The 57,555-nt window shown below is 31.6% G+C and overlaps 4 protein-coding genes and 1 long non-coding RNA gene across 6 annotated transcripts; 3 read left to right on the top strand and 2 right to left on the bottom strand.

Moving 5' to 3' along the window:
• The first annotated feature begins 2,590 nt into the window (after window positions 1-2,590).
• Window positions 2,591-6,675, top strand: LOC100782907 (CASP-like protein 1B1). The gene is made up of 3 exons (XM_014761588.2): window positions 2,591-2,900; window positions 3,137-3,263; window positions 5,436-6,675. The coding sequence occupies exons 1-3, from the start codon at window positions 2,797-2,799 to the stop codon at window positions 5,673-5,675; spliced, it is 471 nt and encodes a 156-aa protein (XP_014617074.2). The 5' UTR covers window positions 2,591-2,796; the 3' UTR covers window positions 5,676-6,675.
• A 621-nt stretch (window positions 6,676-7,296) lies between these two features.
• LOC121172830 (protein FAR1-RELATED SEQUENCE 5-like) lies at window positions 7,297-10,228 on the top strand. The gene is made up of 3 exons (XM_041005460.1): window positions 7,297-8,736; window positions 8,949-10,102; window positions 10,182-10,228. The coding sequence occupies exons 2-3, from the start codon at window positions 8,959-8,961 to the stop codon at window positions 10,226-10,228; spliced, it is 1,191 nt and encodes a 396-aa protein (XP_040861394.1). The 5' UTR covers window positions 7,297-8,736; window positions 8,949-8,958.
• A 19-nt stretch (window positions 10,229-10,247) lies between these two features.
• On the bottom strand, window positions 10,248-27,444 carry LOC121172748 (uncharacterized). The gene is made up of 3 exons (XR_005886305.1): window positions 27,434-27,444; window positions 20,845-20,849; window positions 10,248-10,633 (listed from the first exon to the last, which is right to left on the bottom strand). It is a non-coding gene; the product is annotated as an uncharacterized lncRNA (long non-coding RNA).
• LOC100781830 (lysine-specific demethylase JMJ18) lies at window positions 16,497-26,464 on the top strand. 2 transcript variants are annotated; one of them, XM_026123702.2, is made up of 12 exons: window positions 16,497-17,304; window positions 17,504-17,596; window positions 18,221-18,292; window positions 18,564-18,641; window positions 18,744-19,253; window positions 19,349-19,570; window positions 20,034-20,195; window positions 22,919-23,284; window positions 23,441-24,512; window positions 24,606-24,709; window positions 25,560-25,757; window positions 26,040-26,464. In XM_026123702.2, the coding sequence occupies exons 2-12, from the start codon at window positions 17,555-17,557 to the stop codon at window positions 26,355-26,357; spliced, it is 3,144 nt and encodes a 1,047-aa protein (XP_025979487.1). In that variant the 5' UTR covers window positions 16,497-17,304; window positions 17,504-17,554; the 3' UTR covers window positions 26,358-26,464. The 2 variants fall into 2 exon arrangements, with proteins under 2 accessions (XP_025979487.1, XP_003535005.1); XM_003534957.5 differs by having other exon boundaries at window positions 16,499-17,304; window positions 18,744-19,259.
• A 19,054-nt stretch (window positions 27,445-46,498) lies between the features above and the next one.
• LOC100776112 (gamma-soluble NSF attachment protein-like) lies at window positions 46,499-53,265 on the bottom strand. Its single transcript, NM_001255663.2, has 9 exons — window positions 53,103-53,265; window positions 52,526-52,593; window positions 52,315-52,399; window positions 52,005-52,163; window positions 51,077-51,214; window positions 49,561-49,639; window positions 48,188-48,267; window positions 47,728-47,857; window positions 46,499-46,840 (listed from the first exon to the last, which is right to left on the bottom strand). Exons 1-9 carry the CDS (start codon window positions 53,147-53,149, stop codon window positions 46,745-46,747), a joined length of 882 nt encoding a protein of 293 aa, NP_001242592.2. The 5' UTR covers window positions 53,150-53,265; the 3' UTR covers window positions 46,499-46,744.
• Between the last annotated feature and the right edge of the window lie 4,290 nt (window positions 53,266-57,555).

Below are 57,555 nucleotides of genomic sequence, written 5' to 3'. Positions count from 1 at the left end.
GTCGTCTTGTTTTCGTCTTCCCATAGGACAGTTTGGAATTTCAGATAATATGTAAGTCTCCATCGATCACCTATTATTTGACCGTTTTATTTTTGTTTGATATGTTATAATCTTTTTTTTATTGGTGAGAATCAAATGTTAGAGAATTTAGAACAATTTATACATCATATATCATATTCAATCAATTGAACTAGTTAAACCCAAAATCCTTTGATTGTTTGATATTTTATTGTTGATTGAGTTTATTTTCAATCGTTTTATATACAAGTTAAAATTCTATAATTATCAGCTAGCTTTATGATAACATTTCAATTAAAAAGTAAAAATCCATTTGTTTTATATTTATGTCAAAATTTTAAATTTTGCATACTCTAATTTTATGTTTGTAATCCTCTCACTTATTTTAAGTGAAGATAAATAAATATATTTTTTTATTTTAATATTTATCTTTTATTTTTATGTGTTTGAACCTATTATTTTTTTTATCACTTTTCTTATATGTTTATTATTATTTTATTTAAATATTGATTTGAAAGTCTAATTTTTTTCTTTTCTCCAATAAAGTAAGTAGTTTTTTGTTGTTAATTATCTCATACGTTTTATTCTACGGTTTCAACTTTCATCCCCTCTATTTTCTTCTCGGGCATGTTTCTTTCCTCTGCACCTCTCATTTTCTTTTTTGACGATTTGATAATTTTTACATTGTGTAACTAAGTAACTTGATTCACGATGCAATTCCTTGTCTTTTTGCATAGACACATTTTGATTAAGCGGTGACCATTCTGGCTTTAAATTTATGATTTTAATATTTGTTTTTATCTTCATATATATATATAATAATTTTTATTAGATTTTTTTAAATACATTTCTCCACTTATCCCGCGTCTTAGATTCGCGCTAGTTACCTCTAAGATATAAATGATTCTAGGCACCGGTTGTGCCTATTCATAGTAATATATACATATTTGGCCGAGTAAAAAATGAAACATGTTTTGATTTAGAATGTTGTATAGGAATTTTGGACAAATTTATATAGCTCTTATATTATTACAAAATATGGGAATTTTGGCGTACCTTAAGGAGTAATCCTTCAATCTTATTCTTCTCACAAATTATTTTGAGTAGTCCTCTAACTAGTTCTAATTTTGCCAGTTTAGATAAGGTATATATATTGCAGAAAAAAATAAAATGGGATGATAAAATATCAGTCTATTTTTTAATTATATGAAATTTGTAGACTTGATATACTTTATAAGAATTTAAATTAAAAATGTTGAGTTAATAAAATTTGACAAGATGAATTGACACATCTAATCGAGCTTTCTGCTCACATTAGCTAGAATTTGAGTTTGATTCTCAAACTTCTCTTGCTAAGAGGCAATACACTGAATTCTCATTGAAGTTGATAGTCTTCTTTGACCTTGCAAAGAGGCATGTCTTCTCCTAATCTAATCATTTTTGTAAAAAGAAATTAAGTAAAAAATTATTATTTTTTTGAAGGAAAGTAAAAAATTATTAGAGATGTCATTTCACAAAATTTGATACATAATGTCAATTATCCTTATCCCGGCCTTTTAAAAAATGGAGGTCTTCAAATAGATTTCGTAAAAGTTTTTTTTAAGATAATTATTAGATTAATTCTTAAAATGTCTTGTTAAGGGAAAAAAACTGTTCCTGAAAAATTTAGCTTGTCCCGTACGTGGTGCTTTGGTGAGTGCAATTTGATGTATTGTTGAGATTGATTTGTACTACACATAAGCACCAATTAATTGGAAATGACTTCGAAAGTAGAAGAGGATCATGAAACGTTTAAGAGAATGAGATAATGATCCATTAATTTTTATGTTTTCTGGTAATGAAAAATTTAGGAAGAAGAAGGGTCACATCGCTTTATTCAAAATTCATTAATCCACCGAATAACAAAAAAAAAAAAAAGAACATATGACCTTTTTAATCCTAGTAATTAATTATCCCAACCTCCTTTACCTAGCTAGGAATTGGATTTCTTAAACAATATTTAAACTTCCTTAATTAATATTTTTGAACGTGGACAATATTTTAAAAAACTATTTATTTTTATTTTTAAAAATAATATAATATACTATAGTTTTATTAAATTAAGCTATATAAAATCTAAAGGATTGATATAAGATTTTGTTGCCTTCATATAAACGTGAAAACAATTTATTTAACGAAAAATCTTTATTTGATTCTTACTTTCTATTTATAAAATAGAGTAACCATACAAATAAGATCACACAAATAAGATGAGATTAATCTCTAAGTAGTTTTTGAACCAGGAAAAAAAATAAGCTACACAAATAAGATGAGATTAATCTCTAAGTAATCTCTAAATAGTTCCCAGAAAGAGAAAGTTAAAGGACTGTTTTGGCGCAATCTGTCGTATTTCTTCACCAACTAACAACCACCTGAAGTTTTCTGTTGGTTATACCACCCAAAGAAATTCTGAGAAAGAATCCTCACTTGGCTTCTTAGACTTACCAAATGATATGGTTTGACCAATTTCACTGTATCCCTATCTATATAATAACCCATTGTCCTCTCCCTAATAATCTGCACCATCATCACCACCTTCATTTTCTCACTTTGGCAATTAATTAAGTGTTTGTTATTAATTGCACAATGGCCTCAGAAAATGGTGGAGAGAAAGTGGAGCTTGGTGGTTTGAATAATGCATCAGTGGTTCCTCATGAGACAAATTAGCCAAAGAAGGATTGGGTTCTTTTGTCCCTCAGAGTGGTTGCATTTTTGGCCACTGCTTCTGCCACACTTGTCATGGCTTTTAACAAACAAACAAAAAGCTTTGTAGTTGCCACCGTTGGTAGCACCCCAATAACAGCTACTTTTGCAGCAAAGTTTAACCAAACTCCAGCTTTTGTGTAAGTTTTCAATCATATGAAAAAGTTATATATGTGATATATTGTTTTTTTTTTCTTTTTTGGCGACCATGTTATTTATATCAAGTAATTTCCGTCGAAAATGATAATTAATATTCCTCAGGTATATGATTGTATTTTATTTTCCTTTTGGTTTTACCTGAAATTTAATTAATTAGCATATTAACTGAAATGTTATGCATAATCGTGTGACATATACTTGGTGGAAAATGATGTAGGTTCTTTGTGATAGCCAATGGAAATGCCGCTTTGCATAATAACTTGGTGATGATAGCAATGGAAATATTAGGAACCAGATATGATTACAAAGGACCCCGGCTTGCATTGATTGCTATATTAGACATGGTACTGGATGTTATTATTAGTACTGTTGCATATTATTATAAATTAATTCACCAAAATATAGCATTATATTGTCATTATAATTTTATTATTGAAAAGAATAATCTACTTATTTTAAGAATAATTTTATATAATTTATTTTATTTGATAACTTTTTATAGATATTTTTCATTGATCCAACTCTTAGATTGATTTCACACAAAAAAGAGCCCTCTTAGATTGAGAGTTCTTTTAATTAAATATATCAAGGAAATAAATTCATATAATTTAAAATTACTTGGTATAGACAAGCGGTATACTTAATAACTATTTTTTTTTGCTAATATACAAATTTTACAAATCAAAATATTAAATCATATGATATCATCTGTAATTACGATTATACATGCATGCATGTTAATTACATTTTAGATAATTAAATATTCAGAAATATGTAAGTTTATAATCAATATTTATTTATTTATATTTTTAAAAATATATTATAATACATTAAAATAAGATTAACGGATGAAATAATTTTTTAAATTGTATAAAAATTTGTAAAGTACTAAATCCATTTAATAAGAATGCTTAATCTAACAATTAGATTAATGTTGATTTCTACAAAATATATAATCAAGTTAATTAAGTTAAACAAAAGTTTTTTTGTAAAAAAAAAGTTATACAAAAGTTAATTACTACTAAAATTATTTGATCTCTTTACATTATTATTATTATTATTATTATTATTATTATTATTATTATTATTATTATTATTAGACTTAAATAAGTTTTTCAAACCTGAAAAATAGGTTGTTTTCAGATTATTATCTAACATTCATTTTTTTTCAAGTATATGCAAAAATTTTGTGTTTCAACGTATTATCTATAATTAGTCTCATTCTGTTACGTGATGATATGACACAAGAAGTGCAATGTCATCAAATTTTATCACCGACACTTCATTGCCACATCAATCTCCCACTCCACCCCCTAAGACCCTCTTCTCTCTAACTCCCCTCTCAGCTCTTTCATGGCCACCTTCGACATCCAAAACTTGTGTTCTCGATTATGTGTCCGATCTCCGCCGTCACCTGTTGTTGTAGCCTCACCATTGACATCATGAATGGTGATCCCAAGAACATGCAACCTTTGTACTTGCACCCTCCCAACACGAAGTCCGAGGAGTCACCATAGCAGTAGACGAGTCTGTACAGAAGTACCATGAGCAGCAACCAACTCATGTTCCTCATTGCGTACAACACCCCTCTGAACTCGTTTAACTTCAACGAACTTGCTAGAGGAGGTGGTGTTGAGGGCGGCAGAGTAGTAGGTATCGATGTCGGAAATGCCAGACTTGATGACATGGCAGGAGTCCTAATGTTTGGAGCTTTCTTCCATGTACTCGTTGAGCCATTTTTCACCAACGAGGAGGTGGAGTTTCTGGACCAAGAAAGTCAATTGGGTGTGAAACGATCTTAAAAGAAAGAGTGTTCTTTGGAGGAATTGGATTGACATAAGTTTGTGTTGAGGAACACTCTCTCTAGATCATTGATTCCTCGCGTTAGGAACAAAAAGAATGGAATAATATAATATATTGGAATCTCAGGTTTCTAAGGTTGAAAAGGATTGTTGGGAGCAAGGGGTTGACAAGAAGCTGAACTTTAGGGTGACGGGGAAGGAACTCATGGTGAGGATGCGGGGGGCGACAGAAGGGTGGAAGAGGAAGCTGGCCATGATGGTGGAGGTATTTGAGGTGGCGGTCGATGGTGCATTCGACGGTGGTGGCACGATGTGGTCGACGATGGTAGCATGGTGGTGGTGGTTTCCGTCGGAGAAGGGGAGAAGGAGAAGAAAGGGAAGGGAAATAAGGTGATGATGTGACAATGAGGTGTCATTAATTAGGTTTGATGACGTGACACTCTGTCTATCACGTCATTACTTAATAGAAGTGAACTAACGACATATAATACGTTGAAGCATAAAACTTTTTCAGATACTTAATTGAAAAAAAATGAATGTTAGATAATAATTTAAAAAAAATCTATTTTTTAAATATGAAAAACTTATTTAAGCTTATTTAGTATTTGTTGTCATATCCATATATATAGAGACTCTCTCGAATTTAATTAAATTATTAATACTACTTAGCTACTGTATGAAAACTGATTTGCTTATAATTAATTTTGGGTGAAGATGACTATGGCTCTAGCATCAGATGGAGATGGTGCAGCAACATTCATGTCTGAATTGGGAAAGAATGGTAATTCACATGCAAAATGGGATAAGATCTGTGACAAATTCGAAACCTATTGCGACCGAGGTGTTGTTGCTCTTATTGTCTCTTTCGTTGGCTTCATTCTCCTCCTCATTATTTCAGTCATGTCCATCATCAAGCTGCTCAAGCCAAATCGCATCAACCACGCTTCTCCATAATTAAGAACTCATTTTTATCATCATCATTATATACAATTAACTCATGCTTTTCATCGGTACACCACATATACTATTTTCTGTGTTGATCGCATAGAAATTAACATAACTAATGGCGTCGGTTGTATACAACTTTTTTCTTTTTTGTATCTTGTGTATGTATGTGCCGGAGACCTTGTTTTAGCACTTTTGAAAAGCGTTGGAACTTTTCTATACAATGGGTGCAATGATATTATACTCTTCCCCTCATTTGCTACAATTTTATACATAAAGGTGTTGTTATGGAGTTAGAGCAAGTTAATAGTTTCTTTTTCACAAATTGAATTAAATGAAGATACATAATAAATTGGATAGGCTCTGTCATGGCATGCAAAGTGATTTCCAATAACTTCTAGTTAATTGTACTGTGATTTCCAATAAATTTCAATCAACAGTAAAAAAAATATGTTAAACCTTCACCAACAAAAGAAGTAGATGGTGTGTTAAATTAATATTGCCAACTAACATGTTGTTGGTCCAATTGAACTCAATTGATCCTTTAAAGTAAGGTATTAATCCATCATCATGAACATCATTGTTGTTGCTACCATGATCACCACTGCCACCACCAAAATGACATACGGTGGTGATGATGATGACAACAATGACAATAACGATCACTTTGATGGCAACGGTCACAATGATGATGGTGAGAGCAATGATGATAGTGGTCATGAAGGTGGTAGTGATGGACATGAAAGTGGTGATGGATAGCTTTGAGATATTTTAGGACATAATAAATTATATTTTTTAAATATTTGATCTTCTTTTTGCTGAATCATTTAGAAATTTTATGGTTAAACGAAGTTTTAATTTGAATTTGAAATATTTTTAATCTAGGCCTTCCATTTTAATCAAACGATTAAGATTGATCATTCTTTTTTCCCACTTAAGATAACACTTTTCATATGATACCCTATATATATATATATTATTTGTCTTCTAAGGTTGTTTTGTAGAAACAAAAAATACAGTAAATTTTCTTGATTTTAATTAAATAGTTGTGGAGATTTTTATTTCACTCTTTTTTTCATTCCACTCCACAATCAATGCATATGTAAATTAAGTAAAGATAAAAAAATAAGTACGGGTATAATTAATAAAGTAACAATTTAATAATCTTGAACTTTACAAATAAATAGAAATAAAATTTTTACAAAAGATTTGACAATTAAAAAGAAAGAAAAGAGAGTTTTATTTTGTTATTTTTGAAAGAAAGACTATCTTATCATATTTCCTAAGCCATTTCAAATACACTGTAACAACAAAATAAGATAAGAGATGAGATCAAGTTACCATATTTATTGGGACAACAAACAACTACTACAACATGATATATCATATCTATTCTAACCACAAAATAAACTCTTTGAAAGTTAGTTGAGTGAAGTAAAATAAGATTTTTCCTTATACAAATAAAAAATTTATTTTTTATATTTCTTTTTTAATACCTTTTATTTATAGATATATTATTAATTTATATAATACTTTTCTACAACATGTTAGATATATAATATTGATTTTTTTCTTTTTCATCACATTAATAATTTTTATCTCGTATTTCTCTTTTCTTCTTATTTATCTTTTTATTGTACTAGTAATACATAAAATTGATTTATCTTTATTTAATAGTCCCTTCATAAAATACTAAGAAAATTAATATGAAGTATTGTTCAACTATCTACCTAGTTATGTGGTTCCTACACATACTTATAAGTTATAAGGCCGATCGAATATCAATAAGTACACTTATAGGATATATTGATCTTGTAATCCTTACACATTAATGGCTAAAAGAAGCCAAGTTTGTGGGTCTCAAGTTTTTGAGCCTAGTCTAATAGTGTAGATTTTAGATCCTTCTTGTGAATGGATTTGGCTTCTCTGCTGTCCCTTTCCAAGCTGCCCCTGTGTTGTCCCTTCGAGAACTGTGTTCATGAATTTTAAAATTAAATCACAACCCTCCAATTTCACTTAATGTTTTCTTTATATCTTAGCCGTTAAATGTATAACTTCATGTTGCCCCTGTGCAGCACCACTTCTCTCTTCACAGATAAATGAGGTATTCCCGCTTGGATTTGTCTTCCCGCCTAAATCAGAGCATCAAAGCAAGCGTCTTCTTCCACAAGCTGAATGAAGTGTTTATGCAAGAGTGGATTCAATTGAAATCAAAGGAAAACTTACTAAAACTTTTTATCTTTGTCCATACAAGTTAATTCTCTAAAACAATGGCTTTGTAGGTTCTTTCCAAAACCTTATTTTTTCACTGTCATTCTAATTCTAGAAATGTAGATTTTGGAATTATTGTTTTACATTGGACACTGATCACATATCACCCTTTTTTCCAAGAGGTCATATGTGCAGCAGTTAGAGTTGTAGTTATTCTAAACAACCCGACTAGAGCTAAACAAATGAAGACTAGCAGAAATCCAGAACATGTAGAACACTGCAAGAATACCATATGGTATGATTGGAAAAATAATAAGTGCTCGAACTTCTCCTATCACTTTTGCAGCAACTTGTGAACTTCTCCTAACTTGTTTTTATGATACTTTGCTTCTCAGATTCTATATACATTGGTTTTATCCCCTAGATTTTTAAATGACATTCATATTCTGGAAAAGGTTAAATCTGTTTTAAACTTAGCTTATCTTGAAGCAATTCATGTTGAATTCTTGAACTTCACTGTTTTTTTATTGCCTTTTCTTACTAGTAATAATTTGGTTTTTAAGGAGGCTCCAAAATTACTAGTCACTATTCACTACCATTCAACTACATTTTCCTATCTTCTAGAATTGAGCTTGTATTTCAGAGAGAGTAAATATAATGATTATTGAATTAAGGCTTTCTTGTTTCTTTTTTTCCCTTTTAGTAGCTAATAATATTAAATGTTTAATGTAGTGGAATAATGCAGGAATATATGAAGCAACTTCATTGGAGCACATTAGAAAAGATTCTGTCCGAAATTCAGATTTATCCAATAGAGAGTTTGATAATCAAATCCTGATGTCACCACTACCTACTTGAAGTATGTGCATTTTATTCCTTCAACTTATGAAATGTAAATTTATTGCCAATTGTTTATTTGGTCCATTTGTGTGAGTGGGTATCTATGCATTATGTTTTGTTCAATTGACACCTAACAACATTTTTTTAGGATGATAATTGAGTAATCGCAGTGCTTCCCATAGATTATATATATGTTTTCTAATTATATGATACTTAATTATTTTTTTACAGGAGTTAATTGATGGATCCAAAGGAATTGACTATCAAACTTGGTCTTGAATTCAATAGTTTGGAAGAGGCATATCTGTTTTGGACAGATCATGGAGGCATGAAAGGCTTTGGAGTTAGAAAAAAGAATTCAAGCAAGAGTAAGAAAGATGGTTCCATTACTCACTATAAATATGTTTGTTGTAAGGAGGGCGTACGTCAATATAATAAAAGATTCAATGAGAAATATAAAGTGATTGAATTTTTTGATGATCATAATCACCCACTCCATCCACCAGAAACTGTGCATATGTTAGCTTGTCAACGAAGAATAACTGAAAATCAAGCATATGAACTTGAAGTGGCAGAAGATGTAGGGATTCAACAAAAAACCTCATTTGATTTGATGAGTAAATATGTAGGAGGTAGAGAGAATCTAGGGTATACCAGACAAGATGCAAAGAATTATTTGAATTCTAAGAGGCGGCGAGATATGGCTTATGGTGAAGCTGGGTGTTTGCTACAATATTTCCAACAACAACTCATAGATAATCCCTCATTTTTTCATGCATACCAAATTGATTCAGAAGAGCAAATAACAAATATCTTTTGGGCCGATGCAAGAATGTTATTTGACTATCAATGCTTTGGTGATGAGATTTCTTTGGATACCACTTATTGTACAAATGGAGATCATCGACCCCTTGCAATTTTCTCGGGCTTTAACCATTATAGAGGAGGGGTGATATTTGGGGCTGCATTATTGTATGATGAGACAGTTGAATCCTTTAAATGGCTTCTTGAAACATTTTTGCAGACACATAGCAAAAAAAGACCACAAACTATTTTCACTGATCAAGACCAAGCCATGTCAAGAGCATTGCAGGAGGTTATACTAGAGACAAAGCATGGTTTGTGCACGTGGCATATAATGAAAAATGGAATCAAACATCTTGGCAATTTAATGAAAGATGGATCAAATTTCTTATCTGATTTAAAGAAGTGTATGTATGATAATGAGGAAGAAACTAATTTTGAAGCCTCATGGAGAACCTTATTATTGAAATACAATGTAGAAGAAAACACGTGGTTGAACTCCACCTACCAAATCAAAGAGAAATGGGCAGCATGTTATATGAAGTATGCTTTTACACTTGGTATGCGTAGTACACAACTAAGTGAAAGCATTAATTCATATATAAAGAGTTGCATAAGGCCTAATTTGAACATCAACCAATTCTTCAAGCAATTTGAAAGGATTGTCAAAGAAAAACGGTATGGTGAGTTACCAGGCCTTACTATAACCAACCTCACAGATCCCACTCCATCTTTTACACCGATGTATCGTACTCTCTCGACCAGGTCATCCAAAGAAAATACTGCGAAATCTTTCCGAAGTGAGAGAAGGAGGGAAGGCACGCTACAACTAACATAACAACCAGCTGAAAAACGCTAGCTAGCTAGGCTAGCGCACAATGGCTTTCTCTGATAGGGGCTCGCTTCTTCAAGCTCCGCCCAACCTATACAAGGTGCTGCTCGCTGCCACCAGTGGCTTATGTAGTGGTCGGCATTCCTACGTGCTCCTCTTTGCCCCCTACTTAAGAATCCAAAGGTCACCTTTGGCTGTTGTCTTGACGCTTTGGTTACGAAAGTAGCCGGGGTCTAGGTTTATGGATGGATTTAGTCAGCGAAAGTCCCTCAAACTCAATCTCGCAACTTTTTTAGATTAGCTAGGGCCGCCCGCATGCTTTAAGGGTTGTTGAAGGTATTGCACTAAGAAAGACTCTAGGAGGTTATACTAGAGACAAAGCATGGTTTGTGCACGTGGCATATAATGAAAAATGGAATCAAACATCTTGGCAATTTAATGAAAGATGGATCAAATTTCTTATCTGATTTTAAGAAGTGTATGTATGATAATGAGGAAGAAACTAATTTTGAAGCCTCATGGAGAACCTTATTATTGAAATACAATGTAGAAGAAAACACGTGGTTGAACTCCACCTACCAAATCAAAGAGAAATGGGTAGCGCGTTATATGAAGTATGCTTTTACACTTGGTAAGCGTAGTACACAACTAAGTGAAAGCATTAATTCAGATATAAAGAGTTGCATAAGTCCTAATTTGAACATCAACCAATTCTTCAAGCAATTTGAAAGGATTGTCAAAGAAAAACGGTATAGTGAGTTAAAGCAAGATTATGAGATGCGTAAGAAGTTGCCAAGAATGATCATACAAAGTTCACCTATGATTCGACAACTTTCTCAAGAGTACACTCCTCCCATGTTCAATTTGTTTCAAAGGGAGTGGGATCTAATAGCTGCCACAAATATCTACAAAAAAAAAAAAGAAACGGAAGCTCATGGTGAATATGTGATAACAATGGAGAGTGGAGAGTTAGTTATGAATCCCAAATTGAGAATGGAGAATTGACAATCACTTGTAGTTGTAGGAAGTTTGAACAATGAGGAATATTGTGTTGTCACTTATTGAGAATATTATTCCACAAGGATGTCAAGCTTCTTCCAAACAAATATATATTGAAACGATGAACACGATAAGCAAGATGTGATACATACAATGATAATAGTGGGAGGAAAATTGATGTTGATCCTAGGTTGGAGAGTTCAAATCGATATAAGCAATTATGTCCAATGCTTATGAGATTGGCCGATGAGGCATCTAACTATCCAGAAGCATGTTCTTTAGTTTATCAAAGGGTGTTAGAGCTTAGGAAGAAAGTGGCTGAAATTCGATTGAACCAACCACCACATGGTCCTCATGATTCCACGTGTGAAGCCACAAGGTATGCTATGGAGCCTTCGACATCCAAAGGAATTGGATTTAAGAAGAGAGATGGTAAAAGGATGAAAAAAATAACCCTCTGAGAAGTTGGACTGATAATCTAAGGCGAACAAGAAGAAAAGTGAAATACATGCAACCATCAATTCATAAGGTTTATTTTAAGCATTTTTTATATTCTTTATTTCTTTTGTTGATCAAGTTTAATAGTATGTTTGTAGTGTGGTATGTTAATTCAAAACTTATGATATATCAGGAAAGTCAAATCTTGTTGGAAGCATTAAATTTAGACTCATTGATAGGATGTGCTCATTTAAATCAACTATCATTACAAGAATCAACTTTTATTCTTCCGAAAGCATATACTAATTTAGTGTCTTTTCCACCTTAACCAAGTCAAATGAGTTTTACTAGAATGCTTGTGGTATGTATATCAATTTTAGATTACTACAGTTAAATATCAATTCTAAATTTTACTCACTTTTTTTTCTATTCAATTTAGGCTTAAGATGAAGACAACATTCCATCACCAAATTGGCTTCTCTGCTGTCCTACAAGAGAGAAGCCAGGTCCCATTCCATCACTTGAAGCATTGAGCTTTAGTCAAATAATCTCTAATGATAGAATTTGTCGAAGCCAGATCTGAATTTGTCATGGTCAATGAAGCTTTACCATATATTACCTTAGTCAATGCATTTCACATTTTGTATGTAAGAAGTATGCAAGTAAGTATTTTGGAGATGTACATGATGAAAAACATTTTTTTGTGTGTGTTAGAAATAAGCAAGTTAGTATATTGGAGATGTACAAGTCCTTTTTTTGTCTATGGCTGCGAAGCCAAGTCGGGCTGCGAGACTGGGTGCTGCACAAATACACTAAAAAAATATTTCTGCACAAATATATATTTATGCGTGCTGTTCATAATTGTGTTAAATCAAATTATAATATTAAAATTGACAAAAAATATACATTATTATATTTTTATTAAATAGTGGTAAATCAAATTATAATATTAAAATTGTACAAAAATAATATAACAACTTCATAAATTATATATTACACAAATTATTAAATAGTGTATGACAAATAATAAAATAATAAATAGAACAAATTCAATATTTCTTAATCTCTGTCATTGTAACTTGCTTACTTATGGATTCTTTCACTTGCAGCAGACAAAAATATTTTTGCAGCCAAGTTAGGATTTACTTATTAAGATAAGTAGATTTTTTTTTAAACAGAAATATTTTTAGTCAAGTACATTATATTTAAAATTCATATTAAAACTTTAAATTTTAATTTTATTAATTATTATTTTCACAAAAAACTATTAAAGTTTTTTATACATAAAAAACTATTTAAGTTGAATTCAGAGATAGAGTTAAAAAAAGGTCATAAATTATAAGGGACAAACAATTAAAAAAAAAGAGTAGTTTAATATGATTGAGATGAAATTTTTTGGCTAATGGTGGAGATAATGTATGTATAACTTTTAGAAAGTAAGAAATTACTATGTAAAACTTTTATTATTCATAAAAAAATTTCATTTTTTATTCAATTGTGGTTTGCTCTCAAACTCTATTAAGAGAGAAGTCGTGCAGCACAGGGCAGCGTGCAAGTTATACATCCAACAATCGGGATGTAAAGAAAACATTAAGTCAAGTTGGAGAATTGTGATTTAATTTTAAAATTCATGAACACGTTTTCAAAGGGACAACACAAAGACAACTGAGAAAGGGACAACAAAGAAATCAAATCCCTTGTGAATTTAGTTATAACAGTTACCATTAATGTTCACACAATTTTTTGTTGTGAATTTAGCTATAACACCATTAATATTCACACCATTTTCAAGAAGATCGACAAAAATGATTAAAGAAGGTCACACTTGTTAAATATGCTTGACTGAACCTAGATCACATGAATAATTCATTGGATTCTTAAATTCACATAGGACTCTACAACAAATGCATGTATTTTCTAGCTAGTATAAACGAAATTATTACAGGAAAATAAAATATTTATCTATTTTCTTAAGGAAACGAGTGGCATCTATTTTTCTAAGTAAAGACAAGAGTGACAGCAAAAACTAAGTCAGAAAATCAAAGGAAAGACCAACGTGCGAGACGAAGAATTAAGCAAAATAAGCACGTATGACGTGTTTAGACAAATTCATGGGTAGAAGGGGAAAAGCTCGAAAAACAGAAGTTAAGAAAAAAGTATACGTAAAAATGAAAAATAAGAGGAAAGAAGAAAGAATCCAAATCCTGAAATCGGCTTCTTAATTTTAACTACCCTTGAGCAATTTAAAACATAAATTGTCAAATTCTTCCACAATTCACACATTCTGAGTATGATTTTCTTTTTTTTTTTTTAAGAATAAAACCTATAAGTCGTATATGCAATATATGACTAACTTTTTTCTATAGTAAAAAAATAAGCCGTATATGACTATCAATTTAATTTTTCAAAATAAAAAAGTAACTCGTATATTAAAAAAGACTTACCTATTATTTTAATTTCAAAATAACGTGAGCTGTGTATGTGTATATGAATATACACGATTAATATTTTTTTTGGAATTTAGTTATATTCTACCCAAATTTAGTTAGTGAAAATATATACAAGTTTGAATAAGTTTTCGGTCCTTGTAAAATTATATGTTTTTTTTAAACATGACTTTGATGAAAGATATCTATATGTCGTGTAATCATATTAACTATTTTAATTTTAGTAGAATCACTCTTTTAATTATGTTTTTTTTCTTCAGAAAACTCAAATTTAATATCTTACTCAAAAGATTTAAATCGGTTTCTCAAACCAATAACATGTTAGTATAAAATTATATTATTTTTATCTTTATTATTATCTATTCATTGGATTTCATTATTATTATTATTATTATTATTATTATTATTATTTTATGTTAGTCTTTAATATGAGGATTTTGTATTCTGATAAATAAATATTTACAATTAAATTTCATATATTACATTAAATATTTTAATATGCTAAAGACTATATTAAAAGTTTGTAATTTTATAAATCAAGAATGAAATAAAGAGATAAATGAGTTGGATAAGGCACTGAAATAATAGAGAGATAAAACAAATAATTTTTTTGAAAAATAATTTTTTTATAAAGACTAAAAACTTATTTTATTATAGCACATACACATTACACATGCATGCACACACAAGTTCTCAAATAAACTTGTATTTTTAAATGTTTAAAATAGTTAATTATGAACTGTTTACCTTCGGTAACAGTTTCACTAAGACTAATAACATGCAAATATACATTATTATTATTTTTTAAATAATTAGACTATGTTATTTTTTTATTTAGTCATTAATATCATGATTTTTCTATTAACTATTAAGTGATGATCTAACTAACAATTGTTGAAAAATAATTTTGACATATATGACCTAAATATTGATAAGACATAGTCTTGTGATAATGACTAATCTTTGTCGAGACATAAGTACACAATGTATTTATTTATTTAAGATGATTTATTTTATATGCAAAACTTAGTTAAAAGATATAAGTCACTATCATTTATGTCAATCGCGGTTGATAAATGAAAATATTTTAATATACAAAAGAAAAAAAACTAAAAATGTGAATAAGGAAAAGGATTAAAGACAATTTTTTTTTTTATTTTATAAATTAAAGACATATAATCTATATATGTCTAAGTGATGGTTAGGAGCTGGCTGGAGTCTCGCAAGGCCTTGTATTGAAAGGTTATTTTTGGCCAATTAAAAAACAAGGGTACCCAAACACTTTTTATTATGTTTTTTCCATCCTTTTTTCATCTCATTTTGAGATTCATTTGTCTGCTTGTGGAACCTACACATTTTTTGAATTTATCAGCTTACTTTCGTGGGTATGAGTTATTGTATCTTGCACTCTTCCTATCGTATTGCACCTCAGATTGTATTTTCAAAAAAAATATTCCAAAATGTAAATCTGCATTTTGAGATGAGTTTTTCATAATGCAATGAAGTATGCGTGATCTAATAATGGGAGTAAAGAAAATAAATGTCTAAGAGAGGATATGGTTGTATCATGTAACACTGTACAATAACAGGCGTTGAGGGGTTGCTTTGGTACTCTTGGTACCTATTACCTTGTATCCTTTCTTTATTTTTTGTTTCAAATTGTTAATGTTAATTATGACTGTTTATTTATCTTTAAATTTATTAATAGGAGTATCTTATAAACCTAAACATGTAAATATTTTCGTAGTGAATAGTTGTTCTTTTAGGAGAGTGGATTATAGTTGTTAAAAAAAATAGGGATATTATGTTTAAAAGCAGAAAAATATAGACAATTAAAATAATAACATTATACTAAATGAGTATGAACTTTTTATGGGTATGTAGTAATTGTTAGTGTGTTCAGTAAAAAAAAAAACTCCAAAATTATACTAAATTTTAATCCAAAACATACATGATCGTTGCATACAACTAACAATAATTTATTTTTGTTTTTTTAACAGCAAAGTGCATCTAATGATCTAAATATTGGGTGTTTGTTGGTTCATGGTCATTACTCAAAGTATATAAGAAAGAACCCACAGTTTCCAGGGAGAGGGAGAGAGAGTTTGTGTGTTTTTTTATGTTTTTTTTTTAGACATATATATATATATATATATATATATATATATATATATATATATATATATATATATATATATATTTGGTTCGTTGGTTTGTTTGTTTCACTGTTTTCCGTTAATACTGCGTGCGTTGTAGCGGGTTCGTTTGACTCTCTCTCATATATCTTTTTCTTACTTTTTATTTTTAATTTCTATCTTTTCCTTTTTATTATTTATTTCTTTATATATGTACTTTGGTAAGAATGGTCTATTTCATCTTTTATTTGTTTTTCCATCAATTTGAATTGATTAGTTTTCAATTCGAATGTACATCAAAGTATAAAATTAAATATTTTAATTGATAATAAAAACAATTAGAATATTAAAAGGAGCAGAAGACTCCAAGAAGCAAGCACAGCTTTGAACGTAGTATCTTAAGTTCTCTGTTAACCCTGATTTTTTTTAGTGCCACATATATTTTCTCAAAATTAATAAAAATGCTTTTAATTGTCTTCGTTTTAAGAAAAAAAATAACAAAGGAAATTAAATAGAATATTTTGAAAAGTAGTAGTATTCGATTTTAATTGATAATATCTTTCTCATTATTTCTCTTTATTAATTGTATGAATTTAATAGTTTTGTTTCCCAGTCCACCTGTCAAAATAAATTAAAGATTTTTACTCAGTCAATTGTTGTTTCTATTTCTTTTAATTTTGTTGTCTTCATTTTGTGGGAACTGTTTGAATTTTTGAGCATTTGATTCCAAGATTCATAGGATTTTGTACTTTTTTTAAAAAAAATTATAGGTAAATTGGGAGGGGGTTTCACAGAAATTTGCATACGCATGCAAATTGAAATTTGCATTTAGGTTTTCTTCACTGTGTTGATTTCCAAAGGAATTTCTTGTTTAGTTCATTTGTACGCAATCAGAACGTGAAAGGAACCGAACTATCTTTTGCTGCATTGGGGTGAGTATTGCCATGTTCTGCATTTATTCTTCTTTTTCCCCTCTTAATTTTCTTATTTTTTATTTTTTATTTTAACTGTTTTTAACGTTTCTTTGTTCTGTCAGTTAGTTTGCTAATGGAGAAGTAGAAAACTGTTTCTGGGTTGTCTCTTTGATTTTTTGTGGACTAAGGATAAAGGGGTATCTGGTTTTTGTTGCAGGCATAAAATTGTTGTTCTATTGGTTTTTTTTATATCATAAACTTGAATTGAATGGAGCAGTTGAAATTGGCTGCAGATTCTGAAGCCAAAGAGGTTAGATTTTCAAACCCTAGCAATGTATCATATGATATGTCTTTGTTTCTGAAGCCTGTTTGGAATATTTTATTATCCTGTTTCTCTGTTTGAATCTTCTGTCCTTTGTTTTTGTGGATCACAATTGCTGGTGATCTTATTATCCTTGTTTATGCAGTTTGAAGATTTGTTGCAATTCTTGTGTTATTATTCCCGTTTTCTTTTCTTGTTCTGCTTTTAACATTGTGTGTTCACTTGTTAGAGCTATTGTTGTTCAATACTTGTAGTTTAGTTGATGAACTAACTTCTGCTGTTCAGAAGGATGATTTAAATTTTAATTCCCTCATATCATAAATTGCTTAACATTTTTCTGTACCCTGATATAAAGATTAGAAAATTTTCATCAAGTGGTGGTGACTAGTACTGCCTTTGTTTAGCCTTATGGAATTGCATACACCAGTGGTATTGGTATCTCTCAGTCTCTTTGACATTAAACTGTTACACCTGTTTGTACCAAATCCTTTGTCAATATTTGGACTGTGACATTATTAGTTATAATTTGATTCAATTCATTGTTTTCCTTCATTACTTTTATTAGTGAGACTGATGATTTTAACAATTTTATCATTCTTACATATTTTTCAGGATAAGTCTTTGGGGCACAAGCCAAAAAATAACAATGCGCTTGAGTCTTCTGACAGTCTGAGAAATAAAAAGGTATGCAACATGGTCCTATATATTGAGCATGCATAATGTTTTGATGGACCATGAACAATACTGTATTTTTCTAGGTCTTTGGAACAAACAGGAACCAACTTTTGAAATCTGAATGGAATTAACTTTTTCTACACCCTGTGCTTTACTGAATTCCCCCCCTCAAACATATAGAAAATAATGCATTGAAGGCTACCATTGATGACTATATATAAGAGAGGGAGAGATTAGTATTTTTTTTTTCATATGTTGGATTTTTGTTGCTATGTTGCAGATATCAGCTCGATGGGATCCGGTTGAAGCAAGTCGGCCTATAATTGAAGAAGCACCTGTTTTTTATCCGACTATTGAAGTACTTGCTATTATTATAGCCATCTTCACATTTGTTGTTGTAATATACTACTCATTTTGTATTTTGAGTAATTTGATTTCTCATATTACTCTTTTTAATTAGGAATTTGATGACACACTCAGTTACATAGCAAAGATACGACCCCTAGCTGAACCCCATGGCATCTGTAGGATTGTTCCCCCTGCTTGCTGGGCTCCACCCTGTCCTCTTAAGGAGAAAGATCTATGGGAAAATACTGAGTTTCCCACCCGTATTCAACAAATTGATTTGCTTCAAAATAGGGAACCTATGAGGAAAAAAAGTAGTGGAAGGAAGCGAAAACGTAGAAAGCACTCCAAAACAGGCACATGTAGGAGGAAGCCTGCCAATGCAGCTTCTGAAGCTAAGAATGCTTCTGAGTCTGAAGAGAAATTTGGATTCCAATCAGGGTCAGACTTCACACTTAAAGACTTTCAGCTATATGCTGATTTTTTTAAGGAATGCTACTTTGGGTTGAGAGATACTAATGGAGACAGAATAGTGAGTGACAATAACCATCAAAAGATATGGGAGCCCTCTGAGGAGGAAATTGAAGGTGAATACTGGCGAATAATTGAGCAACCAACTGATGAGGTTGAGGTATTAATCATTGTCTATCAACAACTATATTTGTCTTTATTGCCGCATAACTGTGCTAACAGTTTATATGTTACTGTGTTATATTATAGGTGTATTATGGAGCTGACTTGGAAACTGGAGCACTTGGAAGTGGTTTTCCTAAGGCTTCATCCTTAACTAAGAGTGAATCAGATCAATATGCCCAGTCTGGCTGGAATCTGAACAATTTTGCCCGACTGCCAGGTTCTGTACTAAGTTATGAAGGAAGTGACATATCAGGAGTTCTAGTGCCATGGCTGTATGTTGGCATGTGTTTTTCATCATTTTGCTGGGTAAGTGGTGAGAAATTTTTATCCAAGTCTAAATTTATGATTAAGGAAAGTGTTGAGACACGAGATGGAATATTAGTATTACCATTTTTTTTTTTGTCATGATATGACATGATAAGTTGAAGTTATTTTTCATGAAGGTTTGCTTAAATTTTTTAACATCTGTTTTTAGTTAGTATAGAAAATTTTTCATTTAGTTAAAGGCTTACTTGACAAAATAAATAATTAGAAGTAATAACGAAAGAAGTGGGCCACTACATACTGCTTCATCATTAAATCATTTAATTTAGTAGAATCCTCAGTACGTTGGCACTTGCAATATTTGGATTCCACTTATGTTAATATATTTGACCTGTTGAGCTATAACATATGTCTTGATCTTGAATTTTTCATTTCTTTCCTTTCAAACCCTAACTATTTCCTAGAAAGATAACACATTGTCATCATTTCCTGCTTCTTGGAACAGCATGTTGAGGACCATCACCTCTATTCACTAAACTATTTGCACTGGGGGGACCCAAAAGTATGGTATGGAGTACCTGGAAGCCATGCTGCAGCCTTGGAAAAAGTAATGAGGAAGCACTTGCCTGACTTATTTGAGGAACAACCAAATCTACTCAATGATCTGGTATAATGCTACCACTTGTACTTTCTTTGTTGCTTGCATATGTTGACTAGTATTTTCAGTTACCAGTTGCTTTAGTGCTTCTTTATTGTTTCTACAGAGAAGAAATATATCTTAATGTTGTGCATCTCAGGTATGCACATGTGTACTATAGTAACATATTAGAGTACAAAGGGAGTCGATCTTAAATACAAATCAAATCCCTAATTACAATAATGGCTATCTTACTGATATTTAAACCTTGTGTCAAATATTTGGGTAATGCAATCAGCTTTTGCATGCCCTTTATTTTAAAAAATATAACCATGTGACATGTGTATAATATGCTATTTAACACACTCTCCCATCAAGGTGAAACATATATGGTGTGTACTAAGCTTCTTACAAGTATATTCAACCTGAGAACATCAAAGAAACTTGGCAAACATGCAAGCCAGCTGATTACTGGATTTTTTTTTTATCAGCAAAACACACACACGCACACACACACACACATTAAATAAAAGATAGAAAAATAATATAAGGTAACAGGGGTACCCCAATACTGTATCATTGCAGACTCCTACCACCCAGCTCACGGGTATACGTTATTTATGCACCAAATCTGCATAAGTATCATCTAACCACTTGCATATTACAGATCCCATTCGACCAATACTAATACACATGTCGTGTAGCTGCATATTACAGATTACTATGTGCTCAAATATCATAACAAACAAACTAACTCCCAAGACTTTTGCTGCCCCCTGCAACAGCATGCGAACCCATGCATCAACTTCGTACCCTCCACTAATACCACTTTCCCTCCAGGTATTACCCTGCAAAGCCAATTCTCTTAAAGAATATACCAGGATCTGGTTGCCAAATCGAAAATGACAAGAGTCGAACTAGAGAATTCCCTTAGCCAAGTCCAGATCGTAAATAATATGTCTTGCTGCAATCCTACCAGATCTACCCCTACCCCTTGGAACACACATTTATTTCTCATTCTCCACACACATTCCACACAACTGCCCCCCCAAACCACCGACCAAGCATTTCTATCCATTCCATATGCATCACGAAAATCATGTTGAAGAAAATGTGCTAGGATTGGATTGAAGAGCCACTTCCAAACCCAATCATATGAAACTCCATTTCCATAGTGTATCTACAACATACACGAGAACATAGAATGTGCGACTGTCTCTTGTTGTTCCATGCAAAAACGGCAAAGTTTGTCTTGTTCATTTAATACCACATTCCTTTTGCCCAAGTTATCAGCTGTAGGCAGTTTATTTTGAAGCAGCCTCCATATCATAAATGCAGCCTTGGGAGGGATCTTAAGCTTCCGCACCTTAGACAAGACATTTGCAAGCGAAACATTAGGCACCTCCATCAATAATTCCTTGTACGCAGATTGCAGAGAGAATCCTGGATCCGTCGACTAACCAGACCCACTCATCCTCTGAATACCTCCTTAAGCTCACTCCATTTAGCATCATCGACCACCTATTCACCATGTCCCTTTCCCACATGAACCATTCCCTCCTCCACTCCCACCTCCAAACCCAAACATCACCCTCCCAAACCCCCATGTCACCAATAAAATCATTTTTTTGTCTGGGTTAACAAAGTTGGTTGTGATTTCACTGGAAAGCACCTTTTCTCCATCAAAGAGACATTCAATCTCTCTATGCATTTGATCTTTTCATGTGTTTGTCTCCCAATTTTAGCTGTTTGGAGTAGTTGCCTAAGTTGGATAAGTTCACATGTGGCTATTGCCATAGCACAGAAATAAACTTTTGCACCGGATCTAGTAATTATGTTTTCCTTATTGCTCTTCCATGATATTAGGTTTCCTCCTTCAAGAACATAATATTCTTAAGTGGATCTTCTGTCTAAGGGTGACCTTTCCCAATCAACATTAGAGTAACTAATGATCTTTGCATTGCCTTTTTCCTCATGAAATAATCCTTACCTAGTGGATTCTTTATGAACTGAAGAATGCATATCACAACATCCAAATGACTATCACAAGGGGCATTCAGAAATTGGCTCACCATACTTATAGCGAAGGTGATGTCAGGTTTGGTGATGATGAGATAGTTAAGTTTTCCTACCAGGTGTCAATATATGCCTATGAAGCACGGACACCCCAGCCCCTTGCCGTGTCCGGTGTCCGACACGCATCCATGTCAGTGTCCTCGTACTACGTTCTATATTTTGGATATTACAGGTGTCCACGTGTCCGTGTCGTGTCTGGTGTCCGTGTCGGTGTCGGTGCTTCATAGATATATGCTGATCAGCATAGTATAAGATGCCTTTATAATTTATATGTATAAATATTAAGTAAAACTGTGGAAGCTATAGTAATTAGGTATCAAATTTTGAGCAAGAGAAATTATCAGATACTAAAGATTCCAGCTAACCACTCTGCTAATGTATAATGACTTGACGGTTCCTCCTGATCAATATCCTTCCTTGATGTATTCTTTATGACAGAAACTTTCAGCTCTGTTATTGCTGCAGTGATGCTCACTCTTATTAATCTGTTTATAGCCTTTCCCTCACAAATTGGGATGAATTTTGTCAGCTGTATTTCTACTAATAATTAACATTTGTTCATCTCCAGATTTTCCCAGTGTATTTGTTCAGTTTTTAGCATTCTATTTATACTACATAGCTTCTAGGTTTGGGAAAGTATTGTGATTCTAATGGTTTTGATTTTTTCCTTTGAGCAGGTTACCCAGTTTTCTCCTTCAATTCTTAAATCTGAGGGAGTGCCTGTGTATCGCACAGTTCAGCATTCTGGGGAATTCGTTATTACCTTTCCAAGGGCATATCATGCTGGCTTCAATTGTGGCTTCAACTGTGCAGAGGCAGTGAATGTGGCTCCTATTGATTGGTTAATGCATGGACAAAGTGCTGTCGAGCTTTACAGGTTACAATGCCGCAAGACATCCCTGTCACATGACAAGCTGTTGTTTGGGTCAGCACTGGAATCTGTACGAGCCCTTGCAGAGCTAGCTCTTGGAAAGGAAACTCCAAAAAATTTGAAATGGGGAAGTGTCTGTGGGAAAGATGGAGATCTTACCAAGGCAGTTAGGGTAATGACTCACTCACCCTTTCCACTTTGATCATACCTACTACCACAAATTCTGAAAGCTCTGTAAAATTTTGGAACTCATTTATTATACTGTTTTTTTTATACCATGCAGATATTTTTTCAATATTTATTTCTTTGTTACCCTTATTTGTGATAGGCAAGGATAAAGATGGAAGAAGAAAGGCTGGACTGTCTTCCAACTCATCTTAAGTTGCTGAAGATGAACAGTAACTTTGATTTGTACAAGGAAAGAGAATGCTTCTCTTGCTTCTATGACTTGCACCTATCTGCTGTGGGTTGTGAGTGCTCCCCTGACAGATATTCATGTCTTAAGCATGCTAATTTGTTCTGCTCGTGCGAAATGGAGAAAAGATTTGTTCTGCTTCGATATACTATAAGTGAACTGAATAAATTGCTAGAAGCATTAGAAGGAGATTCACATGCTATTGAGGTGTGGGCAAATAAAAACTTCGGAATGGTTTCTGCCAATGCCAATGAGGTTTGCATAGATAAACCAGATCTTGAGAAAGACATGTACAGAACCAAGAATTGTGAAGAAATGGAAAGCTCAACTGGCTGTGTCAGAACCAAGGATAGGTCAAATTTAAACGCACCTAGCAGTCCTAATAGTCATATTACTACAGAGATAGTGCAGTTTGAGTCTCACCCTGTAACATGTGCAGCATATGACAGTATAGATAGTCGGCATGACAATAATAATGATAAAAATTTGATCACAGACAGCAAAGATAAAGTGGATCAGGCTGGTTCTCTGGATTTGAATCTAGATGTTATCTCTGGTGAAAATGAAAATCATTTGCTGCATATTGCTGATAACCATCATAATAAAGGTGTTTCAGTAGAGGAAAAAGTATGCTGTTCAGAAGCCAAAAAGGAAGAAGACATCATGGAACTTTGTGGTGAGGGTAACTTATCAAACTTGTTTTCTGTTCTAAAGACAGATTTTTCATCTTGTTCAAGGGGTGTTCGCAATTATTGTACATTTGATGGTGGAAAAATTGAGAAGGATCTGCAAGTGGATTCAGATTCAGGAAAGCAGCACAGCAATCTATTTGAAAGGGAAGTCATAGTCACCACACATACTAGTACATCTTTGATGGACGAAAGCTGCTTAGTGCAAATGTTTGGTACTTCTGTCAAGCTTGTAAGTTTGGGATCTGTTGTTTATGGAAAGCTCTGGTGTAGTAAGCACACACTATATCCAAAAGGTATGCCAGTAGGATCTTTTATGGGTTTAGATTTTACCTAAGACTATCTATTTCTTGGAACTTACTTGTCCAGTTTTTGGTATACTTTTGAAGGATTCAAGACTCAAGTTAATTTCTTTAGCATTGTTGATCCAAAAAGAATCTGTAGCTATATCTCTGAAGTCATTGATGCTGGATTTCTTGGACCTCTTTTCAAGGTATCATTCCTAACCTTGTTTCTGTCTTAGGTTTGAAAATGAAATAATATCGACTAGTTACTGTTTCTTGATTACACTGGAATCCATGTAGTCAACCCTATGTGAGTACAATACTCACATTGGGTTGACTACATATGGTTTTGTTGTTGACATTTTCAGTTGCCAAATTCCATTTCCAAATGCATTTTGGCTTGAATATTAATTTACACACGAAGTTTCTTGGTCTCCAATGTAGATTCAACTTGAAGGATATTTTTAAAATATTGGCAGACATTTTTCCCTACATGCCTTTATTAAAATGATATAGTTGTTTTGCCTAGCAAGAACATGTGTAATGTTTTGTACAAGTATGCTGTGTTTGCTGGGTTATGGTGTATTTTGCTAAAATATAATGCTAGAGATTTATGGGACAGATTACTCCGAGGTTGTGTGTTTCTGTTGATGACTTCTTTACATGGATTTTTTCTTCCTAGCTTGCAGAGGGATAAGGAGCTTTGCCTTTGGTTCTTCATTTTTTAATTAATCTAGAAAGATTTCCTTTTTTCTTCTGTACTTCTCTCCGTTTTAAATATTTTTCCTTCATCTTGAAATATATCATTATGGTTTCTTTATTTGTTGGTGGGATAGATCCAGTGTCTGCTAATTTTTTTTCCATGGTTAGATGTTCATGTAGAGGCATCATTGTCTCAAGTTATTGAATCTGAAAAAATAGTGATAATCTTTTGTTTCTTTTGGTTAAGAAACTCAATAACATTAATTAACTAAATCCAAGTCTTTATGGTAGTATTGATTTGCATTGACATGATTTCAATTCAAGTGTTTCTTTCTCATTCCGTACAACATATTTCAGGTTACCATGGAAGAATGTCCAAGTGAGGCTTTCACAGATACCTCAGCAGATAATTGCTGGGAATCAGTTCTGAAGAGATTACATCATGAAATCATGAGGCAAAAGAGTCTAGGTGAACTAGAACTTCCTCCGTTTGAGCTCCTGAAAAGCATTAACGGTCATAGAATGTTTGGCTTCAAATTGCCATCTATTATTCAGGTAACATAAACACATGAATCTTATATTTTTGCCCAACTTGAGCTAACTCTTAACATCTATGTGTAGTTTATTATCTAATGTAAAATTAATTCACATAATTCAAATCTCTACCAACTTGTGTTGAACTAGATTAACATAGCTTATTATGGTAAATTTTGTTCAATTATTACTGAGTTAATTTGGATATAATTTGGTAAAACTTGACTCATTTAGAATCTAGAATGTTCCTCTGGAATTATGTTCTCACTTCTGATGTTCTATTACATTCTGACACTTTTTCAGGCCATTGAAGCTCAAGATCCTAGTCATCTGTGTGTAGAGTACTGGAATCACAAAGTTGCCCCTTCCGGCAGTGTTGTTGATAACTTCCCATTTGGTTCCAGTAGCTCTTTAGGTAATATCAATACCAAAATTTTTGGTATCGATTTGATTAAGCAGGAAAAGGATAACATCCTTGAAGAGATGAAATCAATACTGCAAGGGGCAAGTCCCGATGAGTTAAGGACAATGCATAAGTTAATAATCTCTGATGCACAGTGCTGTGAGTGGAGAGTGGCATTGATAGCACTGATGGATGGGATCCGAAATGCTTGTCAATAAAACGCGAAGATCTCAATTCTTTGACTCTGGATAGTTATATTTCATTTAGTCATTAGTTAGATCCATTCTTTCAAAGATAAATCAAACCGAAGAGTTTGCTGGGTGAAGCAGGGATAAATTTTTGCTACTTGCCCATAATCAGTGACCTACATACAGATGGATAAAGCCATTGACCCATTTTCAAACATTCCTATACATTTGCCTTATTAAGGTGTAGCCTTTAGCTTTAGTTGGATTTAGGTTTTACATTTATTTCCTTTTCTCTAAATTTCTGTATATACTTAGAAAAATGTTGCTGTTACAATAAATGATCAAAGGTAGGGAAAATACATGGGGACATCTGAATGATCTGATATTCCAATGCAATTGCTTCGATGTGCTCAGAATTTTGAATATATGATCTTAGTCTCAAGCAAAATGCAATGTGTAAATTCCTTCATCTTACAACCCGAAGGGGTTGGTTAACTTAGAATCTTGAATTTGAGAAATTGCAGGTTCAAGATTTCTTTCATCTGTGGGTTGAGGTAAGTGTAAATCTGATTGAAATACGCTTTGACATTGGAGGTTTTCACCGTCTTAGACCATCATCCTAAAAATTTTATCCAAAAAAAATTCCCACGTCCTGCATTATTTGTATTTAATTTGAGTGAAATTTGGCTATATGTGGTTGCCTTTGGGAAGAGAAGAAAGAAATGTGGGATAAGGTGAAAATAGATAGAGAACTAAGAAAGATGTTAAAAATACATGAAGAAATATTACTTACTGGATTCTCTACCAATACGATGGGATATCATGAGAGAATGAAATGTTATTCAAGCAAGTGTGTAAAATTAACACTTATATTATATGGGTTAAATAAATGTTATTTTTTGTCCAATGTTTGAGTATTGTTTTAGTCATTTTTTTAATTTTTCATTTAATATGTTAGTCTTCCGTTAAAATTTAAATTTTAAAATAATTCATTTAACATAGTGATGACTAAAATCCTTCATTATATTTATTTTATTTCAAAAAATTAAAATCACTAAAAAAATTGATCTCCCCAGAATTACTTGCACAACTATACACAAAACTACTCAACAACAAAACTTGTACCACCTCCACCCAAACCCGTGTCGCACCACTTAAATGACCACTACATCGTCATACACAGATAGACATGACAAATAAACATGTATCCATGGATATTGTTTCAAACTCGTTCTGATTTTGATGTAGAACACTCATTTTAACTGGATATGGGTATGCATATGGGTATTATTCAAACTATTTAAGCCGGGATGAGGATGAGAATAAGTATCAAATTATACCCATACTCATGCCTATCATATTATATTTTTTATATAATTTTTGGCCACAACATATATATACATTAAAGATTTTATTGTTATAATTTTTAAAAATATAAATCAATTAGCTCAATAGTTAAATAATTAAATGACAAACTTAAAATATACATTTATCTAAAAATATAATTGAATTCTTCATTTTTTAACTTTAATTTATTTGTTATTCATTATATTTATGTATTGTTTGAATTAAAATATAATAAAAAAACTTAATATATAATTTATTTATAAATATATAAGTAAATTAAAATTATAAAAAAGTATATTGGATTACCTACCTGAACTTGATAAAACCCAAGAGGTATGAGGATGTGTATTAAAATTTTGAACCCACCTCTTTAATACTTGTACCCACCCCGCCTTTTGCGTGGATCGGAACGAAGAGGGTCAAACTTGTCCGCGACCCGCCCCATTGTCATCCCTATACACATACCATCCAACAATAACCATTAATATGAATTTGAAAGTAATTATCATAAAACTCAATAAATTTACCATACATGATGGGTTGTGATTGAATGATAGTGTAAAACTTCTTACACTTTTAGTACATATAAACTGTTTTCTCTTTTAACATTTGCTAACATGGTTTATAAAAATGAAAATGAAAAAGAAACAAATATTAAATTTTTGCATGATATAAACAATAATTAGATTTAACTTTCAAAACAATAATAATAACTAGATTTAAACTGCTATACCAACATGATGTGCATGGTGATAGGTAGATAACTTTGTTATTTAAGTATGCGATCAAGGGTTTGATTTCTGATATGTACGTATGAAAAACAGTTGTAAAAAGAGGTCATGTAAGTTAACATACTTAAAAGTTGCTATGTTAAATTAATTATCATAAAAGTCAACAAATTTATATTATATGGTGAGTTGTGATTGAATAACGATACAAAACTTTCTACACTTTTAGTGCATGTAAACCGTTTTCTCTTTTAACATTTGTTAACATGATTTATAAAAATTAAAATGAAAAAGAAACAATATTAAGTTTTTGCGTCATATAAACAATAACTAGATTTAACTTTTAAAAAATAATAATAACTAGATTTAAACCCCTATACCAACATGACGTACATGGTGATTGATAGATAACTTTATTTGGTAAGCATGCATGTGTGCGTATGAAAAATAGTTGTTGAAAAAGGTCATTTAAGATAAATTTTTTAAAGATACATAAATAAAAGGTGAGAAAAAGTTATTGAGAGACAGATGTAAAAACACTTAGATAAATTTAATATAACTCTTGATTAAGACCTATATGATTGAATTATTATAAAATAATATTAGTGGTAATTGTTATTAAATATTATAAAATAATATATTATGAAATTATTTAATTAGGCATTGCATCTAATACAGTGACGGTAAATTATTTTAATCAATTTTAGGTCATACACATATGTTTGATTAAATCACATGCAGTAAATTTTTATTTTGTAATTAATAGTTGAGTAAGAAAAATAAAAAATAAATATAATGAGAATAGTATTAAAAAAGAGAGGATAGAATTGAACTTATACCTCTCAACTTCCGTGTAGACTCTCAAGACAAAACTCATGTGGTGAAATTCCAAAAAGGTTGGTCTGCACATGAATTTTACCAGTTTATTGTCATTATTATCAATTACTTCTTTATTACTACTACTAACTTACAAGTTTTTAAGAAAATTCAAGAGACTAACAAAGTTAGATAAAAAATACCTAAACCTGTAGTTAGGTAACCTTATCCTATAATTAACAAAAAAGTTAGCTATCATTTGGGGTTGTGTTACATGTGAAACTAAAACGTTTTCTAAAGCCATTTTTTTCAAAGAAAATGAAGGATTTTCACAAATAAAATACTCTGGTCATATATCCCATATAAAATATGAAAAACTCTTTCACAAATGACGGCTTTCTAGTACGTATCTAAATACTAAATATTTGAGAAAATCCCGTTCTAAAAGAGAGCAAGAAAGAGACGAGCACGTAAAAAATTATATTTGAATTTTATGATACAAAATTGTATTATGTCAAAATAAATTATTTATAGACTTAAATACATTTTTTTTCCTGTAATTTAATATTTTTTTCACTTAAGTTATTACAAAAAATAATTTATTTTATTTTTCATCCTTAAATTATTTTAAATAATATTTTTTCATATTCAAAACATTTGTTTTACAGTTCAAATAATATCACCAAATCGTACATCCCTTATTCAAATTAGTTTGAATGAAAAAAAATTAAATACATAGGATTTGATTGGATTAAATTTAAGCCAAAATCACACGTCACATCAAATTGCAATGCTAACTGTGCATTTGTATGTGACATTGGGTATGACTCATCAATGGATGACTATCTAGCATTTCCGGAACTTCAACCTCAGGAGGTCCATTCTTGGAGGACCAATTCATAGAGCTGCATTCAGGGGTACTGTTTCTCCGGATATACACTTGAGGAGGCGTGGATTCAGAGAGGAGGGGTCACTCTTGAATGAGACTCTTCATTGGTTGGGTTCATTCACTCCTATGCAAAATTATTGCATTTGACGAGATGGGAAGGAAATGATCAGAGATTCCACTGCCACACATCATGAGTTTGATATTCCAGATAAAATAAGGAGTTTGACGGTAGGAGATATAAACCTGACTTGATGGATGGATGAGAAAGGAAACCTAAGGGGAGGGAGAGGTCATGGGTTCCCATTCCTTCCACTGAACCGTGAGATTCGTGGCTGCACCAGTGGAATATATATACTTCTACAACAACAGAACCAGAGAATATATTAGAGCTATATTCTAATTCTATTCTAACAAAACCAAAGTTTACAGAAACCCTTTCACAACAATCTTAATGTATCAAAAACTAAAATTTAAATCAAATATATATTTAAGAAATAATATTTGAAAAGAAATAAAAAAAATAAATGCCGAATGTGTAGAAGTTGGCAAGAGACATAAAATATTGAAGATGAAAATAACTGTTGTTAATTAAGAACAGGATTCAAATTTTTAAGAGTAAAATGATTATGCCTTTTTTAAAAAAAGAGTATGTGATTTCAATTCAACCATTTTACCCTGTGTTAATTTTGTTGCGCGTCTGAAAACACTATAATGTGCGTCAATTTGCAGCTCAAAAGACTTGCTTCCATGTTAAAGGTAATAATATTAGTAAACACATCACCAATATAAAAGTAAACACTTTATCGCTTTTTTTTATGTCACATACTTTATCACATTGAATCATGTTAAAATATAAAATTAAACTATTTTTTTTTGCAAATTATTAGCTAAATACTAACTAGGAATTGGTTTTAAGAAACTTTTTGCATTGGATTAAAAATTAAAATTTGAATCATACTAACTTATTTTTACAATAAAAATACTTTAAAATGAATTTCTAGCAGCTTCATGTAAGAAAAATTATGCAAATAATATATATTTTATATGAGTTTAAAACACCTATAAAATACTTACTTCTTGAACACATGATTAAAAAGATAAGAATGGTCTCTGCTTAGTGTGATTTGCACCCAAAAGCCAAGTATCCTTTTGCCTGATTATACTTTCCTTATACTAGAGTTTTCAATGAGACAAAGCCTATAGAGTAATTGATAACGTGATGATAAATGAGACTTAACTTTGCTATTTATTAACTTTAGGAACCTCTCATTATGGGCCTAATGGTTAGGCCTACACTAATCAAAATTAGGTGTCCAAAGCCTGTAAGCTTAAGTATCTTTAAATGAATCATAATATTAGCTTTTTTTTGGCAAAATAAAATATTACAATTAATTTTAACCCACAAGAATATATGAAAAAATTCTAACATTCTCCCACTTAGGCAAAATTAATTACGCATTTTTAATTTTAAAAATATTTTCGAAAACGATTCTCAGGCTAATAAAATACTATGGCCACAAAACAAATGATCTCAAGATACAACACCTAATTAAGACTCCATCCAAAAAAAAGCCATGTAACACTAAATCATGATTACAAATATTACCGACTTCGTCGACTAGTCATCAATGTGGAGTATTACAAGAAATGACGTGCCAATGTGATTAAAAAAGCTATTCCATCATTTTTTCCGTTAGTCCTCAATTTCTCTAGTGCTTGAAAGCTACAGAAATTACATGGTTTATCAAGAAATCATCATACCTCAACTCCAATCCTGGTGTTGATCACCGACACACTAATCCTAACTACACCGAGCTTTAATATCATTATGCCTCAGCTCCAATTCTGGTGCCGATCACTAGTACAGTGATCCTAACCACATCAAGCTTTAATAATATTATGCTTTAGCTCTAATTCTGGTGTCGATCATTGACACAATGATCTTGACGACACCGAGCTTTATTAATCTCACATTTGATACACACACACAAAATGTATCATAATGAAGTTTATATCATCATTTATTCATCAAAGCAAATATAAGATGTCATTAATACATCATTTTCCAAAATTCAAAATAAGGATCCAACCACATGAAAAAAGGAAATAACATGAATCTAAAGCTCCCACTAACCAAAAATATCAAAAGAACTCACAATGTCCATGTTTTCAACATGTCGTTTAAAAACAACAGGCTTATGTCCCTTGGTCAACAGATCAACCAACATGGAATCTGTGTCCTCGTGATCTACCACTATGGGACCATCTTTTACAAAATCTCTAACAGTCAGGTTCAACTTCAAACTTAAATCCTCTAGAAGTCTTATTATTATTTGTATAAAATGCAGCAATGCTGTTATAATAGAAAATCTTTAGTGGCCTAGCAATAAAGTCCACAATGCGAAGTCCTGTCACAAGATTCCTCAACCAAACAACATGAGTATTGGCAGCAAAACAAGCAATGAACTATACTTGCATAGCAGAAAGAGGGAACAAAAGTTTGTTTCTTACTTTTCCAAGATATTGCACCCCCAACCATCATAAAGATGTATCCAAAAGTCGATCTCCTATCATCAAAACACCCACCAAGATTTGAATATATGTACCCTACAACCTCCAAGTAGTCAACTCTTCTATACACAAGCATATACTCCTTAGTCTTCTACAAGTACCTCATCACCTTCTTAGCAGTTATCCAATGATCATTCTCAAGGTTCGATTGGTATCTACAAAGAACACCAACTATGAAAGCAATATCGGGTCTAGTACAAACCTGAGCATAAATGAGGTTGCCTAGAGCACTCCCCAAAGGTTTGTTGTTCATCTCTACTCGCTCAATCTCTTTCTTAGGACATTGGTCTTTGTTGAATATGTTACCTTTGACAATTAGAATATCTCTAGGTTTACAATTTGGCATATTGAATCTCTCTAAGACTCTATAAATGTATGATGCGATCTATCTTTGTGAATCTCAATCCCCAACATAAAAGAGGCCTCACCAAGATCCTTCATGTCAAAAGATCTCGCTAGCATATACTTTGTCTCATGCAACATGCCAAGGTCATTAGAAGCTAATAATATATCATCCACATATAGCACAAGGAAGATAAATTTTCTCCCACTAACCTTTAGGTATAGGCACTAATCAACCTTATTCTCCTCAAATTCCATGTAGGTCACTACTTCATCAAATTTTAGGTACCGCTGCCTAGAAACTTGTTTCAAGCTATAAATCAACCTCTTTAGTTTACATACCAAGTCCTCATTACCACTAATACAAAAACCTTTGGGTTGTTGCATGTATATTGTCTCATTCAAATCATTATTTAGAAAAGTTGTCTTCACATCCATTTGGTTCAACTCCAAATCGAAGTGAGCTATGAGGGCCATAATGATTCATTTGTCGATACAAGCGAAAAAGTATCTTTAAAGTCAACACCCTCATGTAAAGTAAACACTTCAAAACTAGGCAGTGGGATCTCAAACTAGAGAAATAGAACTCCTCATGGCTGGGCACCTTGATGTGGTGGAAGTTATCGGTTCGAGTATGATTATCCCTAAACCCAATGTAAGTTTTTCTTCCATTTTTTACTTCTTCTTCCAAGTGCAGGAAAACCTCAAGGAGTTACAGGTTTTTTCCTACCAATTGGGCCCCTCCCTTTACCACCCTCATGCGGATGGTCTATGGGGTTCATAACTACTCATCTTACTACAAGACGCTCACCTAGCCAACATTTTGATCTGGCTCTACCCCTTCTGAGTAAAACCCTTTGTTACCAGTCTAGCCTTGAATCTCTCAATGTTACCATTTAAGTCCTTATTTGTCTTGAAGACCCATTTACAACTGATTGCCTTAAAATTCTCAGGTAATTCAACTAGCTCCCATACGCCATTAACTAACATAGATTTCATTTCTTCATTCATTGTATACTTCCACATTTCTAACTGAGGGCAAGACACAACTTCATGACCGCTCTTTGGATCAACAATATCTCCAATGTCATATGCATCCTCACTAAGATAGACTTAAATGCCATCACCAATAATAGGTCTCCTCTCTCTAGTTGACCTCCTCAAAGGAACCTGTGGAATCTGCTCAACTGGTGTTATGCATTCTCATGCATAGTAGGAGGATCAAGCATATCATTGGCCTAAGAGTCAACTATATCTCCAGTCATAATTGTCGTCACAACTGGATGTAAAGGGTTGTTTTCAAGGCTTCTCCCTAAAGAAATTTTGGTAAGTTACATCTACTCATCATGTTTCTCATCATACCTTTAAGTGTTTCGTTATGCATTTTGGCTACACCATTTTGTTTAGGAGTCTGCAGCATGGTGTATTGTGGAACTATTATACAATCCTACAAGTATAAGGCAAATGGCCCCATATGTTGCTTTGTGGCACCATATTTACCATAATACTTTCCACCATGGTGAGATCTTACAATCTTGATGACTTTTCCCAACTCCTTTTCAACTACGGTTTTAAAAATTTTGAACTTTTCAAGTGCTTTAAAATTTTCTTTAATCAAGTAAAGATAGCCATATCAAGAAAATCATCAAAGAATATAATGAAAAAAATTTGTTACCACAAATTGCAGAATTTAAAGGTCCACTAATGTCTCTATGAATGATCTTTAAAAAATATGAACTTCTAGTTGCACTTTTTTTTATAGTAAACTTTTCCCTTATACAATTCACACAAGTACCCAAGTTATCAAAATCCAAGGAAGGTAGAATATATGTCTTTGTCAATCTCTCAATCCTTTCCTTAAAAATATATGACATAAGTGCTTGTGCCATATAGATGATTTTTTTGCAACTTTAGACCTTTTAGCAACAAAATTATCAACAACTAAAGATGAAGAAATATTGTCCGAATCCAAAGACAATTTATATAAACCATTAACTAAAAATCCATAACCAATAATTTGGGAGTTTTGACATTAGATTTATTTTTCTATCAGTAAAAGTAAAACTAAAATCAAGTTTGTCTAAACAAGAAATATAAATCAAATTTCTCCTAAAAGAAGGTACATAAAAGGTATCCCTAATAACCAATTCAAATCCAAAAGCTAAAACTAGATTGACGTCTCCCACTTTCTCAATGCAAACTTCAAGATCATTTCCTACCCTTAATTTGCTTTCCCTCATACTAGGCTCTCTTAAATTTCTGAACCACTCCTGATTTCTTCTTGTTATCTAGCCAAGCCTTGAACTTTCCACAATTAGATTTCTTATGCCCCTTCTCCCTACACTAGAAACACCAAATACCTTTATTAAAGATAGCTAGCCTAGGACCTTCTACATTATGGTGCTGACCCTTACCTGGTTTCCTTGACCCTTGATATCTATAAGAAACATTAGATGCACTCTTTGTATTTTTCTAGTGTCCCTTGCCAAAAATGGGTTTGTTATGAACTGATAACAGGGCTATGTCACTCTTTTCTTTCTTGAGTTTCTCTTCCTCAGCAACACACTTGGTAATAAGGTCATTCATAGCCCATTTCTCACCAATGGTAATGTGAGCAGTTTTAATTTGTGTGAAATTAGCAGGTAAGCTATTTAAGGCATGTTTAACTATGAATTTTTCATTAGGGTCAATTTGGTGAGATTTAAGCTTGATTTGGATGTGAACCATCTTCATAATGAGTTCCCTTACCCCCCTAACATGATCATATCTTATGTTTGTTAACTGCTTCATTAGACATCTAGACTCTGCGTTATTAGATACTTGGTACCTCTTTCCTAGAGCATTGAGGAACTTCTTAGCTGTTGCTTTCTTTGGCAAACCACTTAGAAGATGTTCAAAGACGGTCTTCTTGATAAGAATCAAATTCAACTTGTTAGACCTCTTCCACTTAGCCAAAAGTTTCTTCTATTCAAATGTGCTCTCTGAAATGATCACAAACTTACCCTCACGTAAAGCTAAATCAAGATCAGAAATTCCCAAAGAGAGTTCCAAATCTTGCTTTCAATTGCGGTAATTTGATCCATTCAAGATCTCAATGGAAGCAGAACTGTTGTTCACAAAAAAGTTCACTATTAAGTCAAAACAAGAATGCATTAGGACATATTACAGGACAAGATATAGCTAAAAGTTGAAACAAGCTATCAATGTGAGGCCAATATAATAGTACACTCCCCTTTGGGCAGAATGCACAAACCAAGGTTACAACCTAGGTCAATACTTCAGACGAGTTAATCCATGAACATACACAAAATTCAGAAAATTGTCCCCTTTGGACAAACAAATCTCCCAACCCAAACATACAACAACCCTTTTTGGGTAGATAATCACATGCAAAGACCAAAAGGATTCCTCAAATTACCAAAAAAAAAAACATGAATAAATATAAGTGGTCCCACTTTGGAGATAATGACTTATAATAACCCATGAAAATTCTCGTATAGGAATCAATTTTCTCATGTTCAAAATCATAACTGAATCAACAGGAAAATACATTAAAAGAGCATCCTTATTGGTCATAAATCAATTAAAGGGCATTCTTCACATGTGTTGACCTCAAATAGTAATAACCATAAATTAGGGCCTTCTTGCTTTTAAAATTTTCCTGGCCAAATTTCAACAGTTTTCTAGCCGGGGAAAACTAATAGGATGTAAAAGATATATATTTCAATTATTAACACAATTAACACTTCCAAGTAACATGAATATGTTTAGTTGAGGGAGTATATCATAGATTTGAACTCGCAAGGCGTTAACCATAAATTTATTATTAATAATTCCCAATAAATCATGTTAGAACCCCACATGTATCATGAAACAAATTATGCACAACAAGTTCAACACTAAAAAAATAATCAATGTGCATTCAGTTACCAATAGAATAAATAGTATCTATTAATGTACAACAATTAGCTTGAATTGAAAAAGAAAAATAACTTAATATCATTGTGTTTGAAAACACACAAAATAACAAATTCTTTTTTCAGTAAAAAATAACAAATCTAATTGTTTATATTAATATAGCATAATTGTTTATATTAATATAACAAAATGCGCACATAATATAATATTATATTAATTGGAACAAAAGATTGAAGGGATATCAATTTAGTTAAAAAAATTCAAATTCCTCAATTGTAATTAACAATGAACCGAAATTGACCGTGATCGTACAACGATTGTGAATGCGCAATAATAATTGAAATCAAAAGAATGTAATAAATAACCATCAAGTTCTAAATCATATAAAAATTAGCTTTGATAACAAATGTAAGAAAAACTATGTCAATAATATATTTTGAGTTTATTAGAGTTTTCAATGGGACAAAATTTATAGAACAATTAATAACGTGATGATAAAAGAGACCTAATTTTATTATTTATTAACCCTAAGGATCTTCCATTATGGGTTCGGTGATTAAACTTGCACTAGTTATTTTCTCACACTAAACAGAATTAAGTGTCCAAAACTTATAAACAATTAATCATATTATTACAAGACTTAAATATAATCAAATAGATTATAATATCAATCTATTTTTTGGTAAAATAAAATATTACAATTAATTATAACCCAGAAGAATATATGAGAAAATTGTAACTCTTCACTCACTCAAAGAAGAGAATGATTTGGCAATAAAGAAGACAGAAAAATAAAAGAAAATGAAAAAAAAAACAAGAGAAGAAGCACGTACATACGTTATGTTGAATATTCTTATTGAATTACAAAGGAAGGAGTAGAATAGAAGCATCCAAAATTGAACGTAGGATTTGTCCCCACTCCAAACCAATCAATCTTTCATATTGAATCCTAAATCTAACATTCAGAACTAATTAAACTAAACAAACAAACAAACCTTTGGCGTACATCGATCAGTGCATGCAGAACTAATTAAACTAAACAAACAAACCCTTTCGCGTGCATCATATCGATCATCTTCCAAAACCTTGATCACCCAATTTTGTTCTTTTTCTTCTTTTTAAAGAAAGAAAGAAATTGAGGCCCATGAAATGAAACGCACGTAAGAACTAAAGAGCCCTAGCTAGTAAGCCTTGCATTGTGGTCTCGAAGAACGAAACAGAAGAGTGACAAAACGACACCGTTGTCGAGTTTCCAATTCTATTCACAAAAAAATCTAAAAAATAAAATAAAATCAGTGCATGCAGAAGTGAAGACCTAATCAAACCAACCATTTCGTCTAACATCACACATCAAAATCTTCCAAAACCTCAAGCAATTTCTTCTTCTTGAGGTTCATAAAACGCACCAACACTGAATTCGATTTCTTAAGCTGACTAGTTATAACAATTAACGACAAACATTTACCTAAAAAAAAAAAACAACGCATCCTAGCAAGACTTGTCTCAGAGCAGCAGCACTGGAAGAACGAAGCAGAAGAAGGCAACAAAACGACGCCGTTGTAGCCGGACGACGCCTATGAGCGCGATTGTGGCATTTGCGGAGGAGAGGATCTAGACCCACGTCGGGAAGTCCGACATGCCTATGAGCGCGCGTCGATGATGTTGTTGAGTTGGTGGTGGTGGTGGTGGTGGGGTCCACCATTGTGAGGTAGAGGAAGAGGAGAAGGGGAATAATGTGGATGGTTTTGCATATGGTTCTTTCTTTCTTGGAGGGTGGTGGGTTTCTACATGATGGAAGTGGAAGAAGAAGAAGAAGAGGAAGTATAAAGAGAAGAAATTAGAGGTTCTTTTATTTTCTATCTTCGCGCCATGTTATGAACAAGTTACTTGGCTTGGGTTGCGTTAACGTCTCAAATTGGAACGCCGACTTATCAACATATTCAACGCTTTCCTAAATCCCACAACTATACTATATGTGGACTCACTGAATCAGGTCGACGACAAATTGATTTATCACAATTTTTTTAAAGAAAATGTTAAGTAAAAATTAAATTTTTCTAGTTAAATTTATTTTTTAATTTATTGTATTTATTTCTTTTTTTTTCTTACATTTAAGTAAGTGAAAGGAAATTTCTCTATACTTATTCTCTTTTATCTTTCTTATTTTCTTTCTTCATTTTAATCACTTCTAATTCAAGAAAGTATAAAATATATCAGGAATCCTATTAAGCTAGCTAGTACGAACTATATTTGCACAAATTTAAAGAATGATTAGGTTTATCACTCTCCTTCTTTTTTAAATAAATACTAATTAAAAAATTTAAAAGCATCAAATAAATCCTTCATAGAAACAATGGTATATATATCATGAAAATATTTACGTACTAATAAGTAATTTCCAAAATATATAAATTAAATTTTAATTATTTTCTGTGAGGTTTTAACGTGTTTAAGATACCGAGTACACAGATTCAAGCACATGCATTAATTGTGTGAACCTTAATTTTGGAACATAATTAATATGATTTTTTTTGTAAAAATAAGGGTAAATAAGTACTTTTGTTCCTAAAAATATAATTCGCTTACGACAAATATATCCGACTGTCAATTTCTGTCTATCATTATTAAAAAAGTTATTTATGTGATATAGATGAACAAATTTATCACTAAAAAGATTGTCTATGTGATCATATTTAATTGTCAACTTGAGACATATTTGTTATGTAACATTTTATTGGCTTTTGATCTTCCCACACTCTAAAAATAGGGATATTTGCAATGTTTTCTTCAATCTTCATGCAACATTTATGCGACTCTTTCCCAAATGTTGGCGGTTGGTCTTCTTCTCCCAAACTTCCATAGTTGTTCCCCAAAGTGCTTTCTTTCCTTGTTTTTTTTTTCTTTTGGCTTTCTTTCCTTGTGTTCCCGCCGACAGTCACCATAGCTTTGTTCCCATTGACAGTCACCGTAGCATTTTCATCTACTCTATCGCACATCTAGGTATGAATTTTTTTTTATCTATTCTCTTATTTTTCTACGCTTTTCTTCATTTTTTCGGACACGTATGGATTTTTTTGGACACGTATGGCACATCGTCATCATTGGCTACTATCTTCGTCATCGATGGTTGCTTTGAAGTTTCGACGACAACCGTAATGGCATCGTCGTCGTTTCGTTTTTCATCGACCAAAATGATGTCGTCACCATTGCGTTTTTCGTCCTCATCGTCCATTTGGCCTCTATTGGGAAACTCCCTCCTTCTCTTCTCTTGTCTTCTCTATTCTCAAACTTCTTGTCTATTCTCAAACTTTGTTGGAAGGGTAATGAATCATTCTCATTTTTTTGTGATAGTTTAAATTATTAAGTAAAACCACCAACTGTCTCCCAAATAACTGAAAGGACCCTTAAGATAGTTTCATTTTTATTAACTGGAAGTTGTGAAAAATGTCAGGCATTGGTGAACTCAAATTTCTTGCAAGAGACAAAGGAAGCAGACTTTCGTTATGAACTTGTATGGGTTCGGGAAAATGCTGAATCAATTGCTTTCTTTAGTGGTGAAGAAAGTGAAATGCAACTTCTTCTGCAACGCTTTAAAAGTGCTTTTGAAAATTTGACTGTGAGATATTTCTTCTTTATGTTTATCATTTTATTCTTAAAACTAATTTTGCTCATTATCAATATCTATGTTCAGGCCAATTGATTTCTCGAGTTTTACTGCATATATTTCTTACTCTTATATTGCTAGATTTTGTATAATCAACATAAGGTTAGCAGCATTTAATGTAAAGAATGTTGCAGCTGCACTGTCTGTTTTCTTTTACTTGAGTAAAAAACTAGATTTTTATAAATTATCTTAACTTCAATATATAGGTAGTTGACACAATATTACATTTGAAAGCTATATAAATATAATCATGTGGACGGACCAGATTTTGTGAATTCAAAAGCTCTATCAAATCTAAAATTTAACCCCTATATTTTTCCTTCTATTAGAGCCAAAATTGTTTGTTAATTAAATTTCTCAGTCATGGTTTGAAACTTTGTATTGGTTGTTGGATACTTGGATCAGGCTTCTCTTATAGTATCAATTTACGTTCATGTCAATAATTTTTTATCTTATCCATGAGTATATGCAATTTTAGTGTCTGTTATAACATGCATTTCTTTGAACGTCTGATAATGTGCTAATTATATTTTACTGACAGTGTATGCAATTCTGTTATGCATGTTGTTTGTATTCTATTTTTTTTTATTATTATCATTAAGAAGGAGGTTTGAGGCTTGATGTGAATTGATCTGCTACTATTAATCCACTATTATCATATTTGAAGGATGTTGGCTAGGAAGCTGATTTTAAAATCCAATTACCTGTCAGCCTAGTGGCCCTAGAGGAAAAAGAAAATTAGTTGAATGATTATATTACATATAAAACTTTAATGGGTAGACAAATGGAAGAAGTAGAACAAAAATCTTTCTTGACAATAATAACATTGTTTTGAATAAAATGTGAATTCTCTATGTAAGCTATATAATTCATTAATAAAAATGCTAATTGGTTTGTGCTATGCACGTGGAATTTGGTTGCAAAGTTTATTGTCTTGCCTCCTAAGGGGGATTACTTGCATGTAGACATGTGTTCAAGTTGATCTTGGTGACTTTTACCATCAGTGTCAACTTGTAGCTAGGATGAGATTAAATTTGTGCAGAGGCTAAACACATATCAACATTGTTGTTAGTTTCCTTGTTTGTAGACATATTAAAGCTTCAACACCCATATGTTTAAATTAATTTTGGAGAGTTCATTACTTGTTGCTCTTGTTAATTTTTATGTTACATATTTGTAGGATGAGATTAATTGCTCTTAATCCGCTTCACAAGTTAAATAACCTTCAACTAATTTGGAAATTATTCCAATTTCTAATGCTGAAAGTGCTCCAGCTCAAAGTGTTCCATCTCCAATTGTTGTGAGTGATTTTTACATATAATTAATTAGTTAATGTTAAATTATGTTATGCAGAACTAATCATTATTTATTATTGCCATAGGAAACAATCTTCATACCTCCACCAATGTCAATTGCGTTTAGACCACCTCTAGTTAGGCCTCCAGCACTAATTTGAATTATAATCCCAGATGGAGTATCTCATAACAAGAACCAACCAAATTACATGAGTTTCATACTCACATCAGGATTGCCAACCGCCAAGATTCGAAGAAGTGAAATATGAGATAGATTTATTTTTGTTTATAGTAGATTATGACTAATTATTATAATTTGGATAAATTTATAATGATTGGTAAACTATTACAATATTTATTTTGGTACAATATTTATTTTGGATAATTTATATTGTGACATACAAATTATGGTTCATAATCATAATTATTGATATTATTATGTTTATTTTAAATTATGTTAGCTAAAATATTTTTTTAAGTCATTATTGTGACGTTATGCTTGTAAAGATAAAAAAATAACAAAAATCTACCATAAAATTATATTTTATCCTATAATGAAATGAAATTATTCACATTTTCGTCCAAAATTGGTAACTTTTTGGTCCAATAAAACGTACTAACATAAACATTACTGACAATTTCCTCTGAGAAAAAAATATTGACATTTTCGTCCAACAAAAAATTACTGACATTTATGTCTAAAAATGATATCTTACTGATATTTTCGTCCAATCTAGTCAGCATGGCCACGTGGCAATCGATTTTGTGACAAATCCGTCCCTTTGTGCCATGTATGCAACTTTTTTAACGGTAACGGACGAAAGTTAACGGTATGATATATTTGTCACACTTTTAACACTTTCGAGTACTAAATCTTGTATTTATATCTTTCAGTGACACATTTGTCAGCGAATTATACTTTCAAGGACAAAAATGACTATTTACCCTAAAAATAATTATGCATAATGTAGAAAACATTTTTTATTATAAATTTGCAAAGATTCTTGATAACATGTGAAATTAATGATTGTCATTTGTAACCTCGAGTCTTTAAAAAATGATTTATTTGTCTTTTATGTAAATATATTTTCTATTAATGATTGTCATGTGAAATTAATACTTAATCTTTTAGTATATTTTTTTTATAAAAGATAATTATGATTCTATGTCTTTTGATTTATTATTATCATCATCATTATCATGTATATATTTTTTGTTAAGTAAAAAGATATTTATGTTTTAAAAACAACTCAAGATTTTCAATTATTTTTATTAGATACAAATAAATACAAATGATCAAAATTGTGTTTGACGTGCGATCAGATCATGGTCTGTATTCACTTTTCAGACGATACATCCATATTAGACGATCTTACGAAGTGCATTTAAGACCTTCATTTAATACTTTGTATCTAAGAGTCTTTCTTGCAGAAAATATTCTCTTAAGATCTGGTAAATTCCTAAGAAGAATAAATGAAATCCATGGTTAATCTTCATCAAAAGGCAAGCTCTGTTGATGTAGACTTGCTATGATGGAAAAAAATGAATTTCCTGCTAAAGTGTAAGACACGTCAACCTATCAGCATAAACTTTGCATGAACAAAAGGCATGCATTTAATACAAGTATTAAATGTTCCAATGACCTCAAGATTTTAGACAAAGAATAGGTTGAAGAATCTTCCTGTTGTGAGACAACGAATACTTAAAGATGAAAGCTATAAATAAAAGAAGCTTTGAAGATATAAGATATGAACCTACTTGTGAATCATTCATTCATTCTTTCTTGTAAAAAGATTTTTGTAAATTTCTGTATAAATAGTAAGCTCTCAAAACATTTTACAAACCTTGAGAGAAAAGACTAAAGTATTGGGAGACATATTCGTTTGTAAGACAATATGATATTAGCCGGTGTGCAAACTTCCAACCAATTTTGTTGATTTGTTTAGAGCTATCAGTGGTTTGGTAGGACAAAACATATTGGGTTAAGTTAACCTTGGGGTAGAACTTGTCTTTGTAAGAGCCAGAAGTGATAGTGAAAAATACTTGTAACCTTTTTGATAAATTAATGAAAAACTTGGTGGGTTGTCAATGACTAATGTAGTCTTGGTGTAAAAACAAACCAATATAACTTTATGTGTGCTATCCTTTATTGTTTTTCTTTGTGTTGACTAACAAAGGCTTCAAATTTGTTTTTAGATCTTACATTTGTTTTTGATTTGTTAAGAAAACTATTTTCCCATTGTCTGATAAAGTTCTTCTTATATATCTCTTCTCTATTTTTAGTTAAATCTACATCCAGTAAATGTGTTTTCAGTGTAAGAAAAAATTTAAAATTTCTAAAAATATAATTTAACCTCTCTTTTTGTGTTATTTGCTTATACATTTTTTATGTATAGGAATCAAAGATAGTGTCAGTAGGCATACAATAACTCATACTTCTCAACCAAGTGAACTAGACCCCCTTAACATCTTATGGGTATTTATTAAATAAAAAATAGAGAAAACTAATAAAATAAGAAATAATATAGCTATTCCAAAATAACATTTTTTTCTCACTCACTTGCATTGGTATATTTTTCTCACTTCTTTGAACAACAACACTTCATAATTGATATTGCTTCAACGATCTCACTTATCTGATAACAACAATAATAACAATAACAATGATGTTATACAATTTTAATTATACCAAATTAGAGTGTTTAAATTTATGATACCATGAGAAAGTTAATCAATTCAAATCTTCAATAATATCACATAATTAAAACTAATATATTTACAATTATTAAAAAATATTATTTTAAAATAATTAACAATTATATCTATTTAATAAAAAATACATTACTTAAAATAATTTAAAATAAATTTTAATTTTGATAATAAACGCATTTGAAAATTACTACATATTCACATTATATCAACAATAAATAAAATAAACAGTCAATGCTAATAATTGTATATTCATATTTATTATTTTAGATTCTTTTTGAATTTATACTTTTCAAATATGAAAAATAGACTTAAAAATAGAAAATAAATGTTTGAATGTTTTTTTCTCCCTTACTTCACATTGAAGTAAAAGATTATATAAATTTCAAATTACTCACATCATTATTATAGTTTTCTTTTCAAAACTATTATTATGATTATGATTATGTGGTATAAAATTAGACTCGTATCTTTAATAATTTTAGAGTTATTCTAATTATTTCATATTTTCCTCTTATTTAAATGTTAATTAATAAATATAAAATATATAGTTTATAAGGAAATATTGTTAATTTATTTACTAAACTATAATATTTGATATATTTTATTTTATAATAATAGTCTCATGAAACATTGACCATCAATCTGTTTAATTTTAAAAAAAATACACATAATACTTAAAAATTTTATTTACAATGAATTGTTTATAATAAACTATAAACTGATAAAAAAATTATTCTATAAATATTTATATATTTAAACTATCTTCTTATATTTAAATAAACTCATGTAATGCACAATTTAATAAATTTTAATTTAAATAATTATAAAATTTATATTTATTATTTTTTAAAATTTATACCTTTCATATGGGTATTATGTTATTAATAATACTTGGAGAAAAAATAAATCATGACAAAATTTGATGTGCTTAATATGTTTGAAGATAAGATAAGATCTGCTCCGTTTGATGTGGTCCCCTCAAAAGTTAATAAGGGAGTTGCCGACGTGACGTGGGATCGAGCCAGGGCTCATCACGATAAAGCGAGGGCTAGCACTTCTGATACCATATCAGAAATGAAAGATATATGAAAAACAATTTTAGGATTCATTCATAAAAGTATTATAAAGTTGATTTATTTATACAAAGACAGAAAATAACTAACTTGAGTAACCAACACTAACTTACTCATATAACTTTTAGTAACCAACTACAACTGCTTAATCGTGATATTTAGTTCTGGAACCAGTCACCACCGGGCTTGGCCTCCTCACAAGTCCAAGATATTAGAGGATATAGATGAGAAAGAAAGAATGGCAGAAAAATAAAAGGATAAAATGATTTCCAACCAGAGTTGCATTTGAAATAGACCTTAAAGATAGAGCATTTATTTTCATTTGTGCCATTTAAGAGCATTGCATTTTCATTTTTTTTTGTAATTATATATGCTCTGACATCTTGTAAACCTTTAAAAATGTGAAATTGTTATGGGATTTAATTATGATTTCTTTTAGAATTATTAATTTGAATAAAAAAATCAAGTTACCTAAAATAATGAAAATAATGACATTATAAAGAAGTATAAAATTATAAATTAGATGAAGGCATTAAAGGACATGTAAGAACTAAGAAGAGGCATAGGTATAAGAATATCATAATAGCTTCGAACTATACAAAAATTAATTTTAGACACGTGACAATGTAACTTCACGTTATCTCTCAAAAAAAAAAAAAAAAAGCTAAGTCACAACTCAAAATGATATGCTGAAGTTGATTTTGATCTACAGAGAAAGAGATGTCCAAAAATTATAATTAGAAGATAAATGTCCAAAAATGAGAATAATAAATATTAATCATTGAATCTTATTTAAATTATAATTAGAAGATAAATGTCCAAAATTTTGGTTTACTCAGTTGATTGAGAAGAATGTTTGCATGTTGTACATCCCTTGGTACCATGTTCAATTCTTATGGATAAACAACAATGCTCCTCTTACCTGCATTCCACATGTATAACAAGAACAAAATGTTTTTTTATACAAAAACCAATATATACTGATCAATTCAATTCACACATCAAATGGAAATGGGTTCATCAAGACTCCTATTAATAAACAGATAGAAAAAGAGTCAGAGGTTAAGTGAGGTCATTTTCATCGAGTGCCTCCTCTTCATCTTCAGCCTTCAATGCACTCACATCACCGGTTGGAAGTTTCCTCGCAAGCTTAACGATCTACAGACAATGCACTCCAAAGTGTCATAAAAAATTGAGTCCACATATATATAAACCCATCAATAAAAGTAATAGGATCAGTAGTTACTGGTTGAATATTGGGTATGTTGCATAAAATTTCAAAGAAGGAACAGGTTAAAAAGCAGGACTGTTAGAAGCATACAGGGAAACATCAGCTGAAATCATGGGAAGATTTTTAAACACAAGGTTTTCTTGTTATGAAGATGACCACTGAACTGATAATTTGTGAAAACCAGTAAAAGAAGCAATGCTGAGCTCTGAGTCATCATGTAAGTAGTTTACAGACGCATTGTGCTCCATGGGCTTTAGGAGGATACAGATAGAGTGAAGAAAGTATCAATGTTTAGGACGTGCAGTGAACTGATGAGACTCAAGTTGCATGTCAAGAATTGAGGTAGCGTGAAACACAGCAAGATGGTCTTATTCCTCCGAATTGCTTGAGTAGAGTTTATAAGATAATTTCTGGAGGCAGCCGGGAATTTTCAGAATAGTTGTGTTTTTTTCCCTTACACTTACAGCAGCTCAAGGATAAACACTAGATGATTTGGCTCTGGTAATCTGGTTATGCTTTAAAACAAGTTTAATGACAGATTGCTACTACAAATTACGCTTTGGAGGGATAAGAGGTTTTAAGTCAAGCACTAATGTACAAGGCAACAAGATTAACAAATCATTGTAGCTAGGAAGTAACTCTTGAAGCCAACTGAAAAGTAAAAACTGGCTAAAATCTTGGATATGGATTTGATAAGCGGAAGACCTAACACCACGACAACAACAAATCCAAAAGTTTCTATGGCTAGATTATACTGTATTCATTGTGTTTTACTTGGTCCAAATTCCAAAAGAACTCAAACTAAATCACTTACCACATGGTCAAGATGTGAAATAACACTTGACTGCGCAATACGTTTGATTTCTTCAACATCTCCATCTCTGTAGGCAGCAAGTAGCTTGCTAGCACAACGATTCTGGTCACTTCTCAGAAAAGCATCAATCCTAGAAACACCACAAGCATTTATACTCATTTGTTCATCATTATGAATAATCAATTCAAAGTAGTAGAAGACAAATAACAAAGAACTCTCAATCTTAAAAGAACAAATTTTACCACATGATTTATACTAGGAATATGATATTTTTGGAACAAGAGAAAATTAGAGCTGGAAATCAAAAGAAGCAAAGCTAATAACAGGGACAACAAAAACATCAATAATAATGATGATGAGTTCAATTCACATAGAAGTTCTATAGTGATCCACTTATCATATCAAGTTGGTTACGTTTGCAGGAACATGATAGCATAACAAGGAGGAGCCAGAAACTTACTGAGAACAGTCATTATAACACTTCTCAGCTTGGATAAAGTCATGGGCATAAAGGTAGATAACAATTGCATTAAGATATGCCTGCATTTATGACAAGGTATATGAGAGAATGTTTATCACAATAAAAAAAATAAATCAATTTCAGCACATTATTCCCAAACATATAGAAACTTTCTCCACTTTTAGTGTAACAATGATCCAGCAGCTTTACACTATTATAAAAAGCTCAGTCATTAGGGGACTGAAATAAAATACATATCCACATCATAAACTATAGACAAAGTTTTATGTTTGCCTTTGACTGTCTGACAACTCTCCTCTTATATCTAGTAGGCTTGGAAGTTGGAACTGGCCATGTAAAAATGTGGAAGAAAACTAAGTTATACTTATTTTAGGATGAAATTTCTTCAAAAACCAGAGTCTTAGGAAGAGAGAATGAGGAAACAAAGGAGATGTGTGACACAAAAGATACACATTTAATCATTACTCACAATGGCTCAATAAATATATCGACCCTATAGCTCTATATTTAATAATACTATATGTTGATTGTTGACATAAAGACAAATACAGTTTATCTTGGGTGCACTATAGTAAACTAAGGAGATGTGACACAGAAAACACATTTAAATCATTACTTACAATGGTTCAATACATAAGTTGACCCTATATTTGTATTTAATATTGTATGACGACATTAAGACAAATACAGTTTATCTTGGGTGCACGAAAGTAATCTAAGTACTTAAACTCACCACAGTTTCCTAATTACTTAATGCTATATATTTTCTTTTATAGAAACCAAAATTATCAGAAAGGAAGAGACATCCTCCAAAAGGAAAAACAAATCTGAAAGATATCAAAAAGAAAATTCCCCACAAGATTAATAGATTCCTCAATAACATCAAACAATCACTGAATCACATTAAGCAACCTCCCTATATTTTTTTATTTACCACTTTAACAAACCAATTCATATAATCCTTAATTATTTTGGCAGCAAATGCATTGCTTCAAACCTCCAACAATGACCAAATCAATATCAACTTAAAAGGTACTACCCCTGAGATCTGTTTTTTCTATAGATGCAACTTCAAACCTCCAGTTTCACAGGCTTTATTAGTGCCACTATGAATAGATACCGTTAACCTAGCCTTCCAAACAGGAAAAAACACAATAAAGCAAATACTCTTAACACAAAAGAACTACCAACATCAGAGTCCTCACTACTTATTGCCATATTGTTTACAAAGTTCAAGCATATTTGTTCAGAAGGCCAACCTATAACCAATTCTTTTCCTTTCAAGTCCCTGGTTATATAAGAAATGACTTAAAAAGTTAAAATACAAAATACAAAGTCAAAATATTCCAAACCTTGCACTGGCTATTGGTAGCATTACACTTGTCAGCTGCCAAGCCCAATCTCAACATGAAAGATGCTGCATCTGTATATCTGTGTATTATGAAAACATGCCCAACAAAATATGCAAGTCAACATACAAGAATTGAAATTTTCAGAATTTGGAAAAAACATCAATTCAGATTTGAAAAGTAGCAGTTCTAGCCTAACTGGTTGGCGTATTTTTTTATACAAAAAGAAAAAAAAAAGATTTTTACAGAAAGCTAGGAGAATAAGAGTTCCTCCTGGGAGAAAATAGAGGAAAAATCAATAGGGGTTCCCAACCCCTTTAAAAAGATCAAAAGCATAAAGCATTACATCAAGTGGAAACCAAATGACTAATCTACTTCTAGAGACATTACTTAATTCAAAGAGCTGTTTCGTTAAAAGAAGCATGTTGTCAGCGTCAGTTAAATAAAATTCTAGTCTTCTTGATTTTCTGTTTTTGATGGGTATTTTAGTGAATTTCTTATATTAGATATTGAAAAGTGGTTTCAGTTGGGTGTGAATACAAAAAATAGATCTCCATTCAGTTGAAGCCAGAGTCTACCCTGTGAAAAATCTTCAAGTCTCATAATTACTATGTGTTTTCTGTGACAAAAATGTCTGCATGCTCATCTGATTAAGAATTCAGTTAAAATAATAAAAATAAAAATCTTCTTTGAAGCCGTGCTTGTATAATGAAGACTTTGAGAAGTCACACATTTTGTTTAATTCACACTAAGCCATGTATTTTGAGGTATCACCTAAAGCAACCACTGTAAAACTACTAATTTATGTTTTTCCTACTATTTAGTTTAGCATTTTTGCTGTCAATTGTTATAAGAACTAGTGCTTTCTTGGCTACAAATCATTATCACTCTTTAGTTTAAAATTTATGTTGCTCTTTCCTGAATATGTAATAAATCCCTTTAAACCTCTAATTCAAAATTGGGCAGTTCTATTCACTGCACCCAAACAGTTCTAATTCAAAATTGTTGCCAGAAAATCATAGGAAGCCTTAAATACTACAAAACTCCAATTCATCTGATTTCCAGACACTAACTTTTGGGCATTAAATTATTTAATTAATTTGCCATTCTATTTCAATTTGGTTATAACAGCTCAATTACATGCAACAAGTTGAACATTAATAGGCATGAAATTAACAGAATGAAAATATAGACATTCTGCAGGATAATGACATATATGGATATGATAGAAAAAAAAAGATACACAGGGCTATGAATCTTGTAGAGTAGAGCTCCTCATTTAAGGCAATAACAAACTCCATCCATGCTACACTACACTTTTTAAACTCAACTATAGTATTTGACTTATGCTGTGTCAGATATACCAACATACAAAAATTAATAGAAATGCAACTGATTTTGCACACAATATAATTACAATACACAAGTAAAAAACTTCATTAGGAAAAACAGTGGAAGAAGTTACTTCATAACCTATATACCATCAAAATGTATTGCCTCAAATTTTAACAAAACTTACTTTTCAAGTTTTATATAAACATTAGTGGCAGCACGATAAAGATCAAAGGCCATTTGTTCTCTTCCATCATCTTCAAGAATTGTACAAGCATCTGTATATAACTGAATAGCTTCTTCAGACATACTATCTTCCAGAGCACTACAGAGGGGGAAAGGTATTAAGAAACTTGTGGTCACAATAAGAGAGACAGAGAGAGAGAAATAATTTCCTAATATATACAATGCAGATGCAATACATAGATTAATTTGTGTTTGTTGTATTACATACAACATCTGCAACACTACATAATGAGATAAAACGAGAGCCATCATGATGACGTAAATTTAACAGACTGATATGCATGACTTCTAATAATTTATATTGACTCAAATTACTGTTTTTAAGTAACCATTGACTGAACAAAAAAAAAATACATGTCAAATCTTTTGTAGAAATCAAGTTTATTAAAAAGAAAAGGGGGGATACACAGCAATGTTTAATATAAGATATCCTCCAAAACAGAAAAGGAAACATATAGATAACTTCAAAAGATCATAAATGGAGCAATGCTGCTCAATCTCTATCCATATCTGAAATGGCAACAGTTTAGAAACAGCCATGAACAGCTCATCAAAGAGAGGCCACATACACAACTCATCCCAAAGCAACTCAGGCCAGAGAAACAGCTTTAAAAAGTGACTAAAGCTTCATTAACTAAACAGATTTTATCCTCTCTATATAAACTACCAAACAAATATACCAAAGGAATCCATAAACTACACAATACAACAAGATTTTAGACTCCTTGTTCAGTCCATTAGAGCATTCACATTGTGAATTTCGTTAGAAGTTGGTGGTTAGTTGGTTACTTCAGCATATAATAATAACAATAACAACAACAACAACATGGAATTTGATTTCAAAGCAAGAGGGCAAAGTATCTGTTTACCGGGCTCCCTTTGCAAGAGCGTCTGATGCAGGTTGGGGTCTCCCACACTCCATATACAATTCAGATGCCCTTCGATAGAAGTCCACAACTTCTTGCCAGTGTCTTAGATCCTTCGCTAGAGCAGCAGCAGATTCCATGTGCTTAGCTGCATCCCAAGGTCTGGTTTACTTGTCAAGGTAACACAAAAAGACACAGTTTAACACAGTGAATCTAATAACATTATAGAGCACCATGATAATTTTTTTCCCTTAATGGAAAAAAATGTAGACTATATAATCATATCATATCATATCATCTCATATAAGGATACGAAGAAAGCATCTCTTGTCCTTTCGAAGCTTTCTCATATGCTATTTTGGCATTCTCATAGTCCTTGGCAACTCTAAACCCATTAGCTGCAACAGAATAAGAGTTTAGCAGATTCTCCAACGAACCTCTCTTTTCTCCAAAATTACATTTAGCAAAAAACTATTTGCACAAACAATCAAATATTTCGGAAGCCTGAATTGAATATACTTTACCTGCCTGCTCATATAGAACAGTAGCACTTTTCCAATCCGCACTCCACCTCGTGAGACTGAGTCTTGTTCTGCAGTGAGAAAGAAGTATAAGGCAAATTGAAAGAGAAACAACACAACTAATATGCCCAAGAATCAATGGGCTTAACCACAGTTAAATCATATTGAGAATATGAAGCAAAATACACTGCTTATTCACTCACAAAACTTAAAAACAAAAACCGAAAAAATGACATCAAAGTAATGTAATCCATCAATTACTTTGATCAACCCCAAATCCATGACCAGTATGATCCCAAGTCACATCATCAGGACAAATCAAGCTAAAACCAAATTGTATGCTTTATCAATTTTATTTTATTTATTTAAAGATCCATCCATATATTATACATTTCGCTACGATCAACATGGAAAACCCACACGACGAAAGAATTAAACCTAGTTGCAGCAAAATCGACAGTGCAATTTGAGTGTGAGATAGCGGCATGGAATTGAAGAGAAAAAAAAAGGCAAAAGAAAATTTTGATTGCACAATAATATATAGGGGGGAAATTAGAGAGAGAAGATGAACAGAACAGACTGTTTATCAGCTTTGGCCATCAACTTGTTGGGATCAGAAGCAGCCATGGTTGGTTGGGTTGCGTCTTCAGCAGTCCCTCCGACTTAAGTGTTCGAAGAACTCAACTCGCCCTGCTAACATCACCCTCTGGGTCCACTCACGACCTCCCACATGGCACAACTTTATTTCAAACAAATAAATAAAAAATGAAATAAGTCGGTCCTCTAACATCCTAACTAATATTGTATATTATATTATAGGTTTAATTATGAATTTAGTTTTCAAATTATTTTAAATAATTCAGTGATCTTTAATTATCAGAAGATTTAATTTAGTTTTAAGGTTTTAAAAAATAAAATAATTTAATCATTTTTGTTAAATTGGCAGTGACGACATTAAAGTAGAAATATAAGTAGTTTAATTTGTAAATAATGGGAGTTCAAAACTGTCACTATATATTTTTTTCTTTTCTTATGTCCTTTCTTGATAATTCTTGTGGAGAAGTTCTCCTCCCACATAATAGTTAGAGTTAGAGTGATGTCTCTGACAAGATCACAAAATGCAAGCATATCACAAAATCACAAGTCACCACTCAAATCTAGTAAAAACAAATTTCCAAAACCTTTGTGAGAAAACCTAGATCATAGGTTCATTGAAGGTGCGAGGTTTGGATCGCGTGATAATGGTGGGTGGCAGATCAATTATAGGTTTAACTATCAATTTAGTTTTCAAATTATTTTAAATAGTTCAGTGGTCTTTAATTTTTAGAAGATTTAATTTAGTTTTAAGTTTTTTAAAAATGAAATAATTTAATCATTTTTATCAAATCGACGATGATAGCATTAAGGTAGAAATGTTGGTGTTTTAATTTGCAAATAATGGGGGCTAAAAAATGCCTCTATATTTTTTTTTTTTTCCTTCTTTCACTTCTTCCCCTCTTGATAATCCCTGTGGAGAAGTTCTCCCTCCATAGAATAGTTAGAGTTAGAGTGATGTCTCTGGCAAGATCACAACATGCAAGCATATCACAAAATCACACGTCACCACTTAGATATGGTAAAAACAAATTTCCAAAACCTTTGGGAGAAAACCTAGATCATAGGTTCGTTGAAGGAGCAAGGTTTGGATCCCGTGATAGTGGTGGGTGGTGAATCAAGGGTCTGGATCGCCCGGTGGTGGTTTTAGGATGGTGGTGGGTTGCGACTCTGAGGTCCCAAGGCGATGGTAGATCTGATCTCACCTTTGTGGTTATGGCGCCAATGAAATGTGTTTACCTACATTGTCTTCATCCTTCGAATCTTATCTCACATTCGTAGATGGTGGCGGGTCACAGATCCATGGTCATGAGGATGCTGTTTGACTTCGTCATCGCGCTCATCTTCACCCTCATCACCTGCGTCGGTGCCACTGTCTTTGACGTCTACTGCCTCATCCACAAAGATTATCAAGAGAGGAAGAAGAGAAAGAAAGAAAAAGATAAACAATTTATAATGATAGTTTTTAGTCGTGGTATTTGAAAATTAAATAGTCAGACTCTTTACCTTAATGTTGTCACTGCCAATTTGACAGAAATGACCAAATTGATTTTTTTTTTTTTAAGAATTTAAGGACTAAATAGAACATTTTAAAAATTTGGAGACCAAATTAAATCATTTAAAATAAGTTAGAAACCAAATTGATAATTAATCCAATATTATAACACTTTCTTTTTAAGATGTGACTAATTGAAGTTTATTATAAATAAATCATAAATTTTGATGAGTTTTGTTCTTAAATTAGAAAAATATTATTAAATGAGAAATAAGATACAACAAAATTAGTCATTCTTAAAATTAATTTCAACTAATCGTATAGAGTATTACAAAGAAATTATTAGAGAAGGGTTAAGATCATTTCCATTTCTCCATTACTAAAGTTATGGGTTAATAAATGAAAGGTTAAATGACATTTTTGGTCTATTATATTTTAGTGTTGTTTTATGTTAGTACATTAAGTTTTAAAAGTTTCATTTTAATTAGTTGGAGAGAATTTTTTTAAAAAAAAACATAAAAATGAAAGAAATAGAGAGAGAAATAAATGGAGGGGATCTTTTTTCATCAAAAAGAGTATCGCTAGCATTTCTTATTATATTGTCTTCTTCTGTATAGATCGCATGTCACTTCTAATATTTTATTTTATTTACTTGGGTTAACTAAATTTTTAATTCCTTAACTTTTTCAAATTTTGGATTTTAGTTCCTAAACAAAAATTTGACCGGTGAATGTTCGTCAACTTTTATTCCATTGAGGTTTTAATTCGTCCATGTCATCTATATGTGTCATTAAATAATGACGTGATAAAAAATTTATTACTATTTTCTGACAGTTATAAATTGCCAGAAATTGCTTGGATAAATAATTTTTAAAAGTATTAAATAATTTGGCGGCTAAAAGCTACAACAAATTTATTTATCTTGAAAAATCAAAGAACTTGAAAGAACAATGTTCTCATCTACTAAATTTCTCATACCATAACAAGAATGAAAAGTCAAACCAAACGGAAAATAAACTTGTTCTTGAAAAATAGAAATTAAAAGAAAAAGCCAACAAGGGATACTCCAAATATACAAACATCAAGCCACCAAGGTTATGGTTGTGCATTTGGGAAAAAAATTTGGAGCATCATTGATGACAAGGGAATCGTCAAACTCGGACATGATCATGGGATGCATCACATACACAAATATGAAGACATGACAAAATTAGAAACCATAGGACACATGGACATGATATATATATATATATATATATATATATATATATATATATATATATATATATATATATATATATATTCAGCTTAACCAACTTAAGCTTTATAATTTGATAATAAATCTCACAAAAAAATACTATGAGAAACCATCATTGTAAAGAAAGATCTAAGTCATCTTTCTTATTCATCATCATTGAAAAACAGAACTTCTAACTCTAGTTCATCAAGCAATAATTGAGCAACGGCAAGAATTCCATTGTCATCAAGTGGACTAAATCTATCTCCTACAATGTCCCACATTTTTTTTCCTTGATTGTATTATAGGGAATTTCTTGAAAGGAGAAAAAGATTACTATGAACAAATACTAGATTATCTACTCTTTAAAGTGTCATCTTATTTCTTTTCAAAGAATGTATAAAAGAGTATGTGCTCCAATTTCTTTCACAACATGGACATGAGCACGATTGCCTAAGTAGTTTAAGGGCAATCTTTTGAAGTGTGAATCATGCAGGTTTTGATGATGCTGAAAAGAATTCACTTGATAATGATTGTCATCATAAAAAAGGGAGAGAATGTGAATGTATGAATACATGATTTTGATGATGACAAAGAATAATCAAACAAGGTTGTGTTCAAGATTACTTCAACAAACATTCAAAGGTTAAGCATTGCTTCAAGATTAATACAAGGTTGCTTCAACAAACAAGCATTGCTTCAAGATTAATTCAAGATCAAGCTTTGCCTCAAAACAAAGTGTTTCCAAGATATCCAAGGCTCCAGTAATCGATTACCAGGCAGTGTAATCGATTACCAGAAGACAATTTTGAAAAAACAACTTTTAGAAGGGTTTTGAAATTTGAATTTAAAAGTTGTAATCGATTATCATTGATGTGTAATCGATTACCAAGAACATAACTCTTGAAATTCAATTTGAAAAGTCATGACCCTTCAAAATATAAATGTGTAATCGATTACTACCAGTGAAGAATTTCAGAAAAAACTTTTTGAAAAGACACATCTCTTCAAACCATTTTGAAAAGGCACGAAGGGCTTATATATATGTGTGTCTGACTTCAAAAAGCAAGAGAGAGATATTCTAAGAGAACTTCATTACCAAATTCTCTCTCAACAACTCTTGGGCAAACACTTGCAAATCTATTGAGAGTTCATCCAGGAATTTCAAATTGTATTATCATCTCTAAAAGAGAGAAATTCCTCTAGGAACTTCAAGTTGTATCATCCACTCTAAATGAGAGAAATCTTTTTGTTCATCTCAGAAAGTCAGTTATAATCATGAGATTGGTTGTCTCTTGAATTGTGAAGTTTTCTGAACACAAGGGAAAGAGATTCCTTGGGTGTTCAGAAGTTGTAAAAAGGATTTTTACAAAGTGAAAATCTCAAGTGGGTTGCTTGAGGACTGGACGTAGGCACGGGAAGTGGCCGAACCAGTATAAATCAAGTTTGCATTTCTCTCTTCCCTTTTCTCATTTATTTTATTGCAATCAATTTTATCTTATGCATTTAAAAGAACATTGTTAAATTGATTGCTTCTTCTTCTTCTTCTTCTGCATTTTAAGCCTATCATTTAAAATTGGGGGGGGGGGGGGGGGGGGGTTACCATATATAAATGTAAAATCCGTATACCTACATTTAAGACTCCGGTATTATCTTCTATGTGTTTCTTTACACTTTTTTGTCGCTACTTTAGTTTCTATGCCTATG

This window comes from Glycine max, chromosome 9, assembly GCF_000004515.6.
Source record: "Glycine max cultivar Williams 82 chromosome 9, Glycine_max_v4.0, whole genome shotgun sequence".
In the NCBI taxonomy this organism is placed as follows: Eukaryota; Viridiplantae; Streptophyta; class Magnoliopsida; order Fabales; family Fabaceae; genus Glycine; species Glycine max.
The sequence above is the reverse complement of the archived record's forward strand: the minus strand, read 5'-3'. Positions and strand labels throughout refer to the sequence as shown.

What these genes read in the sequence shown, in the direction of transcription:
- LOC100776112 (NM_001255663.2), bottom strand. Translation starts at nt 53,149, where the DNA reads ATGGCTGCTTCTGATCCCAACAAGTTGATGGCCAAAGCTGATAAACA. An exon ending in TGTTCTATATGAGCAGGCAG is followed by an intron (nt 52,400 to 52,525) that starts GTAAAGTATATT and finishes ATTCTGTTGCAG; the next exon opens with CTAATGGGTTTAGAGTTGCC. An exon ending in GCTCTTGCAAAGGGAGCCCG is followed by an intron (nt 51,215 to 52,004) that starts GTAAACAGATAC and finishes CCCCCTCTGTAG; the next exon opens with TGCTCTGGAAGATAGTATGT.
- LOC121172830 (XM_041005460.1), top strand. Translation starts at nt 8,959, where the DNA reads ATGGATCCAAAGGAATTGACTATCAAACTTGGTCTTGAATTCAATAGT. An exon ending in TATGCGTAGTACACAACTAA is followed by an intron (nt 10,103 to 10,181) that starts GTGAAAGCATTA and finishes GCAATTTGAAAG; the next exon opens with GATTGTCAAAGAAAAACGGT.
- LOC100782907 (XM_014761588.2), top strand. Translation starts at nt 2,797, where the DNA reads ATGGCTTTTAACAAACAAACAAAAAGCTTTGTAGTTGCCACCGTTGGT. An exon ending in AACCAAACTCCAGCTTTTGT is followed by an intron (nt 2,901 to 3,136) that starts GTAAGTTTTCAA and finishes AAAATGATGTAG; the next exon opens with GTTCTTTGTGATAGCCAATG. An exon ending in TGATTGCTATATTAGACATG is followed by an intron (nt 3,264 to 5,435) that starts GTACTGGATGTT and finishes TTTTGGGTGAAG; the next exon opens with ATGACTATGGCTCTAGCATC.
- LOC100781830 (XM_003534957.5), top strand. Translation starts at nt 17,555, where the DNA reads ATGGAGCAGTTGAAATTGGCTGCAGATTCTGAAGCCAAAGAG. An exon ending in AACCAACTGATGAGGTTGAG is followed by an intron (nt 19,260 to 19,348) that starts GTATTAATCATT and finishes GTTATATTATAG; the next exon opens with GTGTATTATGGAGCTGACTT. An exon ending in ATCTTACCAAGGCAGTTAGG is followed by an intron (nt 23,285 to 23,440) that starts GTAATGACTCAC and finishes TATTTGTGATAG; the next exon opens with GCAAGGATAAAGATGGAAGA.